Below are 72089 nucleotides of genomic sequence, written 5' to 3' on the forward strand. Positions count from 1 at the left end.
TGGAATTGTGATGAATTAATCACTAATGTGTCAACATACTGTTCACAAAAAATTGCTTTGATCCATTTAGTAAGTCGTTTTCTAAAATGATTTGATTATAATCTTGTTATTGCCAAAATAGTATTTTTTTTTTTTTTAATGAAGTTTTAGGACTGGTGTCTACTGTTATAATTGTTCATTTATGTAAGGTCTGGGGACTTGCGTAAAATTCTGGCCCCCTCCACTCATATCTACATCTTTGTTTCAAATAAGTATATACTATAATATGATGATACCAGTCTCTAGAGATTGTGAGAAAAGCCTACAAAGATTGATATAAATATTCACATGTTTATATTATTGTCAGTTGTGTTTGTGTAACATAATGCTTTATAAGGACATAGAACGAGGTCAAAATTCAAATAATTCATCTGTTGAATAGATTGTATTATTTCTTAATCAATTATTTACTTATAGATAAGAGATTTATATTTGTATTTCCCTAATTATTATACATTATTTAGTTTTTCTACATTATACGCCTATATTAAACAATAATTAGATATTTTTATATGCCCATATTTTTATGCTACCAAACAAAATTCTAAATTTTCTATTTTCCTAAACTTGGAACATGACCGTTATGGGAATTTGAATGGGGTCAAAATTATTTTGAAAATTTCGACATACATACATCTTGTGATTGAGGGAGGGGGTGGGGGTAGATCTATTATGCCTGTGGGTCCGTCATATGCTACAAGTCCAAATTTGTAAATTTTCCCTTTTCCTTAAACTTGGAACATACCTGTTTATGGTAATTTTAATGGGGTCAAAATTATTTCGAAATTTTCGACATACAAACATATGGGGATGGTAGTGGGGTCGAGATTTTTACGCGCAAACACATTTATTATCTTGTTTATCTATACCCACGTAATTTAAAATATTGTTTAATGTAGGCCAAGTGATAAGTCATCAGTCGAATAGATTATATCATTTCTTAATCAATTATATACTTCTAGATTAGAGGTTTTAATATATATTCGTATTTCCCATTGAAAGTTTTTGTTATTGTAATCAAAATATCTGATGTTAAATTAGACAAATTATAATCTTGTTATTGCCAAAATAATATTTTTCTTTTAAAAAAGTTGTAGGACAGATTTATAATTGACTATTTATATTATATGCATGATTATGTATTTTACAATGTAAGGTCAATAGTGAGTAAACAATTCCAGTTGAGCTGGGAACTTGGGGAAAATTCTGCCCCCCCCCCCCACACCCCCAGCTGGCTCTCAATACTGACCCCTTATATCTGCATCATTGTTTCAAATAAATATGTACTATAATATGATGATACCAGTCTCTAGAGATTGTCAGAAAAGCCTACAAAGATTGATATAAATATTCTCATGTTTATCTTATTGTCAGTTATTTTTGGTTAACATAATATTTTATAAGTATGTAGAACGAGATCAAAATTCAAATAATTCATCTGTTGAATAGATTATATTATTTCTTAATCAATTATGTACTTATAGATAAGAGATTATCATTTGTATTTCCCTAATTATTATACATTATTTAGTTTTTCTTATACGCCTATATTAAACAATAATTAGATATTTGTATATGCCCATATTTTTATGCTACAGAACTAAATTCTAAATTTTCTATTTTCCTAAACTTGGAACATGACCGTTATGGGAATTTTAATGGAGTCAAAATTATTTCGAAAATTTCGACATACATACATCTTGTGATTGAAGGAGGGGGTGGGGGTAGATCTATTATGCCTGTTGGTTCGTAATACTACAAGTCCAAATTTGTAAATTTTCCCTTTTCCTTAAACTTGGAACATACCTGTTTATGGTAATTTTAATGGGGCAAAAATTATTTCGAAATTTTTGACATATAAACATATGGGGGTGGTAGTGGGGTCGAGATTTTTACGCGCAACCACATTTATTATCTTGTTTATCTATACCCACGTAATTTAAAATATTGTTTAATGTAGGCCAACTGATTATTCATCAGTCCAAATGAATTATATTATCTGTAAATTATATACTTAATTATAGATAACGGGTTTTAATATATTTGTATTTCCCACTGAAAGTCTTTGTTATTGTAATCAAAATATGTGATGTTAAATTAGACAAATTATAATCTTATTATTGCCAAAATAGTACATTTTTTTTTTAATGAGGTTGTAGGACTGGTGTCTACTGTTATACCCCACCTCCCCACCTCCTTCCTAGCTGTCTCTCAATACTGACCGCTCCTATTTACATCATTGTTTCAAATAAGTAGGCCTATATACCTGGGCTGGGGCCATTACATTACCATTACCATTACTTTTTAAGTGTAATCATTACAATTTCTCATTTTTAACAATGTAATTAATTACCATTACCAATTACATTGAAAGTAATTAATTACCATAACCCATAACTGTATGACTATATAAATAAAAAACATTTTTCATAGAAATTAAAGACAACCTTATTTTTCTGCCATGAAGCGCCTACAAAATCAAACTCAAAATAATCCTTGATTCACTTAATAGATATTTGTTTATCAATTGTCATTTCTAGCAACTACAACATCAAGGCAAATTTTATAGTGATAGGCAGTGGTGACAAAACTGACATTTTCACTGTATGACTTGAAAATTTAATCAAAAGAATAGTTAATTAACTGTATTTTCTTTTAAGTAATTTTTTTAATTTTTTAATCAATCCAAATAGTTTGTCTATAATATATTGTATAATAACTGGTAAATTATTCAGCATGACTCTAAAACAAAATATATTAGTTTTAAGTAACCATAAAATGATGAGATACTTGAAGGTCATTGATTGAGTGATTGGCTGTAAATTAGTATTAATCTTTGATTACAATATACATCTTTTCAGAAATCCTCTTTAATTACATTTCCATTACTCATTACTTTTGAAATCTTCCATTACTCATTACATGGCCATTACTTAAAAAATGTAATGATTACATTCCATTACCATTACCCCAGCCCTGTTATATACTATAATATGATGATACCAGTCTCTAGGGATTGTCAGAAAAGCTTACAAAGATTGATATAAATATTCACATGTTTATATTATTGTCAGTTGTGTTTGGGTAACATAATACTTTATATAAGGACATAGAACGAGGTCAAAATTCAAATAATTCATCTGTTGAATAGATTATATTATTTCTTTATCAATTATTTACTTATAGATAAGAGATTTTGATTTATATTTTTATTTCCCTAATTATTATACATTTAGTTTTTCTTATACGCCTATATTAAACAATAATTAGATATTTTTATATGCCCATATTTTTATGCTATAAAACAAAATTCAAAATTTTCTATTTTCCTAAACTTGGAACTTAACCTGTTTATGGTCATTTTAAACGGGGTCAAAATTATTTTGAAATTTTCGACATACAAACATATGGGGGTGGTAGTGGGGTCAAGATTTTTACGCGCAACCACATTTATTATCTTTTTTTTTATCTATACCCAGGCATTTTAAAATATTGTTTAATGTAGGCCAACCGATAGTTCATCAGTCGAAATAGATTATGTCATTTCTTAATCAATTATATACTTATGTTTTTAAGATTTTTGCCTGCAACCACATTTAATATTTCTTTATCTATACCAACTTATTTTAAGATATTGTTTAATATTGGCCAACTTATATCTTGTTTCGTAATCATTAATATACCCTATATGTATTAAATACTTAAGCGTTTCTTGATTGAATTTAGAGTTTAGACTACTTTTTTTGTACATTTCACCGATGTGGTTACTTGTTTAGTTGAATTTTACTACATATGCTTACATTCGTATTTCGTGTAGCATATAGCAGATCATGACTCATGCTGGCATTACACGATTGGTTCTTTGGGTTGTATTCCTAATTGTTTTCAAATTTGAGTGAAGTCTGTGTCACTACAGACCCGGGACTGTACAGCGCAGTGGACACTTACGGCTAGCCCCCGGATCCATTCACTTTTTTGAGTTGTCTGTATGTTTGTGTTTTCCTGAGTATGATGTCCTGTCCGTGTATTTGTTTTTGTGTAAATTTTGTGTGGTGCAGTCCCCCTGCACTTACTATTATAGATGTAGTTAAAAATTATTTACAAATGAAATATTTCACCATCGTTGTTTTTTCTGAATCTGTAATTTTGCTGATGTTATAGTGTATCTTTGTATATATTTTATTACTATTTAATTTTAGTCAAAATAGCAATTGACCAATGTCAGAATTGATATCTCGTTAATCTTTCCTGTCTTTTAACTGTTTGGTTTTAAACTTAATGTAACGATATATATTACGTAATTATAGTTAACACGCATTCTTGCTATGTCCATATCTTCTTCTGTATTTAAACATCTGTTTTCTATGTACAATTTAACATTTCTGGTCAAATATTATTATATAATTATTTTAATCTTAAGCTTGTATATATGTTCCATATTCTACTGTAACTTTAGTCTGGTGACTTGTTTTAGTGATACCTATCTTATTATTGTGACCATTAGCCAGTTTTGGACACTCGTTTATTAAAAGTACAATTTTAAATATTTATCTGAGTTTTTGTCATTAGTGTTGGAATAAGGTACAACCCCCAGAAAACAGTACTTCGGCACTGTGAACAGGTAGCGGTAGACGTAAAATGAGATGCTGTTTAAGTTAAGCTTCTGAAATCAATGCACATGCCATTATTGACGATTATGTGAACGAGGCATGAGGCTTTATATTAATTTGAGATAACAATTTTTGCTTAGCATTGGAGTATAGTGCATTCAAAGCATTAGGCCAACACGTTTTTAAACTTTCGGCAAATTATTTGTTTCTGTTCCCCCCCCCCCCCCCTGGAAAAAATTGGCGCCCATATCAGTATGGGCGCCCCATAAATCCGATTGACATTGTTGCACTCCCACAACAAGATTGGTTTTATAAACATATCGTTATATGAGGCCCCCCCCCCCCCATAATGAATCACACGATTAACACCACAACTTGATTGAGGGGGTGTCCAAAGCTGCGTGATCTGTGGGGTACTTTATCCAGGAGGGAGGGGGGGGGCATAATGACATGTTTGGTGGGGTGCCTTATAATGACAATATAATGATTGTCGGGCTGCAGATATGCCGAGTGAGATTGGCTGAGCGCGCCCACGTCTTGATCAATGGGTTGCCTCATCCAGGAAGGGGTGGGCCACGACGAGATCATGGGCGCCCATAATATAATTTGCGGGGTGCCCATATTGCCGAGTGAGATTGGGCGACCAAAACGGCGTGATAATCTTCAAAAATCAAACAATTTGCACTGATCAAACCTGATTCCAAAGTTTTCGTTTTGCTCATAAATTATAATATCAAAATATCATATTGCAAATTCAGTCTCAAAATTGAAATTTTCATAGTTCCCCTCACGCTGATTTCGGTAAGTATTTAACCGGATCCGTCTAGCTGCGGTCGATTCCGGTATATTTATGTTGGTGTCGGTAATGGTTTCAACGTCTGGATGATAAGGATTACTGAGTTGCCCACCTGACCTGAAAGATGGCGGACCTCGAAGAAGCCACTGAATTATTGAAAAAATGCGATGTAAATGAGGTGGCAAAGGTTTGTATTGTACATTAGTAACGTGAGATAGATAAGCAACTTCGAATTTACTAGTTTACGCCATGATCGTTTCTATCTTTAAAATGGAATTCAGCGATATCAAATTTATGCGTTTACTTTCAATTTATTTTTCTTGACGTCTGACCACGCCCACCTATAAATTCGAAATGAAATGGGGTTTAAGGTCCTACTGTTCTGCTCTTGAAGACGGGCATATGCCATACAGTGTGCCATGAGGAGGGAAATTTTGCCTGGACAGTGGCACTATATGGCCTACTCTTTTTATATCGAATTCCAAATGCCAAGGGATATATGTTATGTGCACGCCAATGTGTTCACAGGACCTCGGTTTTCCATCCCATCCGAATAACTAGACAGCTGTCCTTGTCAGGCCCTCCATCCTGCACCACTGACAAAGCGAAACCATGTCAGAAAATCCTGATAAACTTTCTTGGCCAATGCAGGGATCGAACATGCGACCTCCAGACTAGCGAGCCAGCATCCTACCCACTTAGCCAACGTGGCTCCCACGTATAAATTCAGTGAATCTAATATTAATAACGTTATTGTGCAGGGTGACTGCACCACATGTAAACCATTACACAAGTGCTGCTGAATTGTAAAATATTACACATTTATAAACGTAAATCGGTTTGCTGTTATATGCAAAACATATTGTGCACAAATACCATGTTTTTATTAAGTATAGAATGAATAAAAACAAGGGAATGTATACGGACTATTTCTATTTTTTTCGTTTTCTCTTATGTAGTGACATTCATTTACTTTTTTGTATTGTCCGATATCCTCTCACATAACAACTTTTGGTCTTGGAAGGAATTATTAGTGAGCAGAAATTCGCCTGTGGATCTGTTATCACTTGTCACATCAAAAAGAAAGATAACTCATGTTTTCCTTTTGCTTCATTTCCTTTAACTGCCATTAGAAATATCAAATACTATACATAAACCATGCATTATTTTGAATTACAGCTTACTCATCTTGTGGCATCCAGATTGTGTACAAATAAAAATATTAGTTATGAAACATACAGTAAAAAATGGACTTTAGAAGAATGGTGGATTGTGACAAATTATTTAGAAGATACTCTTACAAAATCAGCTAAAAACAGACTCTCTAAAGATGAGGTAATACAGCAAAACAAATATACACAAGAGATGGGTAATTTCCATTTTTACACATGTCCATGTAAATCTGGTTGATATTTCCATAACCCACGTGCAATTCACATTTCCTCGTGGACACTCTACAATCTGAGTAAAACACAGATCCTATTTCGTTTTATTTTTTATAGTTCAAAATTTCGTTTTACTTGTCATTACTACACAAGGATCTGGAAGAGTTGTTATCATTGACGTGTTCTGGATGATGTGAGGGATTAGCCAATGAAACAGTCTGTTACAGCAAGATTTTGGCGTAAGGTGCACTGGACTGTGCGTAATCCACTATAAACATCAACGCTGATTGGTTAATCAAATGTCTCACGTCATAGGGTCAAAAGCCACTCAATTAATCCCTGGAACTTTCATGTACCGGTATTTCCAGATCTATTACTTTAATTCTTGTTAATATTTAGCAGTTATATGCCTTGGTTATATTACTGTTGAATTTTAATCACATTGATTTAAGATGGGTTATCTACCCTTGACAGTATTGGATTTAGGGTATGGGGATGGGGGGGGGAAGTGGGTTGAGTAGAAGATCAAAAGTTCCATTAGATGTCCAAGAGATTCTAATTTGGATTTGAAAATATGAAGGTCAACCTCAAATTGCAACGAAAGCTTTTGAATTGATACATTTGACTGGCTAAAGGTTTCTCATCAAGCCTGTTATTAGTGACTGACTTTAAAGAGGATTAAACCATATGTTAGTCTCAAAATGACCCAGTTTGTGTGAGTGGAAGTAAAACACCATCTCTCTCTCTTTCTCTCTTTCTTAAAAGGCCTGGCTGCGACTTATACCTTGATTGAAGTTTGTTCAATATTTCTGTTAAGTCACCCAGAATATACCTCAGAATGCACCAAATCGAATCTGTTTTTTAAAATTTCTGGACCATTCGCTTTTTTTTTTTCAATCAGTCCCTCCCCATTGACTTGTTTCTCCCCACCCCCCACCATAAGGTTCATCCATCCCTGGCCATTGAATACTTGATCACTTTTTAGTTTCTTGGATGGCGGAATGGTTAGCGTGTGCGCGTTGTATCATACGATCTGTCATTGAGTCAACTGGTGTGGTTTCGAATCCCTGGTTGTATGTGACGAGGAGTAGGGTCGGCTGTTGAACCTCGTGGGTTTTCTCCCACTGCTAAAGACCCCTACGCGCAAGCAAAGTATTGAAATAAAATTAAACCATATGTTAGTCCTGAAGTGACCTAGTTTGTGTTGAATGGACATTACCCCCCCGCCCCCCCTCTCTCTTTCACTGTGTGCATACTCTATATTGATAGTTACCCATAAAAAATAACAAGATTGACAACAAGGAAGTCAGTAAGTGTATATTTAAGTAACTTTTTAACTTGTTTTAGAATATGAAATACTAATCCTGTTTATGATATGTTACAGATTTTAAATATATTGTCACCATTAGCAGATGAATATAAACAGAGTATTATAGAAGTTCTTTCTGTACGTAATGATGATCTACATCAACATCTAGTCTCAAAAACAACCCATGTTTCACAAAATGTCCTCACTGACTTCGACTGGCAAATGAAGGTAGGTAGAGGTTGTATTCATGGGCGGATCCATGAATTTTTGCAGGAGGGGGTTTGCCAGGTTCCGGTTAAGGAAATTTTATGCCATCATCGTCTCCAAATTACGTAGGCATACATACACACTGATCTTTTTAAAGAGAGAAATCACATTGTGATTCAATTTCGTTGATGCAAAGCATTAATTGTGATATCACATATGTCTATATTATTATCTAGCACTTTGAATGTCAATGCTATCCCACCATCTGATGTTAAAGCATTTATTGTGATATCACATATGTCTATATTATTATTTTGCGCTGTGGATGTCAATCCCATCCCATGATGACGTAACTTTTTGTAAACATATTTGGAGCTCTGTTTAAACCCGAATGATATTGTTACGCAGTTAGATATTGGTTCTTAAGCAGACTATGCTTTCAGCAGTGTTGAGTGGGATTAGGTCTAATCAAATGAAACACTGCGAGGAGTATACATTATATGGATATTTTTTTTCTTTCAGTTGATTATGTCCAGTGATAAACTGTCTTCCATTCACGAACCTCTACTCAATTTAGATTTACAAACTAAAGATGCTAATAATCAAAGTCAAGTTGTTTCTCTTGAATTAAATAAAGATGACTTGAAAAAACTGATCACAAGTTTAGATGGTGCTAGTAAGGTGAAGAATTATATATTTTATTTATTGATTGAGGGGAGGTGTGGTTGATGGAGGGGAAGTGTGTCCGTGTGTGTGTGTGGGGGGGGGGATTGAGGAGAGGTGTGGTTGCTAGAGGGGTGTGGTTGATTGAGGGGAAGTGTGTGGGGGGGGGGGGGCGGGGTGATTGATAGAGGGGTTGATTGAGGGGAGGGGTGTGGTTTAATTCCTAGACAAGAACATAAAGATATAATCTATATCATCAACAGAATCGTATGTCATTTCGTTAGATTAAGTAGAAATTGTTCTGTTAACTAATTTTATTTTTTATTTTTACTTAAACATTTATTTTAGGCGAACATGTATGTTCACATCAAATTTTTACTAAAATCAAAAAGGAATGGCTATTTTAAGATTGATGAAATTTTTGGGTTTGTAAGAGAATGTTATATAGATTAAAAAATTAGCATCACATTTTACAGAAAAAGTACCGCCAACTTTGTATGGAGTGCTTGAAGTGCAAAAAATTGATACTTATTTAAAAAAAAAATCAATATTTCGATACAGTGTAGAAATTTTACTACGCTATTAGAAGTTGTTACTTATCACATGCATTATGTATCAGTGGGTATTGTTTGAACAAACATTATTAAAAGGCTTATCTTTGTCGGTTTCTTGAAAAATTAGCGTTGAAAATCAACTCAAACAGGAAAATAGCTAAAATCACTAACCATGTATAGGGGCCTTCCACGAAAAATGTGAAAATTTAGGAAATGTTGCATGTACACGTGTCTATCAATGATGAAAAGCCCATCTTTGATATTTTACTCCTTCATTTTTTATTTTCATTAAATTTGAACTGTGAATTATGATTTTTTTCCATTTTATGCCTATTTGAACGGATTGATTATAATACTTTTAATTGCCTGATCATCATGAAACAAAACCTTCTAAGAGCATTTGATTAAGTATGTGGGGGGTTTGATGGCTGAATGGTTAGCACGCGCGTGCTGTATCATACGGTCTGCCATTGAGTCAACTGGCGGGGATTTGATTCCCCGGTTGTACGTGACAAGGGGTAGGGTAGCCTGTCCAACCTCGTGGGTTTTCTCCAGGTCCTCCGGTTCCTCCCACTGCTAAAGAACCATACGAGCAAGCGAATTATTGAAATAAAAAAATTAAATCATATGTTAGTCCCGAAATTACCTAGTTTGTGTTGAGTGGATGTTAAACCCCATTTCTCTCTCTCTCTATTAAGTATGTCTAATCATATTTATAAACAGTTTTCTAATGTGGTTTTTATTTATTTTTTTTCTAGGCAGTACAGCAATTATCAACATGAATGACGTGCAACATTTTACATTTGGTGTATTACCAACATTTCATTAATGATTTGTGTTGTCAATTTCATATACAAGAATTAACGAAGCAAGATTAAACATTCTCAAAGAATTTGATAAAAGTATTCATCATTTCCAATCTGATTAAAATACAGATCTATATTTCGTTTTGTTTTTTTTATACTTTCGATGGCCTCTACTACATGAAGATCTGACAAGTTGTAGCAATAGGTCACTTCAGAGGTCATACAAGCGGCTTTTGACCCTATGACATCAGACAGTTGATTAACCAATCAGCATTGATGTTTCTAATGGATTACCCACAGTTCCGTGCAAAACACGCCTAAAGCTCGCCGTAACAGACCGTTTCATTGGCTAATCCCGAACACCATCCAGAACATGTCAATGATAACAACTCTTACAAGTACTAGTGTAGTAAAGACAAGTAAAATGAAATTTTGAACTATAAAAAACAAAACGAAATAGGATCTGTGTTTTAATCAGATTGCATCATTTGAACTTTAAAATAGAAATATAATAAATTGCGTATAGGCATAACAAATCCATATTGCCATTTTTAAACAAGAACAAATCATTCCTAAGTTTTCTGTACATAGAACTTTGTTTTTATGATAAAAGTTGTTATTTATTTAATTTATTTGTGTTGTGTTATATTTTGAAATGAATTTATTCAGGAAAAGTGAAATGTTAATATCTAGGTCCTAAACGTACTTTAACAGAAATTGCTCAAATGTACGAAGCTATGAAAACTCCTTAGGTTCTTTACAAGAGTTTTGACGAAAATTATGTTTTGACTCGATGGGGTTTATCCTTACTTGGAGGCACGGTGGCCAAGTAGGTAAAAGGCTGGCGCACTACCCTGTAGGTCGGGTGTTTGATTCCTGCATTGGCCAACATGGGTTCCCCTTGTCAGTGGTGCAAAATGGAGCGTCTGACAAGGACAGCTGCCTAGTCATTTGGATATGATGAACAACTGAGGTCTGTGTATACATTGGCATGTATGTAAAAGATCCTTTGGCAGTTTGAATTTGATATAAGAGTGGGCCATAGTACCACTGCCCAGGCAAAATTCCCATCATAGCACACTGTATGGTGTATGCCTGTCTTCATTAGTCCCAGAACAGTAGGATGTTAAACCCCATTTCATTTTATTTTGCATGTGCATCAATGTTACTGGTAATTTCATGATATACCTCAATCTATAACATTCTGTGGAGTCCAACATTGTCACAATTAACTGATCAATAGCTTGAACGGGAAGGAAGACTTTGTCTATAGTAACTCAATAATTAGTAGCCCTACAACATCATGTCATATTCTTAAAGCAGACTGATTATTTCCCCTTATTTCATGATGGACGACTAATTTTTTTCTCCCATCTTCCTGCATTTTGTGGTTGACTTTTTGGTTTAGAATTGGAGAAAAGGGATCAAATTTGCAATTTCATAGCAGTTTTGGGTAATACTAATGATATTACAGCAGAGGGATAGGGGGGGTGTAAAGTGTCTTGTTGCAGTTGCAGAGCAGAGTCAACATCAAATCCCCGTAGCAAAAAATCTAAATGGCCAACCCCCTACAAAATTGATGAGAAGATTGCCAAATGCAGTCCCCTATGTGCATATAAAGATTGGAACCATCCGAATGTTGAGCAAAAAGCTACAGCCTGTGATGTTACAACCATTTAACATTGAAATCAATGGGCAAATAATTGCTAGTCTGAGTCCATAAAGATGTCTTATTATCTCCCTTTAATGCTCAAACCATTGTAAATATTTTTGTATTTTAGTCTACAAATGAGATCTTTCAGGTAAACTTTTGGCAGGGAGGGTATGCATATCTGAAGAGTTTAAAATGTCTAACTATCTCCCTTTAATGCGCAAACCATTGTAAATATTTTTGTATGTTAATCTACAAATGAGATCTTTCAGGTAAACTTTTGGGAGGCAGGGTATGTATATCTGAAGAGTTTACATAACAAAATTTTGATGTACTTTTTTGTAATTTATTTGAATACACTCTGCTGGGCGTCCAGTCCTAAAGTCCTTGAAAAGTTCCTTGTATTTAATATACGAAGTTGAATATCATTTTACAATATTTATTACAATAGTACACTATATGATATAAGATTCAGATGTTATCACTTTACACTTTTCACACAGATATTCAAATAGTTTCCATAATCTTAGTCAGTATTTCACTGTTTACTTGCAGTTCATTTCACTCCTTTCAGTAAATAATTAAATTATAGTTTCATCTATTTTACCATTACTCGGCACTCTGTTGAGCCTCTTTTCTGGCCAACTCTTTATTTTTAGTCTCACCATAATCAACTACTAAATAGAGAGCAACAAAAGCTGAAAAGGGGAAAAAAATGGTGTTAAAATAGATCAGATTCACTGTACATTAAAAAAAATTCATACTATATTTCGAGAAAATGGACCTCCTTTAAAATACCGTCCTTGTTTTCTATAAAAGGTTTTGAATCGGCCCAATTAACATTTTGAGCGTTGATTCTTTATTATCAACTGGAAATGTATGGGCAGATAACAGCCTCAATTCATTCTATAAAACAAAACTAAGACTGAAAAGAAATAACTAATAACAGAGAGAGAAATGGGGTTTAACATCCACCCAACACAAACTAGGTCATTATGGGACTAACTCATGGTTCAATTTTATTTCTTTAATTCACTTGCACATAGGGATCTTTAGCAGTGGGAGGAAACCAGAGAACCAGGAGAAAACCCACGAGGTTGGACAGGCGACCCTACTCCTCGTCATGTACAACCGGGGAATCGAAACCACGTCTTTGACTCAATGACGGACCTTATGATACAACGTATACATGCTAACCATTCGACCATCCAACCCTCCTCTGTGTTGTTGAATGGCAAATCTGAAAACTCCACATAGATTTTATTGTAATTATGGAAATATAGATCTTAAGTTATGAAACATACGTGGAACTACTTTAAATACTGATTCTGTAAATCGCCTCCATACATTTGGTAAGCCTCTTGATATTACCCCAGCAAATGCTCTTTGTTCAAACGGAGATAAGCTGTATCTTACTATTCCACTCACTTTGGCTAAATTACCAAACTGCTTCCCCATTTTCTGCAAGAGAAAACGATAGACGATGGTCACAGGGACAAATTTTAAAACAAGGGCGACTGTAATACAAAAAGATGAAAGCTATGATTAGAATTATTATAGCGCGAAGCTTTAAAGCATCGCGCTTGAGCAAAGCTCTTTTCTGGTAACACAGGAGCGTAACCAAAATTGTCACCCAAAGACTGTTGATTAAAAAAAAATTCAGACCGTAACCGGATACACTGGGCAAAACTGGCAATGGCATGCCAACTCACCAAATCTCGCCCAAGCGAGATTACGCGTCTCATATAAAGATTTCTATGACGTGTCTACATCACTTATTTTTGACGTCAATGAAAATAATTTTCACACTCTTTTTGATCTTTTTTTTGTTAAACCATATTAATCATACAACAATCACATCAGCTTCGCTCAATTCATATTATTCAGTTAAAATGACCAGAGACCCTGTTTGATTTGAGTAAACAAAAGAATTCTTGATATTATTGATGTTTTTAGTGGGATGGCAATCTGTATTTGTTGCAAATTTTAAGTGTAAGTGTAAGACGCAAGAAAGATTAAGAAGAGATAAAAGTCAAGCCAGTTTTCAGATATAAAATGAAAATTGGGTTGAATTTTCTATTGACATTCTATCTCAAATTGTCTCAAATACTAAGGTTTATTTCACTGCGACGTTTCAACAAGATTTCACAAGTCCTTATCAAGCATATTTGTGTATATATTACCAATTCAGAAATTCTCACTCTCCGACTTCTCTCATGCGAAATTTAGTAGAAGTAGAAGTGACCTTCACCAAACGTGCAAAGCTGTTTACTTTACTTGCGTATTTCCACAAAAACGAATATAAATGTAGACAATATGAAAAGTTTTACCCTTTTTTTTGTTTTAAATTCGAATTCCTTCGCCAGCTTCGACAATTTAATACGAAACAATTGTAAAGAAAATGTATACATGTACATGTCAAGGTCAATTTGTGAAGTTCAAGGCTATTCATATTGATGTTCGTCCTTCTTGTGCGTGGAGGAAAAGAACAAATTAATGTTATTGGTTTGAGTGACAGATATTTATTGGTTTATTACTGTGGTTTCTTGTTTTTTCATCAACCTAAAACTTTAACGTAATGTGCCCTCAACTTTACATTGCAACAATCGTTTAATTTATTGACAGCAACTGCCGCTAGCCCCGAGAACATCGCTAAAATTTCGGGATAAATTGACAAGAGCTCTGGGCCTGGCTCTCGACTTTTAGCCTATCCAATGGTCATCACTCTTCACTGTCATTTACAGCCACAGTATCAGTAGTCTAACCTACCATACCATTTACATCAGTACAAAATAAACATGGTCAGCACCATGTGTCTTTACTGGCAGTCAACAGACTTATAAATGATACGAAAACTGGTGCCAGTGAGTTTTGAAGTTTGGATTTATTCACCATAAACTCCCAGCCACAACCCTGCAGTAACAATGAGAAACCGAAGTAATTCCGGAATCCGTTTGGATTACTACCAGAGACTAGTTTATAAAAGTATACTGAAATATCAGGTGAATATTAAAGGATTACCGGTAGGCCTAGGCCTACATTAGATGATGAACACACTCACTGAGTTGACTGAGTCAGCTGTATCTATTCTAAATAATCTTACTTATATTGTGTGAATATTTAGTTTTAAAAATTTTGGGTATTTGTTTTTTCATTAATAACGATTAAAGGGAATATTTTTATTCTTTTGGGCCTTTAAACGGCATTATAAAGCTTAGCTGAACTGTGAATACGATAGAAACACAATTATTGATTAAGGTTACATTAAGTTACAGTACACAATAAATCAACAACATTGTGTGTTTTAGTGGAATAATGATTACAACAGAAGTATTGCATTTAATACCGAAACCATTAATTTGACCAGCTACTATAAGCTTACTAGTTGTTTCATAATTAATATTTAATGCATTACCACAGTGATTCTCAACCAGTGTGCAGCGAAATTTTAAACGGTACACTAAGAAAATGTGAAAAACCATCCCAATTGAGTCATTCTATGGGTCTATGACTAGTCTCTGTCTACAGTTGTATGCCGTCTGACTTACCATGTTTTTGTTTTGCAAAATTTAAATATTTTTCATATATATTTAGCCAGGTGTGCCGCTATTTCTTCATGTGTTCTAAGGTGTGCCATAATCAAAAAAATGATTAAGAACCACTGCATTACTACATGTAGTAGGCTACAACAAATGAATATTTCTCATACTATACTATTTTTTACGTAGTATGGTATTGAATTCCATGTACATGTATTTACCTACTCATCTGTGTGCATAATTTCAGAACCCAGCTACAGGTTTGATATCAAGTAGTGAGACTAATTCTCATGCTTGGGTGAGAGATAATGTATACTCTATTATATCAGTGTGGGGATTGGCAATGGCCTACAGAAAAACAGCTGATTTGGATGAAGATAGAGCTAAAGCTTATGAACTAGAACAGGTTAGATGATCTTCTTTAATTGGCATTTAGAAATTGAACATATACTATTCAAAAAAAGTAGGGGATATTTGATTTTGGGGGCATAATACTAAAATATGCAAATGACTACGAAAAAAGTCACTATAGAACCTAACAGAAGAAACATTTCCAGTTACATGTGATGCCCAAACGCACCAATAGCTACCGCATGGAATGCAGGTGATGCTTGGGATCATCATGGGTGTCCAACCCAAGATTTGCACGACTCTGACTTTGAATGTTACAGTCATTGTGGCATTGAATTCCAGGGTGGAAACATCAGTTTAATTGTTTTAGTGACCAGAAAACAAATTTTGATATGCGTGGGCTTACCCAAAATGAAAGGTTACGTGCCCTTGGCATGCTACAGATCGGCACAACACAGGCGGTTGTGGCGCGGACGATGAATGTTTCTCAGTCTGTCATAAGCAGGCTATGGTCCAGATACAGTGATACACAATCTGTACAGGACAGACCACGCTCAGGTCGACCAAGGGCGACAACTCAAGCCCAGGATCGATTTATCCGTACCTTGGCCTTGAGAAATCGTGTCATCACAGCAAATCAGATCAGCGCTCGTCTTCAAACAGACACTGGTGTGAGAGTGAGTGGCCAGACGATTCGGAATCGACTGCATAGGGGTCACCTTCGCGCCCGACGTCCTCGCGTGATCCCTTGTTTGAGAGATCATCACATTCAGGCAAGACGTCGTTGGTGTAGGGATCGTCAACACTGGGATAATCGACGCTGGAGCAATGTGATGTTTTCAGATGAGTCAAGGTTCACTGTTGATTTTTTGGACAGACGTAGGAGGGTGTGGCGTCGTCGAAACGAGCGCTTCCAAGACGTTAACGTCATCAGACATGATCAATTTGGGGGTGGTTCTGTTATGGTGTGGGGAGGAATCACTGTTGCTGGAAGAATGGCTTTACATGTTGTTGCAGGGCGTGTTACAGGCCAGTACTACCGGGACAACATCTTGGCAGTCCATGTTGTGCCGTTCGCACCACGTCATGGCCGCCGTTTCATCTTCCAGGATGACAACGCAAGATGTCACAGGGCCAGGATCGTTACAGGTTACCTCCAACAACAGAACATCACCACATTACCTTGGCCAGCACTGAGTCCCGACCTCTCCCCCATCGAGCATGTCTGGGACGTCAACAACGTCCTGCCAATGTCCAAGAACTTGCTGCTGCGTTGCAACAGGAATGGGACAATCTGGACCAAAATGACCTTAGACGTCTCATTAGGAGTATGCCACATCGGATCAATGCTTGTTTGGCAAACAGAGGAGGATTTACCCGTTACTGACTTGGTTGTGATGCTGTGGTAACTTTGCTGTTTGACCCCGGGTATCATTTTACCCTTATAATGGTCAGTCTGTGCCTTACTTAGTCTAACGATCATTTGGAATAAATCGATGAATGTGAACTTCATTTCATTTTGTCATTTGTTTCTTCGTCAGTTTCATTAGGTGACTTTAATAACACTTAAAAATCAAATATCCCCTACTTTTTTTGAATAGTATATTACCACAAGGTACAATTTTATGGATACACAATTACTGGGTTTAATACAAAGAAAGACCTGCAATATACAGATTTACCTCTGGCATAATGCATGTTTTATGTGTCATCTGTTTATTTTGAGATTGTGGTGTGGACATCAGCCTCTCTGTTAGCTTGTTTTCCAAGCAAAAAAACCCAAAGCTCATTGCTCTAAAGCACCCGTCATATTCATCTGCATAATTCAAAATAATTGTATGGTATATATTTTGTATTAAAACAAAAAATGTTTTATTTTTACAGGCCATAGTGAAAGCTATGAGAGGATTATTAAAATGTATGATGGTACAAGTTGATAAGTTAGAGAAATTTAAGAAAACACAGAGTCCGAGAGATGCTCTACATGCTAAATATTGTAGTAAAACGGGCAAGGCTGTAGTAGGAGATTATGAATGGGGTCATCTACAGATTGATGCAACTTCACTGTATTTATTAACATTAGCTCAAATGACAGCTTCTGGTATGTTTTATTTCTATTGATGTCATGCATTATTGGTTTTGTCAGCCATATTATTGTCAGGGGTGCAGGACAGGGGCCTTACAAATATTAGTCTGGATACGTTGTCAACATTTGAGAATAATAGGTAATTGGCTAGATTATCCGGTCTTTTACATTATCATAAACAAGGTCTAAGGGAGCTAACTAGTCCTAAAACAAGAGGTTGACGCCCATGAAATTAATTCAAGAATGTCATTTCAAAAAATCCTTTTGATTGCAATTTTAGTTCAATATCCAACACTCTTTTTTTTTTATTCTAAAATTTCTCTCTTCATGGGCCATATCTATGTTTTTTTAATTAATCCTAATTCGTCATCACGATTCATGTTTGTTTATATTAATGCAAGAATTATGGGATTTATAGCGGTAAGGGGTGCAACTCTTACCTGACCTAGCTAGAAGATACTTGATAATCAACCACATTAAAAACCAAACTCCTGGTTACACATGGGCAATGGAATTTTCGTCAAATATGGACAACTGTCCCAGACCCTCCGTACGTTGAGTACTAGGAGGTTCTTGGTGACCGAGACTACCCTGCAATAGGCATTGTTAGCTCTAGTATAATGCCTCGTTATGTAATTCTTCATCATTCATTTTCATGTGATTTTTGTGTAACCATATTTTTATTTTACAGGATTGGAGATAATTTATACGTTAGACGAAGTAGCATTTATACAGAATCTTGTCTTCTATATAGAAACAGCCTATAGAACACCTGTAAGTAATAATAGGTCAACATTCTTTTATTCCTGATTTACATAAATATTGCTTTAATAAGAAGGTCACTAAGACAAATGAAATGAAACGAAATGGGGTTTAACGTCCTACTGATCTGCTCTGACTGTGTAAATGAAAAGGGGCATACACTGTACTGTGTGCTATGAAGGAAATTTTGCCTGGGTAGCGGCACTACGGCCTACTCTTATATCGAATTCCAACTGCCAAGGGATCTTTCACGTGCATGCCAATGTATAAACGGAACCTCAGTTTTCAATCCGAACGACTAGACTGCTGTCTTTGTCAGACCCTCTGTCCTGCATCACTGACAAGGGGAAACCACGGCGGAAAAAAATCTGAATGAACTTTCTCAACCAATGCAAGTATCGAACAGACGAATTCCAGGCTAGCGAGCCAGCATCTTACCCATTTAACCATCGTGGCTCCCCCACCAGTAAGACAATAATGAATCAATTAAAAAAAATAGTTTACACAGAATTATATCGACTACATATGTGTAATTTTTAAAGAGTATATTGTTGTATTGTGTTTAATAAATATATTTATTATGGTAGGATTATGGTATCTGGGAAAGAGGTGATAAAACTAATCATGGATTACCTGAACTCAACTCTAGCTCTATTGGAATGGCTAAAGTAAGATACAAATTTTTTTTCTTTATTGCCCAATAAGTGAAATGTGGTTGTAAGTTCTTAGGTTGATCCCCAATCCTCAATTATTTAGACGTATATGTCCACTTCAACCAAGGGTGATATCGTAGACAAGTGTTTCCTAAGAAACTGGCCAGAGGAAGTCACAGAAATAGGCTTGATCCAGCTTTTTGAGTGAGACACAATGTCTTTGCAGGGAAGCGCCCAAGGTGAATTTCATCCGAAGGAGAAGCTCCAGATGGTGTAATGACTTGATGTGTTTATTAATTATACATTTGCATTTCTTGTGGGAGGTAGCTTTGTCATCACTCCTGTCCACCCATCCATCAAACTTTCTGTGCTTGAATTATTGCCCTTTCCCCAAAACCTTGTAAACACTCTGCAGATCAGAATTTTGGAGATTTATTTTTTTCGAACTTGTCCAAATTGTTTGACTAAATGTAGTATCGAAATTCATAGTTGCCCTATTGATTTCATGCACAGTTATTGCCTCTGGTCCTGAAGACTTAAAGCCAAATTTCAAAATACTAGTCATTGTCATGAGATGAAGAATCCTATTGATTTTCAACGATTTCCAAGTTATGGCCCTTGATCAATTTAAAATATCTTTAATATTTGATTGACAGTGTTTAAGGTCACGAGACGAAGACACCTATTGATTATCAGCAATTTCCGATAATTAATGCCAGGGTTATGGCCCTTGATCGCTTCAAAATATCTTGTGGATGCTCTGGAGGCTAAAGTTAATATCCAATTGACTTGAAATTTATACACAGTATTTAAGGTCATGAGACTAAGAATCCGATTGATTTTCAACGATTTGAAAAATTTTGTGGATGCTCCAGGGGCTAAAGTTAATATAAATTAATTCACAGTGTTTAAGGTCATGAGACAAACCATCTAAACAAATTTTAATGATTTCTGATAATTACTTAAACATGCATTATGCAAGAGCAAAATCTGCTTATTACAAGTCTTTCTTTAGGCCTGAAATGTTATCTAAATTATCAATTAGGCATTAATTAACTTATCCAGACCTTAATAAACTCTCGATGTCAAGGCTAGCCTTCGATGTAAGCTGGATTAGATTCCTATATGCCGCTAACGGCCAAAGATAATTAAATCAGAAAAAGTGGATAATCGAGACTATGCTGTTTATATTAATGATTTTAGTAATGATAACCGAGACTATGCAAAAATTTCACCGACTTCTTTCTCGGCTCATAGTGGATCAATTTGACTGAAATTTTCAGCAAATTACCTTTACATTATCTAGTTTTTAACTATTATAGCGAGAACTGCCATCTCGTTATCTTATCTCCCATAATGTATCTTTAATGGGTTGTTACTTGTAATAAGATTTTCACCTGTTGTAAATGTTTCCATTACTAACAAAAGAAATTAGGTAGAGTGATGTATAGTATTTTAGTTATTGTAATGTTTGTAAAGGTAATTTGTGTCATATTGTTTAATAAAGACACTCTGTTTTATCTTTAGGCTGCATTAGATGCTATTAATGAATTAGATTTATTTGGAGCTCGTGGTGGACCTGCATCTGTTATTCATGTTTTACCAGATGAAGCACAGCAATGTCAGGTGATTTATCTTCGTTTTATTGGAAAAATTATAGAAAAATAAACATGGAGAGAAATTCAAATGATGGAATTAATTTTTGTGCTATATTCATAATTCACAGGATAATTCTTATAGTTGTTTGAGATTGGGTATTCTAATTAAATAACCGTTAATTAAGTATATATCCAGTTTACTAAAAAACTATACAGGATACTCGTAACAATAAACTTTATGCATATTTGGTGTGGATGTCTATTCTATTGTAAATCTTAAAGTGTCATCATTGCGGCTAATTTTACAACATTGACAGATTACCAGAATTTATAATTAAGTTCACTCTTGTATTACAGAGAGAGAGAGAGAGAGAGATGGGGTTTAACGTTTTAATAATTCGCTTGCGCGTAGAGGTCTTTAGCAGTGGGAGGACCTAGAGAAAACTGTTGAGGTTGGACAGGTGACCCGGCTCCTTGTCACGTACAACCGGGGAATCAAAACCATGCTAGTTTACTCAATGACCTTATGATACAACGCGTACACGCTAACCATTCGTCCACCCTACCCCCCCCCCCCCCTTGTATTACAGACTGATAATAATTAACTGTTTTTATTTTTTCTGCAGGCTATTTTAGATTCTATGTTACCAAGAGAATCATCATCTAAAGAGATTGATTCAGCTCTATTAACTGTTATAAGTTATCCAGCTTTTGCTGTAGATGATGTTCAACTTATTGAACATACCAGAAAAACTATCAAGGAAAAACTCGAGGTAAAATTAGTTATTTCATGGTAGATTTTTACTTTTATTTATGTAATCCTAGGTTCCCACCATCACGATTCATGCTATGATTGAAATCATGGTTTTAATCGTGAAGTTAACATGGTAATCCTATCAGGTCTTATATATTGTGGTCAGTCGTAGTGAAAAGTATCTGCACGCACCAGATCATGGATTCAATAGAGACAATCCTATCATAACGCATCGCAAAAATGTGGGAACCTAACATTATATGCTATCATAGTCAATGAGCAAACAGCTGTGCTACAATGAAGATAATTCAGAAAAAATATCAAGAATGTTTTTAGCCCCAAAAAATTATTTCCAAAGTAAATCATAGTGTTTTTTTTTATTTTTTAAGGGCAAATACGGTTGTGCTAGATTTCTGAGAGATGGTTTCAAGACAGCAAAAGAGGTATTTATAACATTGTGTATAGTTTCTATTCATAAATAATTATTTTAATTTTATTTGATTGATGATGGTCATTGTGAATAAACTTGTAAGAAATACCTATATCCTGAACATCAGCAGTCAGGTTATTGATGTTGATGCTGTATAATTGTAGGGCTGGACGATATGTGAAATATTCATTATTGCGATATCAATGTAAAAATCCACAATATATTGCCATTATTGCAATATTATACTGCTTCAAGACAAAAGGCTCAAAAACAGGTGGCAAACTGTTCAAACAGATTTCTATAAGATGCATGTAAATTTAAATCATTGTAAGGTTAAGCTTACATATGTTTAGATAAAATATAATATTCCTTCAGAGAATATTATTAGGGAAAGAGAGTTAGAGTCAAATGATATATTGGAATATATTCCAATATATTGATTTATAAAAGTTATTGTCCAGCTCTAGTTAAACACAAAATTTATGCCTTAATACAGCTCTGTCGAGTATGGATTTATAAAGTACGACCAATCTAATTTATTCTTTGTTTCAATAAAATACAATAATCTTTGAGAGAATATTGTTGGAGGAATGGCGATAATCTACAGTCAAACGATATATTGAATTATTGCATTATTTTTAATGGTAAAAAAATATTGTCAATCAAATTTACATATTGGGATATCTTGATTTATTGAAATTATTGTCCAGCCCTATATAGATTTATATATGGATGTTTCTTTTAAACACATATATTTTATCTGTAATTTATTTGCTTACTGATTATTTTTTTGGGACTTGTGCTCTTTCTTTCAAGTTATAAACATTGTTATCTAGATGACAAATTTCTAAATTGTTGTTTCAGGATCCAAGAAGATTACATTATGAACCTTGGGAATTATTAGTATTTGAGAAGATTGAATGTCAGTGGCCATTGTTTTTCACATATTTTATATTAGATGGTCTGTTTAACAATAACAAAAATATGGTAAGATCGTAGTTGAATGATATCATCTCCTTCATTAATCACACAATCTGATTAAAACACAGATCATATTTCGTTTTGTGTTTTATAGTTCAAAATTTACTTTTACTTGTCTTTACTACACTAAGTTCTGGAAGAGTTGTTATATAACCCGCGTTCTGATTGATGTGAGGGATTAGCCAATGAAACGATCTATTACGGCGAGTTTTTGGTGTGAGGTGCATAGAACTGTGGGTAAACCTCTAGAAACGTTGATGCTGATCTCTATATATATTTGTGACTGTCGTTTGTCTGTCTGTCTGTCTGTCTGTCTGTCTGTCTGTCTGTCGGTCTGTTCGGGGTTGGCGGCTACACTAGGTCTGCCCCGAGTCTGAAATTTGGGGTAAAGGGGTAGCTCGGACCGGGGAGTAACATAGGCCAGGTGGCGTTAGTCTACCACTTCCGGTTTCGGAGTTATGACCCCCGAGCGAAGCCGGTCTGTTCGGGGTTGGCGGCTACACTAGGTCTGCCTCGAGTCTGAAATTTGGGGTATAGGGGTAGCTCGGACCGGGGAGTAACATAGGCCAGGTGGCGTTAGTCTACCACTTCCGGTTTCGGAGTTATGATCCCCGAGTGAAGCCGGGTATCCTGCTAGTTGGTTAATAAAACGTCTGACATCATAGAGTTAAAAGCCGCTTGTATGACCTCAGACGCCACCTCCCACTACAAATGGTCAGATCTTCATGTAGTGTAGGCCATTGATAGTAAAAAAAAAAAAATGAAATGAAATATAGATGTGTATTTTAATCAGATTGATTTCTTATTATGAAATTTAAATTTATTAATATGAAATTTCAACTTAAAATTAATAAATTAACAAAATAGTTAAGTTGAAATTTCATAAATTCTATCTCGTAGTTCATGAAAATTAAAGTTCAAGGTTTTGCATGTTTTGCAAGTTTTTACAACTTGATTATGGTTTAGCTTATTTTATGCTGTCATGTGTCAGCCTACATGGTAAATATTAATTATAGGTAGAAGAGTACAGACAAAAATTAGATGAAGTCATATTTAAATCAGAGGATGGTATACCAATGATACCAGAATTATTTTATGTACCAGCAGATAAGGTAAGAATGTATAACAAAGATAACAAGCTTACATTCTGTAGCAGCTGATTGGAAAAATGGTATGCCAATCATGCTAGCGTATAGTAGCTATAAAGATGGTATATAATATGACCAAATTCAACATGTGTTTTACTGTGTGCTTGATTGACAGAAGAGGGCAGAAGATTGAATCCAAGATAGTTTTTGTACCAACCTAACAATATGGTTCTTTTTTCTTTTTAAGTCAACTGGTGTGGTTTTGATTGCCCAGATGTAAGTGACAAGTAGTAGGGTCTGTCATTTAGTCAACTGGTGTGGTTTGATTCCCCAGATGTAAGTGACAAGTAGTAGGGTCTGTCATTTAGTCAACTGGTGTGGTTTGATTCCCCAGATGTAAGTGACAAGTAGTAGGGTCTGTCATTTAGTCAACTGGTGTGGTTTGATTGCCCAGATGTAAGTGACAAGTAGTAGGGTCTGTCATTTAGTCAACTGGTGTGGTTTGATTCCCCAGATGTAAGTGACAAGTAGTAGGGTCTGTCATTTAGTCAACTGGTGTGGTTTGATTCCCCAGATGTAAGTGACAAGTAGTAGGGTCTGTCATTTAGTCAACTAGTGTGGTTTGATTGCCCAGTTGTACATGTCATATGACAAGGAGTAGGATCTGTCCAACCTTGTGGGTTTTCTCCAGGTCCTCTGGTTTCCTCCCACTGCTAAAGACCGCTACATGCACTTGAATTATTGAAATAAAATTGAACCATGTGTTAGTACTGAAATGACCTGGTTTGTGTCGAGTGGACGTTAAACCCCATTTCTCTCTGTCTCTCTCTTTATCTTTTAAAATAGTATGACAGATGGTTATCATATAAAAATATCTTTTTTCTTTCATTTTAGGTTGAAGCAGAATACAAGAAACCCAACAGTCAGAAAAGATTAGCCACAGGGAAATTACCTCACATGTGGGGACAGTCTATGTATATATTAGGTCGTCTCATGTATGAGGTTTGTATATGTCTTTATATAAAACCTTGGGCACAGTCTATGTATATATTAGGTCGTCTTATGTAAAACGTGAACGTAAACTCGTTTTATTTTAAATCTAATAATATATTCAAACTATTGATTTGTAGGGATTTTTATCACCCGGTGAATTAGATCCGTTAAATAGACGTCTGGTAGCAGAAACTAAACCAGATATTGTTGTACAAGGTAAAATATTTCTTAATTATAATCTGAATTCAATTAACTACATACTTTTAAGGAACTTACCCAACATTAGTTTTTGAGGTACCATTGATATCCAACTTTCTTAAAATATTTGGGGGTTGGATGGTCGAATAGTTAGCGCATGCACGTTGTATCGTAAGGTCTGTCATTGAGTCAACTGGCATGGTTTCGATTCCCCGGTTGTACGTGACAAGGAGTAGGGTCGTCTGTCCAACCTCGGGTTTCCTCCCACTGTTAAAGACTTCTACGCGCAAGCGAATGATTGAAATAAAATTAAACCATATGTTTGTGTCGAGTGGTTAAACCCCATTTCTCTCTCTTGAAATGTTTGTTTTGATATAAAAATGATAATTAAATTTTGATCATTTCAGTTGTTATATTAGCTGAAGATACGTTGATAAGAGATAAACTAGCAGAACAAGGTATAGAAGTACAATCTGTTAGTGATGTACAACCTATACAAGTTTATCCAGCTAGAATACTTAGTCAGATCTATTCACTTCTAGGTAAGAAGCTTAAACATAATAACACAGGAACATGAAGAACAAGCCTGGAAATAAGGCACCGGTCACAGACAATGTCAGGCACATACTCAGGCTTTGTCAGACACAAAATCTTTGGTGCCTGTCATTTTGTCCGGCACTGATTTGTCTTTTTTATTGATATTATTAATACATGCCCGGCACTAACTTGAAAATGTCAGGTACTATTTCATTAGTGCCTGACATTTTCTCAGGTACATCTAAAACCGTTATTTCCAGGTCTGTTGAAAAATAAAAAACAATTTTAGATAAAAGTGTAGTAAATCATTGCATACCTGTAATCAATACATGTTAGAATAAACCAGTTTTATGGAAATTATTTTTGGGGTTGAAGTCCAAGTGACGAATTTGATGTAGAAGATAAGGCCTATTGCCTTTTTGAATTTTGATGTTACTGTGAGTTGGGTTGCATGGCTAGGTTTTTTTACAGTTAATCTGGATTCCTACAATCTGATTAAAATACAGATTTATATTTCGTTATGTTTTTTTATACTTTCGATGGCCTACACTACATGAAGATCTGATCGGTTGTAGTGGAAGATTGCGTCAGGGGTCATACGACCGGTTTTTGACCCTATGATGTCAGACTTTTGATTAACTAATCAGCGTTGACGTTTCTAATGGTTTACCCAAAGTTCCGTGCAACTCACGCAAAAAACTTGCCCTAACAGATGGTTTCATTGGCTAATCCATCCAGAAGTAAATTATTGAAGTAATTAGTGCTGAAATGACTCTATGTCTTTCTATTACAAGAGAACAGGTAAGAGCTTGCTAATCTGTTTCCGATTTTATCATAGTTTACTATTTATTTTATCAGGTAAAAATAAGAGACTTGGATTGAGTGGTCGAGCCTCAAGTGAGATTGGTCTCCTAGCAACCAGTAAACTTTATGTTCTTCACGATCAAATTTTTGCGTTTATTCCACAGGTAAGAATTCTCTATAAACTAAATTTTAACATTTTAAATTTCTCATGAAAATGATATTTCAAGATAAAGTTAACTTGAGACTATATTATAGCCAATTCGTTTTTAATTTGAGATTATTATTTTTAAGGGAATATGGTTTTAATTTTAGATAATATTTTTATAGCTTTATCTTATTATATATTTATTATTATTGCCTCTATATGATGATTTTAAACTGGTAAAACATGTCTATATCATTATTATCCAGCATGTGCTCCCTGGCTTAAATTCATAACATAATTCACTTGAGGCTGGTGTCCAATTATTTATCATTTTGTAGTTTTAGTGTAAATCACAATTAATTTTCATAGATGTCGAAATGATTTTTAAAATCTTTTTTTTTGTCTATTTTCAACATTGGACTCATGACATTAGTTTAATTATGCAATTAAACACTTTGATTAATTTATATGGCGGACAGAAACAGTTGTCTAATATATTATTAATCATGTTAAAGCTGAACTACAGAAATCATTAAATGAAAATAGTTAACGTCCTAAACAGTCGCCATACTTGTTTTCAATTTGTGAAACAAACATGGCAAATGTTTAAGGCATATAAAAGCAAAGGCAGGCCATGCCCACGTCCAGTATAGTGAAAAAACCCTCAACCAGTCGAGCGTGTGGTAGTTGAAATTTAGCAAGCCGGATGTGCTCACTGTGTTTGACAGGGCATATACTGGATGTGGGCGTGGCCTTCTATCTTATACCTGTCCTTAGTCGCCATGTTTGTTCTACAAATTGAAAACAAGTATGGCGACTGTTTAGGGCGTTATCTTTTTTTATTTAAATATTTCCATAGTTTTGTAATTGGAGTTCAGCTTTAATGCTATGTATCATTATTGATAAGCGGAAAAAAATGGATGGACCCTATGCATATTCATTACTGCATTAATAAATTTTGAGCAAGCTGATAGATTAAAATGGACAAGTTACACAAATAACCATGCAATTAATCAGAATGGCATATCATAGAAATATTAATGCTTTAAACTTAAATCATTTGAAACAATGCAAAAATATGGCATGATTAATGTTATTAGCTAGATATTATTAAAATACAGATATGATGTCATCCTTTGATGTTGGCGTACCATTATTTCAAATAATGGTACAGGCAACTTGCCAATCGTACATTCCAATCTCATGGGTGTTCACTGGGTCCTCCGGTTTCCCCCACTGCTAAAGACCCCAATGTGCAAGCGAATTATTGAAATAAAATTGTGTTAGTCCCGAAATGACCTAGTTTGTGTCGAGTGGACGTTAAACCCCATTTCTCTCTCTCTAATCGTACATTATTTATACTAGTGAAATATATCGATTTTTTGTTGGGTCCAAATTCATAATAATTCAATCAATTTTTAAAACTCAAAGGGATTGTTCGTTGGGGTTTTGGTCAGAACCCTACTGAATTTCAAAATTTCCAGATTGTAAAGTTGCAGCGTTTTCTCTGAATTTGTCAGGTGTTGTTTTATTCCCCTGCAGGATTTGTAGAGGTAGTAGGGTCGATCTTGCTGCTGGTGGGATCTGACAGCTCACATTACTTAATTGCGTACATGTATTACATTTATATCGGGGCAAGGGGATGGCAGAAAGGTTAGCATGTGCGCGCTGTATCTTAAGGTCAGTCAATAGATATCATTTAAATTTGTGGGTTTGGAAGGATTAATAAAAAAGATTTTTTTAGGATTTGTGACATGTGTTTCAGTGGTCAAAATTTGTTTGACATTTTTTATACGCCCACATTGAAATGTGGTCGTATATATTGTCGTCGCCCCTCGTCCGGCGTCCTCAATTGCTTGTGGACGCTCTAGAGGCTAAAGTAAATATCCGATTGACTTTAAATTTATACACAGTGTTTAAGGTCATGAGACGAAGAAGCCTATTGCTTTTCAGCGATTTCCGATAAATACTGCCCGAGTTATGGCCCTTGATCACTTCAAAATATCTTGTGCACGCTCTAGAGGCCAAAATTAATATCCGATTGACTTTAAATTTATACACAGTGTTTAAGGTCGTGAGATGAATTTCAGCAATTTCCGATAATTACTGCCAGAGTTATGACCCTTGATCACTTCAAAATAACTTGTGGATGCTCTAGAAGCTAAAGATAATATCCGATTAACTTCAAATTTATACACAGTGTTTAAGATCATGAGACAAAGAATCCTATCAACTATTTCTGATAATTGCTGCCAAAGTTATGGCCCTTGATCACTTTGAAAAATCTTGTGACTGTCTAGAGGCTAAAGTTATCATCCGATTGACTTCAGATTGATACACAGAGTTTAAGGTCTTGAGATGAACAAGTATATTGATTTTCAATGAATTTTGATAACTTAAACAGTTAAATCCATGATATTAAATGTTTCGTATACTAAACGTTAGCATGGGGCAGAACTTTATAAAAACCAAACAAATTCTAATGGTTTTCTGATAATTACTTAATGAGTTGTTACTCTTAATCGGATTTTAGTGTATTATGAATGTTTCATTACTGAAAAAAGTAAAAATATGCGACAACTTTTGTTGACTGCCTGGACGATTTAGCTGCTGTGGCGTATGTTTCGTTGCCTGGCAACCTATTTTTTTTATTGAACAGCTGAATCGTTTTATTAAGATTTAAAGCATGTATTATATTTGAAAGATCCAGTAGGAATGTTATTGTCGCTTGAAGGATTTAGAAACCCTTGGAAACCACAATATTGTGAAAGTTGACTCCCTGCCTAGTGGACGTTAAACCCCATTTCTCTCTCTGTGTTAGATAATGGAGTACAGTGTCACAGTGTGTAGGGGTGGGGCAGGGACAATTTAAGGGGGAAATCGTACAGATTTTCCACCTTTTCTCTTGACCCGTTTGAAGGATTTTATCAAATATGAACTACTAATTATCAGAAACACTAATCGGTAATTAAGCAGACAAATTCTCGTCTGTTTTTAATTTGGCACATTTCTTTAAAGAGACCATCCTGATTTTAACAGTCTCAGAAATAAAAGTCTGTGTACGTATGAAATTTAAACGCCAAAATGGTGTAATTACCTTGTCTCAAAATTCGAACGTGAATGTCAAAATCGCTTATCTGGACACGTAACCCTTCTAAGACTTCGGGTCAATAGTTTCGTTTGGTGACCTGATAATCTATTGCCGTTCCTTTAGAGATCTTTATAGTACATTTCAACTAGACGTCATTTTTATGAAATAAGTCTGGTTTTATCCAGACACCGTATAATACGACTTTGAACACCGGTCTCCATTTCCACTGACGGGATAAAGTTGTTTGAAAACGTATCACATATATTGAGTTAGTTGCTCAGCCCTAAGGTAGTGGATTTTAAGGGCTTTTAACACAAAATTAAGCAGTTTCATTCCCCAAAATATGATCGAGATTGGCCCTTTAAACTTGAATGATCATACATCCATTATTTTTGCTCAGTTTCAGTCTATTTACATATTTTGCTTTTTTTCTACCATTTTTTTCTGGTTTTGATTATGTATGAAATCAGCAATGATTGAATCTATTATAACTAATTTATTTTTTACCATAAAATTTAATATTATTAAAATGATCTCTATGTAATTAGAGATTTAATTTAAGGTGTTCTATATTCTGTCTTCAGTTTATCGATCAGAATCAGTTCTATCTGCCATTGGATCTAGATTTCCTCATCGATCATTCGAACAATGATGTGGAATATTTGTCTCGTAACTGGCGGATGTTGGGACGACCGACTATAATCTTTCCTTTAGCAGATACCATGTTAGGTGTGATTTTGCTTTTTAAGATACTCTTCTCCATTCGCTTCCTTCCTGCTTTTACTAGCAAAACACTTAATATTTATTTTCTGCTATGTTAATATATTTTGCCATTGTTGCCCAGTCTGTTTGCATGGAGATACCTTTCTTTAATATTTATGGATAAACCTTTTACCACTCGATCGATTATTAATTATCAATCTGATTTAAATACAGATCTATATTTCGTTTCATTTTTTTATACTTTCGATGGCCTCTATTACATAAAGATCTGACTAGTTGTAGTGGGAGGTTGCGTCAGGGGACGTACGAGCGGCTTTTGAACCTATGACGCTCTACATTGATTAATCAATCAGCTTTGACATTTCTAGTGGTTTACCCAAAGTTTCGTGCACCTCACTGTAACAGGCTGTTTCATTGGCTAATCCCTCAAATTATCCAGAATGCCGGTATAACAACTCTTCCCGATCCTAGTGTAATAAAGACAAGTAAAACAAAATTTTGAACTATAAAAAACGAAAATGAAATAGGATCTGTGTTTTAAGCAGATTGATTAACTATGAAGTAAGTTCTCTCAAAAAGGTTTTGGTTAAATATAAAGGGAATGAATAATAACATACACTATTTTATAGGATTAATTATATAATTATTAACTTTATAATTATGAATATTGCATGAATGTATCCCCTGTTATACGTAATGGCTTATGATTGTATTATAAATATCTGTCCACTAAATATTATGTGATATACCGGTATATGGTAATGAAAGAAATAAACACATGAATCCAACAGCTATTTGCATATTGCTATGTAGATACTTCAGGCAAAACATATGTATAAAACGTTTTCTTTGCTAGAAATCTTTAAGCAATAAAGACTGGCACATTTCATCTTCCTGCATTTGTCTATTTACTTCAGCTGTGAAATCAAAAAAAAAAAAAAAAATAACAGTTGTATACCCTCTCTGAATTTTTTTTTCAGTTCACAAACATGATTTCTCTTATATTTTGTTTTAGCAAGTTTAGTTTTCATTTAGTTTGTACCAATGGCTGAGAATATCGAACTAACAATAACATAATACTTACAAGTCATTTATTAATCTTTTTAATTCACCATCGATTCATGTATAAACCTTACGCGCATGTTTATTTGCTCACAGTTTATGGATCAACAGAGATTCTACATGGCCCTCGATACCAACTTTATGCTTGATTTTCTGCGAACTGAAATAGCCTACTTAAAAAGCAGCTGGAAAGGGTTAGGGCGTCCAACACTGACTGTCACGGTAACACATGCATTAATGGGTAGGTGACAACATTGTCTTCAGAAATCAGAATAAATTAAAATGTTGTTTGTGATTTTTAGGTACCGGTACATGTACATAATTTATTGTCTCCCGCCACTCAAAGAAAACATGAGACTATTAAAATGGCTTTGTTCTTCCGTCTGTCCTGTTTGTCATGTTTGTCATTTTTTGGAACACAGTAACTCTTGTTTCTAATTGAGGTAGACTGTTTATACTTGGTGGAGATGTTTATTAAGTGGGGAGGAGTGGATGGCCAAATGGTTAGCTTGTGCACGTTCAATCATAAGGTCTGTCATTGAGTCGACTGGCATGGTTTTGATTCCGCAGTTGTAGATGACAAGGAGTAGAGTCGTCTGTCCAACCTCGTGGGTTTTCTCTGTGTCTTCCAGTTTCCTCCCACTGCTAAAGACCCCTACGTGCAAGCGAATTATTGAAATAAAATGGAACCACATGTTAGTTCCGAAATGACCTAGTTTGTGTCGAATGGACATTAAACTCCATTTCTATCTCTCTATTAAGTGAATGCCTTGACTGAGCTTTGATTCTAATTGCGTGAGAGTGAAGGAACTTTGTGTACATCAGTTTGATAACGAACATTTTCTGCTCAGGTTAAACAATGATTAGTAACTTGATTGGTTACGACTTTGGAATATGATTAAGCTCGATGCTGAGGATTTTCTGTTTAAAATAGCTAGGGAAAAGCAATTTAATTGCACGATGCTGTACATATATGTCATCTATTTATTTTAGGATTGAGATGGGCGACATCAGCCTCACTGTTGGCTTGTGTAAATTAATAATTAATAACCTTGTATTGATGTAAACATAAACTGCACTGTCTGCACATATATCACCATTTGTTATACGTCGTCGTCATTAATGTTTCCGTCATTCAAGAAAATACCTGTGCGAATCTGTAAATTTGTACAATTTTAATCGAAAACTTTCCTCAGACATTATGTGTATCTTCCTTACCTCCTAACAGTTTATTTATACAACATCTTAACTACATGCATGTCTCATTTGCTTCTCTTGTTAGAGGCTTTCTTTTTATTTCTATAATGAAGTCAATAGTACCCATTTCAATAGGATAGTCTATCAAATAACTTTAAATAGATTCTCATAAATTCATGAATGATGCATATTGACTATCATGTCTTGTCTAAATTAACTCTTTTATCTTAATTTCAATACCAAGAAAATTGTTTACGGTACTTAATTAATGATTTAACTGATAAGATACAATAGAGGTAATCTATATATCTATTACCCGTCAGATTGTTTTGGTATACAAATTATTTCTATTGCTGTTTATTTTTAAATTCAGATTAGCTTTTGGTATATATATATGCCTATATTTAGTTTTATTTTTATTATAAATTTCACTATTGTTGCTTCAGTACGGTTCTGTTTTCACATATTCTCTATCTCGATGTTGTATTTAACATTTTTTAAAACATTCAAGCAAATTCAGTAAATATATATTTTAATTTATGTAAGTAAACTCTGGAATTCATTTTAATTTATTCTACCATTTAATAACGATTTAAATGAATCATAAAATTAGAATAATTAACTTATTAGACATTTTTGAATTTATTTTGTTATTGGTAGGAGGATATTGATATAACTGAGTGTAATTTAAAGGTGATGAAAATCCATGTCTTTTCTTTAACCTACGAAAAAACCAATTCTTTTTAAATGACTACTCTGGTATTTTTCCTTCATGGGATTTAGGCCAAATAACGTGCTATTTTGACTGGTATTAAAGCAGACATTGTTTTCTTTTCTACTTGCAGTTTTGTTTTGGCTCAAACTGTCTACTGAAAAACAGTATCACTAATATTTTACAATTAACTTGTTATGTGGACCTACTATTGTTAATGTACCTGATATGTGCAGAACAACTGTGCTCATCAAATTTGATGGAATCGAAACCTAATTTTAATACTAAATTTTATGATATCTTGATAAAATTTTTATCCATACATGTACTTGAAAATGTCACAATACTAGGCCTATCTGGGTTACGTAAATTTGACCATAAATAGGCTCCTTATAATCACTGTAAAGTTACAAATATTATGGTAGAGAGATTAAATGTTCTGGATATGTTCACTAATGTTAAGATGCCTGTATGGGAGACTAACAGAGTAGTCATTTAAATAGGTTAGAGATCATCCTTGCTATCCCAAGTGGTCTCACTCCACCCCACTCCACTAACCTGTGACTTTTAATATTTAAATAGGTTAGAGATCATCCTTGCTATCCCAAGTGGTCTCACTCCACCCCACTCCACTAACCTGTGGCTTTATCCATGGGTGGGACATGTATTCAAATTATCTGCCCTTGATGATAGTGCTATTTTTATCAACCAATCCCATAAAAACACAAAGGCTCCCCTTCAAGAGACATATTTAGGAAATGGCCAGAAGGTAGCCTAATTCTCCTCAAGCAAAAAATGAAAGAAGGTCAAATTGCACTAAATGTGTATTTATTAGCAACAAATTACAATAATTATTTAATATATCAGTAAAACTCGGACCAGACCAGGCCAGTGAGAGTACCTTCGCCGATTGAACTACTTACGTAGACAAAACGCAATCACACTCTAGCAAGTAGAAGTTCAATAATAATAACATAACAGAATGGTAACGGTTTATGAAACATTTCAGACTAAAAAAGGATGGTAATAATTATAACAAAAGTGAAACATATACATATTTGAAATCAGCGAAACATACTACAGATTTTGATAATATAATAAAATATGATTTACATAAATCATTCAGTAAATGGACATGAATAGGGTTATCTACCCTTACAAAAAACGAATACGAAACAAAGGCTGTTTCATTAGTTTGTGAATGTTTTCTGATTGGTTCGTAGACTTAAGCTACAATCAAGTCCACAGCAGATAATTTGAAATTGTGGAAACCCTATAAATTAACCCAGGGTATAGTGAAGTAGAACGGAATGAGACCATTGTTGATTTCGAGGAAGGTTAGACATGGGACAGAAAAGTGGCCATTTTTTGTTACCTCTATACTTCATTTCTTTATGCGGTATTATAATTGTTTTTAATTGAATATAGATAATCATAAGGCACCTCCTACCACACTGATAGCAACAATTAAAAAATTACAAAGTGGATACATAAATGGTACAAGGTAAGTAGACATGACTGGATTAACATTTCTTATTTGAGGCGTTCATATATCTAACAAACTGTTGTAATTTAACAATCTGATTAAAATACAGATCTATATCTTGTTTCATTTTTTTTTTGTATCTTTCGATGGCCTACACTACATGACGATCTGACCGGTTGTACTGGAAGGTCACGTCAGGGGTCGTACGAGTGGCTTATGACCCTATGACATCAGACATTGATTAATCAATCAGTTTTGACGTTTCTAGTGGTTTACCCACAGTTCTGTGCATTGCACATCAAGAACTCGCTGTAACAGACCGTTTCATTGGCTAATCCCTCACTTCAACCAGTACACTGGTAATATAACAACTCTTCCAGATCCTAGTGTAGTAAAGACAAGTAAAACAAAATTTTAAACTATAAAGAAACGAAATAAAATATGATCTGTGTCTTAATCCGATTGGTGTATGCTAATGTTTTTTTTAGAATACCACTTCAGGCCTTTACAGTTTTATATCCTCCATTCAATGAATCTTATTGACCAATTACCTTTTAATTTTGTTTCTTGCTAGATTTTAACAATAATGTCACTTTTTTTAGAGTTCACTTAGGAAAATTGGAAGAATTTTTAACAACATCTTGTGTGACTAAACTTAGTTTTGTCCGTGATTTAGATGATCCCTATCAAGGTAGATTTGATTTTATTACTACTGCTAGTCTCTTTTCGGCCTCTGTACAGTAGGACGTTAAACCCCATTTCATTTCTTATTTTAGAAACAACTGGACCCTTGAACCTCAGTATGTGAGCCCTCTACATGAGCCATGACCAAATATTTACAATGTTACAAACCAACCAAAGGCACTTCAATCTAAACGATCTGTTGTCAATCCCGGTACAACCACGCTAAGCGAGCTACCAACCCTGGTAACAAATTCGCAAACCCCGTCAAGAGGCCAACCCTGGTAACCCCTCCAATTAGTAACCACACAGGTTTCGGAAAAGTATAAATAAAAAGCCTGCCGCATGAGTGGAAGAGTGGAATACGAACAAAACTAGTCAGTGATACCTGGAATAACCAGGTCTTTAAGCCACTCTTATCTCTTACATTAACAATCCGATTAGGATCCGATCTGCTGCTCAACTTTCATTCATGATTAAAGCATGAAATGGATAATCAAGACTATGTTCTTTATCGTACCGACTTTAGTAATGATGATCGAGGCTAGGCCATAAATTCAATCGCTAAATTCTTGGTTCAGACTGGTTCAATTTTACTAAAATTTTCAGCAAATTCCCTTTACATTATCTAGTTTTTAACTATTATAGTGAGAACTGTCAGCTCTTTATCTAATCTTACATAATGTATCTTTAACTTTGCTGTCTTTAAGTTTGTATTCTAATTTCCTCTAGGTGAAGATCAAGTTATTCGATTTATGGATAAACTGATGAGTCCAACTTGTCCGAGACCACGTCTACTTTCGCATTCAAAAAAAGGTCGAAGTTTAGGGATCAGAAGCAAGAGATCAAACTCTGTACATGGTATTGTGAAAAGGTCAAGATCGATTCAGATTGATCCTGACCAAGCGGCAGGTAGGAACTATAAATTATTATAGTACCAGTACATTCTAATGTCATCAAATTAACTTACTCTCATAATGTGTGACTATTGTTGTAACTCGCAGTTAAATGTAAATTTTGAAATATTGGATCATAAACATCCCAGTTTTATCTCTTCCTCCTTGAGTATAATAATTGTTGTATAACGGAACACAGAGTGCTTGATTAGAATTAATTCATTTATATTAATGTAGTGATAGATTACCTCAATTTAGTAAATGTTGTAAAAATATTGTGTATATCGTCACGTTTCTGGCGAACCGACGAATCTGATATATTTAAAGTATTGAGAATTATTTGGTGGCTACAGAGATAACAACAAAACGCAAATTTCAAACCCGTAATTCTCAATACTTTAAATATATCAGATTCGTTGGTTCGCCAGAAACGTGACGATATAATGTACCTTATTCTGATTAAATATACTTCTATCTGAATATGTATGAAGAATTTTCATTTTTAATTTTACAAATTGATTGCTTCTGCGTCACATTATAAATAGATTATTAGTATTAGAATCACGAAGCTTCTAAATTTCCAAAGTATATAAATTAAATTATGCAGTAAAATTTTGCTTAGATATTCAGATATTTATTAACCTTTTAAATGATTTTAATTATGTTAGTTTTAGAATAGGAATATTTAATATTGCAAATTTAGTTTTACTAATCTGAAAACTTTTTGTTGTTTTGCATGGACGTTACCACTCGATGCATATTCTTGCTAATACAAGCTAGTATATCTATTTCTGATCAGCTGGTCAACATGGATTAAAATCATGTTGTACCAAATCTTTTCCTCCGGCCACATTTCTCAGAAATAATCATGATAGAAATCTCCAGATATTAATCACTTCCTTTTCTTTAAACTACGGTAGACAGGGAAATGTGTGTAAGTTTTCCGTATTCAATGAGTTGTAAGGTTTGTTGTGTATTTTATCTAAAGATATTCAAAGTCATCTGTTAGAACGAACAGCATCCCAAGGTAGGTGACTAGTGATAACTGTGACAACTTACAGCATTCAATCACTTCATAAATTCTTTAAAGGGACCATCCCGATTTTAACAGTCACAGAAATAAAGTCTGTTTACGTATGAAATTTAAACGCCAAAATATACAGGAATGGTGTATTTACCTTGTCTCAAAATGTCAGCTCAAAATATTGAGTCGCTTATCCGGACACGTAACCCTTTTATAGATTTTGGGTCAATTTTTTTCGTTGCGTAACCTGATAATCTATTGCCGTTCCTTTAGAAGTCTATACAGTGTATGACCCACGTGCTGTACTTGACAATGAAAAGTAAATTTCACCTATTTTTATAAAATAAAAGTTTTATCCAGATACAGCTTGGGTCACCGGTCTCCATAAAAAGACTGACGGGTTTAAGTTGGTTGAAAATGTATCGCATATATTGAGTTAGTTGCTTGATCCTAAGGTAGAGGATTTTATTAGCTTTTAACTCAAAATAATGCCGTTTTATTCTCCAACATATAATCGAGATTGGCCCTTTAATTAGGACTAAATATACAATGTATTGACAGCACAGTCTAAATTATTGTATAGTACATTAGTGGGCTTATTCATTCGTGTTTTAAAATTCAAATCTTTGCACGCTGATTTAGATATAGAATGTATTGACAGCACAGTCTAAATTATTGTATAGTACATTAGTGGGCTTATTCATTCGTGTTTTAAAATTCAAATCTTTGCACGCTGATTTAGATATAGAATAGATAGAAATCACATTTTTGGCTTTTTAATTTTGACACACATATTCATTGATTAAGTAAGAATTGATTAAAACACAGATCCTATTTCGTTTTTTTTTTTGTTATAGTTCAAAATTATGTTTTATTTGTCTTTACTACACTAGGATCAGAAAGAGTTGTTATATAACCCGCGTTCTGGTAGATGTGAGGGATTAGCCAATGAAACTTCTTGGCGTGCGATGCATGGAACTGTGGGTAAACCACTAGAAAGTCAACGCTGATTGATTAATCAATGTCTGACATCATAGGGTCAAAAGCCGCTCGTACGACCCCTGACGTGACCTGCCACTACAACTGGTCAGATCTTCTTATAGTGTAGGCCATTGAAAGTATAAAAAAATGAAACGAAATATAGATCTATATTTTAATCAGATTGAATAAGTAAGGGGTATTAATACATCAATGTGGTTGTCTACCCAGATTTTTTGCGAATGCATTCTGGACAAAAATACAGAATTAATTATTGATTTGAAGTGATAGAATCAATAGATTGCTTGAGAATACTTTTAGCTGGGGTGATTTAAGCTATACTTTCATACTCTTGGTTAATGCCCACTTTGAAATGTGCCCATATATTTTCGTTGGTCCGTCAGTCTGTGAGTTTGTCATTCACAAGGGCTAAAGTTATCATCTGATAGACTCAGTGTTCATGTTCATGAGACACAGAAGTTACCAAATTATTTGAAATTTATACACAATGTAGCCTAGTGATATTCAGTGGTTTCCAATAATTACTGCCAGAGTTAGGGCCCTTGATCTTGTGGATGCGCTGGAGGCTAAAATTTGTACACATTTGATATTTTCAAATGACGCCGGAGGAAATTGATTTTCAATGATTACCAATAATTGCCCTGGACAAATCTGAAAAACTTTATCCATTTTTAAAGTCTTTTTTTACCATATGGCTAAAGTTATTTTCCGATTGATTTGAAATTTGTTTGGTTATCAAGTATTTCCGAGATTATATCCAACAACCCCTGTCGACCTCTCGGATGACATAGCTGGTGTGGCCGTATGGCAACCAATCTTTATAATGTGTGAATATCTTAATTTATCTGTCTCTTGACTTTATTTGCTGTAGATCTACTGTTTTTTCTATTAATAATAAAATGGAGAAAAAAAGCTGTCCTATCTTAAAAACAACTCTTAAAACATCAATACAGCATGCTGTTTGGAGTCTAAACCCAGGTGTATTTATGGGGATAAATAAACCAGGCTCTTGGATATAAAAAGAGATTTGATTTTTTTTTTTCTGCGATATTACCTCGGTGGGGGACGTTAAATAAAGCTATTTCACACACACACACAATATTTTATTGTTAGAAAAGGATTGAGGAATTACGTCTCACCTAGATTTGATTGTAGTTAGAGAGTGTCACAATAACATGTATATATAATAGCATGTTACACAATATTATTTTATTCTTGATACACTAACACAATCACTACTGCTTTATGCATGAAAATATGCTACCAACAAAAATATTGTCTTCCTCTTCAACAAGACATGCACAGGTTTATAATGACAGTACAAGATAATATTATACAGGGCTTATTTTAACGTGCCTCTCGATAAAAAATCAGTGCTTTGAAAATCTGAAATCCGTGCTTTGAAAAAATGTAGTCTTGTGAATCTGGCAAGATTGTATGTGGAAACTTAGCTATAATTATGATCATCGACCACTTTCGATTTCTGTTTCAAAAGTTTTGTATTGTTGACATATTCCCACCACCACCTAAGGCACGAAAAAGTATCAGGTGCATGTGACTGTGAAGGTTCGTTTTCCTTTGGATGTTTCTTTGGACTGTTGATGATACTGCCACATGGTTATAAATGTATCACTAAGCTGGAATTATTAGTGAGCATAAATTCTGTTATCACTCGTCACTCCAGTCAGTTATAATGAGGGATAACTGGTGCTTTCCTTTTGCGTTTGTCACTTCCATTTCTTGAACCATTTCTATCACATATGTGATATTGACTGACACCAATATTGTCCTTTAAAGCGAGCGACCATATTTCAGTGGCAGATCCAATTTAGATTTCACATACAGACTAATCTTGTAAATCAAGTCAAGTCTTAACAAATTAAAAATTATTTTAGTATCAACCACAATCCTGGTAATGAAACCCAGAACTAGCTCAAACAAAAAGATTTGATTTTAACAAACCAGTTGTGCATTTGGTCCAGTGGTCTAGCACATGTAAGCCAATTATTGAAATAAAATTGTACCATATGTTAGTCCCGAAAGTACCTAGTTTGTGTTAAGTGGACATGAAACCGCATTTCGCTATATATCTCTCTAGAAGTAGAGTCGTATAATGATTAATGATATGTTGGCATGGTAACATTGGAACTTATAGATGATTTAAGTATGGAGAGCCACGGTGGCTATGTGAGTTACACACAGGCTCGCTACCCTGGAGGTCAAGGGTTCGCTCTGGGTGTTGGCTGAGAAAGTTCATTGGGATTCTCCGATGTGGTTTCCCCTCGTCAGTGGTGCAGGAGGGAGGGTCTGATAAGGACAGCTGTCTAGTTGTTTCGGATGGGACAAAAACCTGAGGTGCAATGTATACATTGGCTTGCACGTTCAACCTCGTGGGTCCTCCAGTATCCTTCCACTACTAAAGACCCCTACACACAAGCGAATTATTCAAATGAAATTGAACCATGTGTTAGGGTGTCTAGTTGTTGGGATGGGGCGAAAAACAAGGTCCTGTGTATACATTGCCGTGCATGTGAAAGATCCCTTGGCAGTTGGTATTCGATATAAGAGTAGGCCATAGTGCCACTGCCCGTCAAAATTTCCCTCATAGCACACTTTATAGCGTATGCCCGTCTTCATACCCAATTGGAGCAGAACAGTAGGACATTAAACCCCATTTCATTTCATTTCGATTTAAGTATGAGATTTATTAAGGCATGACATCCTTGTAAATAACATAACTGAAATAGAGTTGAGAATGTTTGGATTTGGTTTTAACTACTTTCATATATTATGCATGAAAACTACTACTGGAAAATGTTTAACTAACACTGAACACTTTTAACCTCACAGCAACAATATATAACTTCACTAATAAATCTATGACTAGGATTTTAGATTTGGAATTCTTCTAACCTGTTTTAATAATTAGTGTTAATTAATAATACAGCAGGTGTTGGATTCTAATTATGGAATATTAATAATTATTTTATAATACTGCATTTGACAGATGAAATAAACTGTTTTACATGAAATGGCATTTGTGTTAAAAACTCCCTCATGTTCAAATTTTAAATGTAAGCTTACAGTTTGGTGTTTTAAAACAATAATTTGTATTTTTTTTTTTAACATTACTTATATATAATTCTTGACAGATGGAAATGGTAATGAAGCGCCACTGTCCCCAGGATTAAATTCTCCCACAGACGGTAGGAACCAATATTCCCCTTTCATGATTATGATTCACATAAAGCTTCTCAATCAAACTTTTCATGTTAAATTCTTATGTTACAAAATTAACCAGTTGACTAGATTCTTTTTTAAAAGTATGTCATAGGATTTGTTACATCTGATCGAGGAAGCAAGCAAGACACCAATAATTGCCTTGTACTGTTGGTCTGCTTATATCTCTGGTGAAGTGAAATGAATACCTTATTTGTTCAATGAATAAAAAAGGACCTGGTTCAGTCATCATACAGGCATTTATTGTTGGTACATATACAGATAAAAACATTTTCCTATTTTATGCATTACTTTATATATAGAGTCTTGCTTTTATTTATTTTATCAAAACATATGTATATATTCTATTCTTTTACATTGTTGAATACTTCATGCCTTGTTCCGTGGGGGTAAGGTGGAGGTGCGGTGTGAATGGCCTAATGGTTAGCCATTTCCTCCCACTGTTAAAGACCACTACGTACAAGCAAATTATTGAAATAAAATTGAACCATAAGTTTGTCCCGAAATCTCTGTTGTTATAAACTAGGTACCATATGAAAACGAGGATCCAAATTGAAATAGATATAAAAGCCATGCGGTTTTGACCAAGACAACATAGGTACCGAGTTAAACTGCTCCATCAATATATTCCCCGTTATTGACATTACGCTAACTAAATTGGATTGAAGTATTCAACAATGGTTCTACGACCGTTTTTGCCTGGTTTATATTCAGCCATTTATTGTATTTGTAAATTACTTGTAAGATGATTGGGGGGTTGGATGGTCGAATGGTTAGCACGTCATTGAGTTAACTGGCGTGGTTTCGAATCCCTGGTTGTATGTGACAAGGAGTGGGGTCGCCTGTCCAACCCCATGGGTTTTCTTCGGGTCCTCTGGTTTCCAACCACTGCTAAAGACCCCTACGCGCAAGCGAATTATTGAAATAAAATTAAAACCATATGTTAGTCCCGAAATGACCTAGTTTGTGTTGAGTGGACATTAAACCCCTATTTCTCTCTCTCTGTAAGATGATATAAAAACTTGTCTAATAGGCCTGGCCTAACAATAGTCACAATCAATTTTGATCATGATTGAATCAGGAATTTATCACATATAAAAGATTGTTAAATGCATGAAATAAAGTAGGCAAAACGGTCGATTTATATCGTCGTCTGTAATAAATATATGGCATAGAATTCGTGAATTTACTATAAGGCTTGCTGAAATGTCATATTTTTTTTAGACTATAGTATAGTAGTATTTTGTTTATTAGAGTTATGCAATGTAAATATATATTAAATATTTTATTATATCTTATTGTAAATTGTTCCCTAGGTCTTTCCTATACTTATAGCTCTTACGTATTAGTTATGTTTAGTAAAATATCTCCAGATAAAACGCATGTACGGTAAGATATGCAAGATATTTTATTAATATGTTTTACCCATCTTTCATTCTAGAAATCCATCATATATTACATCTGAAGACATCTACTCCAAATGTACTGAGTCCAGAACCAACACCTCCAACTAGTCCTAATCCTTCCAGATCACACCGTAAACATCTGTCAAGTTTATCAGAAAATCATAATCATCATGAACATATTAATCCCCAGGAACTAGTCGATAGTTTATCACATACAGAGAATTTAAATGAACAAGCAGACATTATCCACTATTTGTTTATGACAATGTGAGTTTAACTTAAATATAAAAGTTTTGAATCGAGTATTACATAGTTGGCGAGATCCGTCGTTCCTGGAGTTTTACGTCCACTTCCACCAAGGGTGATGTCGTAAACAAATCTTCGTGGAGGTGGTTTGTGGAGGATTAAATAGCTGGGGAGGCGGGTGGTCAGGTATTAAATAGTCAGGGAGGTGGGTGTCGGGTATTAAATAATCTGGGAGGTTGGTGGTCAAGTATTAAATAGTCATGGAGGTTGGTGGTCGAGTATTAAATAGTCAGGGAGGTGGGTGGTCGACTATCAAATAGTCGGGGAGGTGGGTTGTAGAGTATAAAATAGTCAGGGAGGTAGGTGGTTGAGTATTAAATAGTCAGGGAGGTAGGTGGTTGAGTATTAAATAGTCAGGGAGGTGGGTGTTTGGGTATTAAATAGTCGGGGAGGTGGATGTCTATTGCTTTGTAGACAGTACTTTACAGATGTCTTCTCGGCGTTGGCAGAATTACATAGGATCTTGATGATCCAAAACTGACAGAATGAATAATCCTTGAATCAGTATAATCCCATGTGGTAATAATCCACAAAAATAATGCTAAACTTAGATTATAACAGAAAGAGAATTTCTCTCAAAACAGCACAATAAGTGCAAAAGCACAAAATGGCAATAAATTGAGAACACAGACCACGTGGGTCAAATATAAACTTACGATAAACGTGGAGTTCTGTATGAAGTGCTAAGAAAATCCTGTTCTCGAACTGGTCTGATCCGGCTTATTTAGAGGTAATATTGATGTCAAAATTGCTTTTAAATGTATATTTTGTTATATAAATGATTTGATTGCAGGGGTATTGATTGTTTTTTTTATAATTACAGGGGTATTGATTGTTTTTTTTATAATTACAGGGGTATTGATTGTTTTATAATTACAGGGGTATTGATTGGGATACTAAATTAGATGATAAACAATGTACAGTTAAAGAATTATTAACAGAACTCTATGAAAAGGTATGATTATAAATCATTTACCATAGTCAATACATTGTCATTGAGTCTTCCTAACAGGTGCTTGTAATTCCTGGCTGATTGAAACCATTACATATACATTGCAGGGGTCTTAATGTAATTTTAAACAAAGTGGCCAGAATTGGGTCAACAAGGTCTCCGGTAGGAAATAGGGTAATTAAAAGCTCCCGTTAACTTTAAAATAATCAGACTTCAACATATTCTAATGTATGTGATTACCACAAAAATAATGACAAATAGGTACACCCTTTGAAAATTTTCCACATTTAATTTATGTACGTTGCTGTAGCCGACAAGCAAGTTGATTGACTACTTAATTAACTGATGTAATTTAACTGAAAGTAGATTGATTATTTATGATACCATAGTGGCCGGTTCATTGTTTTATCAATCGGCTTGATTGAACTTCAAGTGGCTAAAGCCGACAAAAAACATCCGATTGAGAACTATGGTACATTGTACATAAATATTTTCAATTTGGTCAAATTATATTTCTAGGCTGGTCATTGGAAACAATGGTGGTTGGTGAGACATACAGCTGGTATGTTGAAAAAACGAGTTGAAGATTTAGCATTGGTATGTGGAGTAGCTCACACAACTTGATACACATAAAAATACAATAATATAAAAAATATAAGATACCTACATGTATATAGTAAATGCAGTGGGACTGCATCACACATAATTTACACAATAAACAAATATACAGACAAGACATATTACGCCCGAAATCACAAACAAACGTACAATTCAAATAAAGTGAATAGATCCGGGGACTAGCCATAAGCACCCACTGCACTGTACAGTCCCAGGCCTGTAGTGACACAGACTTTACTCAAATTTGAAAACAATCAGGAATAAAACCCAGAGAAACCATTGTGTAATGCCAGCATGAGTCATGATCTGCTATATGTTACAAGAAATATGAATGTAAGCATATTGTAGTAAAATTTAACTATACAAGTAACCACAGCAGTGAAATGTATAAAAAAAACAGGTAGTCTAAAACTAAATGCATTAAGTCAATTAAGAAACGTTTTAGTATTCAATAGAAACGAGGCATATTGAACACAGTAGGGTAATCTGCACAAATAAATAGAGGATATTTGTCGTTTTAGAGTGAATAACATATTTTATTTCATCGAGAAGCATTCGTGAAAATATAAATGTTTTCTTGCTTAGAGAATTGGTATTAGATTGGTATTAGAGTAAATATGTAAACTTTGTTTATCTTGTTTGAAAGTAGAACAAGTCCAGGATGACATGAGGATATATGTAAATTTGTTGTCTATTTAAATAATAAACAGTATAATTATTACAGGCAGCTACAGATCTACTGGTTCGTCAGAAACAATTATCTGTAGGTTTACCACCTGATAGAGAACGTATTATAACTCGGTAAGTTTTATATATAATAACACTTCTTATATTCATGCTGGGATTCTTCTACTACTCTTAGAAGGGTTGGATAGTTGAATGGTTAGCGTGTGCACGTTGTATCATGAGATCTGTCATTGAGTCTACTGGCGGGGTTTCGATTCCCTGGTTGTACGTGACAAGGAATAGGGTTGTCTGTCCAACTTCGTGGGTTTTCTCCAGGTCCTCCAGTTTCCTCCTACTGCTATGTTAGTCGCAAAATGCCCTAGTTTGTCCCCCCTCTCTCTCTCTCTCTCTCTCTCTCTCTCTCTCTCTCTCTACTAGGGCTGGCAAAAAATATTGATATAGCCAATAATAGTCCACGACTACGGGAAAAATCTGTATCTCCATCAGATAAGCATTAAGAAAACATAGTTTGAGGATCATAGGTTTTTGTTTTATTTGATCAATAACACATTTAAATGCATTATTAGCATACAAACATTTATTTCTTTCAACTTAAAATTTTCCGATATATTGATATTGCCGAAATGGTTGCCGATATGATTGCCGATATCGATATTTAAAATCGGTATCGGTTGCCAGCCCTACTCTGTACTACTATCAAAACATTTATCAAAACATTGAGTTGTGCAACAATTTTTACAGTTACTGCCCTTTTTTTTTTTAAAAAAAAAACCTTGTGAACACTCCACAGGTAACAATTTTGAGTTTTTTTCAAACTTGCTGATAATGAATGATTCCAAAATTTAGAGTCACCCGTCAATTTCCTGTGTAGTTATTACCCTAACCCGAAATCTGCACACCAATCCTTTAATATACTGCTAATTAGCATATAGTTGTTGCCAAGTAATGCTATATTTTCCAAAGAAATTGATGAAGAATCTCAATAAAATAAATAGGTAATTTACAACAAGAAATCATCTGACCAAGTCAGATAGAAGTAATTTATTATCTCAAGCCAAACAAACTTAATATAAGGAGAGATTTCGAAATGGTCTCTTTTCGTCCAACAACTTATTATGGTAGTTGTGCGATTTTGCTTATTAGACGTTTCTCGGATATAATAATTTGTGTTTCAAGGGAAAAAAATTTGACTTAGATTTTGGCATAGACCATAATGTCTCTTGTCATGTTTCAGGCCACTACCACCAGATGAGTTAGCAAATGTCTCTTGTCTTGTTTCAGGCCACTACCACCAGATGAATTAGCTAATGTCTCTTGTCTTGTTTCAGGCCACTACCACCAGATGAGTTAGCTAATGTCTCTTGTCTTGTTTCAGACCACTACCACCAGATGAGTTAGCTAATGTCTCTTGTCTTGTTTCAGGCCACTACCACCAGATGAGTTAGCTAATGTCTCTTGTCTTGTTTCAGGCCACTACCACCAGATGAGTTAGCTAATGTCTCTTGTCTTGTTTCAGACCACTACCACCAGATGAGTTAGCTAATGTCTCTTGTCTTGTTTCAGGCCACTACCACCAGATGAGTTAGCTAATGTCTCTTGTCTTGTTTCAGGCCACTACCACCAGATGAATTAGCTAGTATAATATATGATGCTTGTGGTGAAGATACAAGTACAGCTTCTCTTACACAGGTAAATGGTAGAGGCATTTTTAGTAAATGTCGACAGTGTGTGTGAACTAGCTTTATTTAACGTCAACTATAACCGAGGTGATATCGCAGACAAGTTGTTCACAGTTATTTTCGTATCTATAAGTAGTGGAATACAGTGATGGGACACATTTCTATAAAAATGGATTATTTTTCTGAGCAACCGTGTAGAACTTAGACCACCAGGAATCACATGAGATTAGTACTCCTTACACCAATCCTAACCACTCAAATCGCTTGCAAAACTGTGGCGCCCCCAGTATACAGGCCTGAAATACAGTTTGAGGCGGTCTAGGTAACAGTAGTCAATATTTACTGGGTTAAATATTAATGGATTAAAGTAGCTAAGTATTTAACTCAATATTATTTAAAGTCTTCAACATTGAAAACACAAATTATTTGTCAATTTAAATCAACATTGATGTTGTGATCTTACCGGGAAAAGATGAGCTTCTGATATCCAATATTTAAGACAAAATAAACATTTTACCATTGGTCATGTCATATGGTGACGACATATTCTTATCTGGAGAGCATGCGCAATAAATACTATCAGTGTAGACGGAATAACCAGACACTAGAGATTGCCATTTGATCTAAACTTCTCGCGCATTTCGCCAAACATAACTGATTAGAAATTACAGTAAAAACAGAAACGATTGAATGTAAATCAATATATATACATTCATATTACATTATTATATGCGTTGAGACCCATTTGTGTCAATTTCTAGGTCCCAAACATTAGCGATTCATAAACAAACAAAATATCAATGATATCATATCCCTGTTAAAATGGAAATTGTACCAATTTCTATCTAATCTTTATAAAATATTGACTGTTTGAATTTCAGGAACTGTTGATCTATTTGGCTATGTACATCAGAACAGAACCTAAATTATTTAATGAAATGTTACGTCTACGTGTTGGGTTAATTATACAAGTTATGGCTTCCGAAATGTCGAGAACACTGAGATGTTCAGGTACAGTACAATATATAATACATCCTTTCCTCTATCATTCAAATATTAGTTGAATTTTAAGATGAATAAATTTCTCTGGGTTTGATGTCCTTCTTGTGAAAAAATGATGTAGATTTTTGAGCCATGATATGGTGTGTGTCAATGTGAGATAGTCTTCCCTGTCATTGCACACAAACACCTGACAGGCCCCCTAATACATTAATGGGTTTGTTCTGATATGATGTGAAACATTGAGGTCATATTCAGCATTCAACAACCTTAAGTTCCAGAGTTACCTCCCCCTTTGACAAAAACCTTGTAAATGCCATAGGCCATAATCAGATTTTTGTTCAAATTTAATCTGAAGCATTGGGGTCAAAAGAGGATATTTACTGGGGTCAGTATTCAACATTCCACAGTAACACTCCTTTTTCCGAAACCTTGTGGATACTCGATTAAAGGTTCCGGAATTAAATTCTCTCAATTCCAAAAATAGTGTCAATAGAGTAAACAGGAGAATTTTGGAGTACAACGCATGTGCTGACTGCATAAAAAATATCTCAACCAATCATGAAAGCTGAAACATATTTGTTACTTAAAATATGTCACGATTCTACTCACACCACTTCAACTGTCAGGACTGGCAGAATTGTGACAATTCTGAATTCTGTATCACTTGATTGGAATTCTGTCAATTCGGAACGTCCCGAACTGACAATCGAGCTCCCCCATAGTGAATATGACAAAAGCTAGAATGATGAGCGGCCCTTAGAAGAAATAAACCCAGGAGGTTTTTAATATGTATATATGTCAGTTTCAAGTAGAAATATTTGTCATGTAATATTTAAAGTACAAGATGAATTATTTTTGTTTTTAGGTGAAGATGCCTCAGATCATTTATTAAATCTAAGTCCTTTTGAAATGAAGACATTACTTCATCATATTCTTAGTGGAAAAGAATTTATTATAAGCAGTGGTAAGATATACAACATCATAGTTATTCTCCTAGGAAATGGACCATTTTTTTAGGTTATAACACACGACACAAATATATGGAATACAAATTACTTAGAAGTTTATTTCTGAAGATATTTCAATAAGGGTTTTCTCATCTTTATCATTCTTTGTGTGTGTGTGTGTGTGGGAACGACTGAATGGTTATCGCGTGCGTGTTGTATCATAAAGTCTGTTATTGAGTCAACTGGCGTCGTTTTGGTTCCCCGGTTGTACGTGACAATGTGTAGGGTCGCCTATCCAACCTGGTGGGTTTTCTCCGGTTTCGTCCCACAGCGAAAGACCCCTACGTGCAAGTGAATGACTGAATGAAATAAAATTGAACCATATGTTAGTCCCAAAATGACCTCGTTTGTGTCGAGTAGACATTAAACCTCATTTCTCTCTTCCTTTTTATCATTCTTTGGTTGATAGAGACCGGAAAACCCTCGTCGAAACATCTCCAGAAATAAATCTTTTAAGTAACTTGTATTCTATATAATTGTGTCATGTGTTATTCTCATCCAGTTACTAAATGCCACTAAAACAATTTATTGTGCCTACATAGTTTAAGAAAGTACAGCCATTTTGTTATTAAACTTTTATTTTTAAATTGAATCTTTACTGTGGGAAACAACTATTTATTCATGATATTTTTAATAATGCTTCTTTAGCATGGAATGTATTTAATTAATGTTGTTGTTGTTGGTGATGAATCATGCTGTAGTATTTAAGGAAGAGACCCAGATTTGTTATCGTAAATTGTGAACTTTTGAAAGGATTTCCAGCCCTGTGTTCACAAAGCATTCTCAGACTCAAGTTAAGAATTGACTCAACTTTCAATCACAGATTATGAGAAATATCTTTGATCCAGAAACACAAAACTTTGCACATATTTTCTTATTGATGTATTTGATACATTAAAACAACAAAAGGTGCAATAAGGCAAACAATTTTGAGTAAATTGCTAACTTAAGTCGGAGAATGCTTTGTGAACTCCGGGCTTGATCTTCATAATTATGATTTACTTTATAAACTTTATTTTCATCCAACATACTGTCGTCTCTTCCTGTATATGGTTCAGAGCAATGCTTTCTGGTTGTGGTTCTGTGCAGATATTATTTTTTTTCTTTAAATAACCCTATTAGTTTTGATACTCTACGTATCACATATTTAGCAATCTGATTAAAACACAGATCTATATTTCATGGTTTTTTTTATACTTTCGATGGCCTACACTACATGAAGATCTGACCAGTTGTAGTGGAAGGTCGCATCAGATATCACACGAGTGGCTTTTGAACCTATGACGTCAGAGTCAGACATTGATTAAACAATCAGTGTTGATGTTTCTAGTGGGTAACCCAAAGTTCAGTGCACCTCACGCCAAAAACTCGCCATAACAGACCGTTTCATTGGCTAATCCCTCACATCACCCAGAACACAGGTTATATAACAACTCTTCCAGATCCTAGTGTAGTAAAGACAAGTAAAACGAAATTTTGAACTATAAAAAAAACGAAACGAAATAGGATCTGTGTTGTAATCAGATTGCATATTTAGATAATGAATGCACTCCACAAAATAAGATTTTATTTCTAAGATTAAAAACATTTTAATAAATTTGATGTCATTCTTGAGGATAATCCCTTCTAGTTTGGATGTATGGCGTTTTTCTTCCAAACAAAGATTCATTGGATTGCCAGACGGAACATTTTTAGGAGGGGAAACATTCATTTGTAAATCAAATTTCATGATTTGCTGTACAGCATTTTCTGTTCACAAAACAGCGGGGGTGGATGGCCAAATGGTTAGCACGTGCGCGCTGTATCATAAGATCTGTGATTGAGTCAAGTGGCGTGGTTTCGATTCCCCGGTAGTATGTGACAGGGAGTAGGGTCGCCTGTCCAACGTCGTGGGTTTTCTCCGGGGCCTCCGGTTTCCTCCCACTGCTAAAGACTCCTACGCGCAAGCGAATTATTGAAATAGAATTGAACCATATGTTAGTCCCAAAATGTCCTAGTTAAACCCCATTTCTCCCTCTCTCTGTTAACAAAACAATGTACCGGTATGAATGTCTTAGTTCTGTAAACTAAGCTAAATATGTTGATGATATCTTCAAGAATGGTATTGAATTCAAAAGTTTTGATTTTATCTAATTTTTTTATTATTTTTGCATATCTTTCAATTATTGTCCACCACCTTTTGCAGAAGGAAGGGGACTATTAAAATGAGTCTGTCTGTCTGTCGTCCGGCCGCCTGTCTGTACTTCCGTCACCATTTAGGACACAATAACGCTCCTTCTAATTGAGCCATAATGTTCACACTTGGTGTAGGTGTTTATTGGGTCAATGCCTTGATGGAGTTCAAAGATGAGCATTTTCTGCTAAGGGTAAACAGAGATAAGCAATTTGATTGGTTAATGCTTTGGGACACAACAACTTTATTTCTAATTAAGTGAGAGTGATGAAACTTGGTGTATAGTTTCTTTACATCAATACCTTGACTAAGTTCGATAATGAGCCTTTTCTGCTCAGGATAAGCAGAGCGATAAGCAATTTGATTGATCAAGATTTTGGAACACAATAACTCTGTGTTCTAATTGAGGTGGCATGCTTTAGCTTTGTGTAGGCGTTCATTAGGTGAATGCCTTGATGGAGTTGGAAGATGAGAATTTTTTGCTTACGGTAAGCAGAGATAAGCAATTTGATAGGTTGAGATTTTGAACACGATAACTTTAATTCTAATAGGGTGAGAGTGATGAAACTTTGAGTATGTATATTAAGTGAATTTCTTGACTGAGTTCATTGATGAACATTTCCCGCTAAAGCTAAGCAATTTCATAAATTCATTGATCAATGCTTTGGGACAAGATAACTTTAATTCTAACTGATGGAGAGTGATGTAACTTAGTGTATAGTTTCACTACTTGGTACTTGACTGAGTTTGATCGTGAGCATTTTATGCTTAGACCATGGACCTTATAATAATGTATTATACTGTCCATGCTTAGACTAAGCATAGATAATCAGTTTGATTTCTTGATACTTTTGAAAAAGATAAATGTGCAATTAATTAATATTTGTCATCTATTTATTTCGGGATGACAGCCTCACTGTTGACTTGTTTGTTTAATACTGTGAACAGATCGAGTTTATGAAGACATCAAATTAACAATACTCACAAAGATATCACAAGAAGAAACAGCTCCTTTGGCTAATATCAGTCGCAGAAAGGTGCAATATATTTAATTGATCAATTTTATATTTCATGAAAAATCCAGGGTGACATCAAAGGGGTTTTGGGGAATGACCTCCAAATCGAGAAGGATAATATATTAAGGAATTTTATAGACTATCTGACTGAACTCCAACATTAAAAGGCTTTTCAGGGGGGTCTGGTGACAAATGGTTAGCGTGTGCGCAGTATATCATTAGGTCTGTCATTGAGTCAACTGGTGTGGTTTCAATTCCCCGATTGTACGTGACAAGGAGTAGGGTCGCCTGTCCAACTTCATGGGTTTGTCCGGGTCCTCCGGTTTCCTCCCACTGCTATAGACCCCTGTGCGCAAGTGATTTATTGAAATAAAATTGAACCACATGTTAGTCCCAAAATGACCTAGTTTGTGTTGAGTGGACTATAAACCCCATTTCTCTCTCTCTGTTTAAAAGGTTTTTCTGTTGTGCTAGTGGTTCAAATTTTATTTTTGCACATGGTGTGATGGTTTGGCCTTTTTGTTGGGTTTTTTGTGGATCTGCATGATTGCTTTCTCCTGCACTTAGCATGATATATGTTGTACCTTGTTTGTTTATTTGCACATCTGCTTCCAGTTCCACCTAGAAATTTGTTTACATATACCAAAATTAACTTTAGGTTCAAATAATATTCTATTTTTAAATGCTGTACTTGTAAAGAATTGTAGAATTTAAATTTTAGATATTTTCTTCTATAGGAATTTTTCAAAAAGCTTTGACATTTCTGATTGAAATGCAAAACTTTTATTGTTAAATTTCATTGTTTTAAAAGCAATACGCCATAGAAAAATAATTTTAGAATTAATATTGACCAGCTTTTTCTTTTTCTATAGTAGAAATTTTTCATAAGCTTTCAAATTTCTTATTACTTTTTAATTAATATTAAACTAATATGCAAGAAAGTAAATATAATTTGCTTTTACTATTAAGATTGAGAAAATTTATGTGATAATTTTAGTGGATTTGCCTGTAATGGCCTATCCATCCGTCATCCAAAATTCTTATTAACACTCAAAATTAGTATCTAATCTCCGTGCAAAGTTGATTTTGTTGATTGGAACAATTCATTTGATTTTCACCATTTTCTTGTTTTAGATTATAATCCCAAACTTTAAACTTAAAGGAGCATTATGGGAGATTAGATAAAGAGTTGACAGTTCTCACTATAATAGTTAAAAATTAAAAAATAGATAATGTAAAGAGAATATGCTGAAAATTTCAGTCAAATTGCTCCACTGAGCCGAGATATTAGCGATTGAATTTTAGGCCTACCCTCGATCTTCATTACTAAAGTTGAATAGATAAAAAAAAACAAGGTCTCGATTATCCATTTTGATGTTAAATCATCCATCACAAATCCAAAAAATATCCCAGACTAGCGCTGGCATCGAGAGTTGACTATGGTCTGGATAAGTTAATTAATGTCTAATTGATAATTTAGATAACATTTCAGTCCTAAAGAAAGACCTGCAATAGGCAGATTTAGCATAATGTCAATCTCCCAAACAGAGTTGTCTCCCCTTGCAGTTCATGCTGGATAGTGAGACTTGTGTGGCGAATGGTATAATGTATGTTTAAAAAATTATTAACTCATGTATTTGAACTAAAATTATCAGATACACCAAAATGGCTAAGTGTTGGGGAGAAAATTGTGCAGATGAACAGAAAAAGGAAATCGGTAAGATATTGATTGATTTCGGTGACAAAATCATTGGCTTAACTCACTGGCTAGAATAGCAGAAAAACTCATTTGCAGCTGTTAAATTTTCTTAGGGAGGGCAGGGTACTGACAGACTGCGACTGTGGATAAATCGATTGGTTGGTTGTTTGAAATTCAGGTCAGCCATCTAAATTGGACAATGTTGAAGTTACTATATTCACGAGTTGGAATAGAAAGAGCATTTGCGGCAGTTAAATTTACCAAATTTTTTACCGCTGGTCGCATTTCCGTGGACTGTAAAGGTGGAAACACTGTTGTCTGGACATACTTTTCCTTTTTTATGGGGGTGGGGGGTGGATGGCCGAATGGTTAGCATGTGTGCGTTGTATCATAAGGTTTGTCATTGAGTGAACTGGTGTGGTTTTGATTCCCCAGTTATAGGTGACAAGGAGTAAAGACGCCTGTCCAACCTTGTGGGTGTTCTCAGGTTCCTTTGGTTTCCTCCCACTGCTAAACACCCTGACGCACAAGCGAATTATTGAAAAAAAATTGAACCATATGTGAGTCCCGAAATGATCTGGTTTGAGTCAATCTCTCTCTCTCTCTCTCTCTCTCTCTCTCTCTCTCTCTCTCTCCTTTTTGCATGGACATGTTACCATAGAGAAATAAATATTGTCATGTAATTCTCAAAATGACCAAAGTAATGCACAATGAAACGATCAACCTCATTCTATACCATTCCATAAGGGGGGATATGGTGGCTCAGTGAGTAAGATGTTAGCTCACTAACCTGGAGGGAGCCACGGTGGCTAGGTGGTTAAGACGCTGGCTCGCTAGCCTGGAGGTCGGCTGTTCGATCCCAGCATTGGCAGATAAAGTTCATCCAGATTTTCCGACGTGGTTTCCCCTTGTCAGTGGTGCAGAACGGAGGGCCTGACAAGGACAGCTGTCTAGTCCTTCGGAATTTTCCGGCGTGGTTCCTCCTTGTTGATGGTGCTAGACGGAGGGTCATTTGGATGGCACGAAAAATTGAGGTCCCATTTACACATTGGCGTGCATGTAAAAGATATCTTTACAGTTTGATTCGATGTAATAGTAGGCTGTAGTGCCACTGTCCGGGCAAAATTTCCCTCACAGCACACTGTATGGCGTATATGCCTGTCTTCATTAGCCCAGTCGGAGCAGAACAGTAGGATGTTAAACCCTATTTCATTTCATTCCATAAGTAGAGAATTTTAGTTTATTATTACTTACACTGAACTATATTTAGAAACAATTGTCTTATTTTGTACTAGATTGCCACTGTCGGGGCAAAATTACCCTCATAGCAAACTGTGTGGCGTATATGTCCATCTTCATTAGCCCAGTCGGAGCAGAACAGTAGGATGTTAAACCCCATTTCATTTCATTCCATAAGTTGAGAATTTTAGATTATTATTACTTATACTAAACTAGAAACCTTATTGTCTTATTTTGTACTAGATTGTTAGTCATAATGATCTACCAATGGGACCAGAGCTTACAGATGAAGTTGAGGATAAGTTATCTGATCGTCAAGGACAGTGGTTACGTCGCCGTAGATTAGATGGTTCGTTAAATCGAGTACCGTTAGGCTGTTATCCTAGAATATGGAGTGTATTACATAGAGTAAGTAAGATGTAGATAAGATGGTTCGTTAAATCGTGTTCCACTAGGCCGTTATGGAGTGTATTACATAGAGTAAGTATGACGTAGATTAGATGGTTCGTTAAATCGTGTTCCACTAGGCTGTTATGGAGTGTATTACATAGAGTAAGTAAGATGTAGATAAGATGGTTCGTTAAATCGTGTTCCACTAGGCTGTTATGGAGTGTATTACATAGAGTAAGTATGACGTAGATTAGATGGTTCGTTAAATCGTGTTCCACTAGGCTGTTATGGAGTGTATTACATAGAGTAAGTATGACGTAGATTAGATGGTTCGTTAAATCGTGTTCCACTAGGCTGTTATGGAGTGTATTACATAGAGTAAGTATGACGTAGATTAGATGGTTCGTTAAATCGTGTTCCACTAGGCTGTTATGGAGTGTATTACATAGAGTAAGTAAGACGTAGATAAGATGGTTCGTTAAATCGTGTTCCACTAGGCTGTTATGTAGTGTATTACATAGAGTAAGTATGACGTAGATTAGATGGTTCGTTAAATCGTGTTCCACTAGGCTGTTATGGAGTGTATTACATAGAGTAAGTATGACGTAGATTAGATGGTTCGTTAAATCGTGTTCCACTAGGCTGTTATGGAGTGTATTACATAGAGTAAGTATGACGTAGATAAGATGGTTCGTTAAATCGTGTTCCACTAGGCTGTTATGGAGTGTATTACATAGAGTAAGTATGACGTAGATTAGATGGTTCGTTAAATCGTGTTCCACTAGGCTGTTATGGAGTGTATAACATAGAGTAAGTAAGACGTAGATAAGATGGTTCGTTAAATCGTGTTCCACTAGGCTGTTATGGAGTGTATTACATAGAGTAAGTATGACGTAGATTAGATGGTTCGTTAAATCGTGTTCCACTAGGCTGTTATGGAGTGTATTACATAGAGTAAGTAAGACGTAGATAAGATGGTTCGTTAAATCGTGTTCCACTAGGCTGTTATGGAGTGTATTACATAGAGTAAGTATGACGTAGATTAGATGGTTCGTTAAATCGTGTTCCACTAGGCTGTTATGGAGTGTATTACATAGAGTAAGTATGACGTAGATTAGATGGTTCGTTAAATCGTGTTCCACTAGGCTGTTATGGAGTGTATTACATAGAGTAAGTATGACGTAGATTAGATGGTTCGTTAAATCGTGTTCCACTAGGCTGTTATGGAGTGTATTACATAGAGTAAGTATGACGTAGATTAGATGGTTCGTTAAATCGTGTTCCACTAGGCTGTTATGGAGTGTATTACATAGAGTAAGTATGACGTAGATTAGATGGTTCGTTAAATCGTGTTCCACTAGGCTGTTATGGAGTGTATTACATAGAGTAAGTATGACGTAGATTAGATGGTTCGTTAAATCGAGTACCACTAGGCTGTTATCCTAGAATATGGAGTGTATTACATAGAGTAAGTATGACATAGATTAGATGGTTCGTTAAATCGTGTTCCACTAGGCTGGTACATAGAGTAAGTATGAGAGTACATCAGCTTACCACAAACATTCCTTTAGTCCTTTTTATATGCCCACATTGAAATGTGGTCGTATGTTGTCAGGCTGTCCGTCCGGTGGTCCGTTTCCTACAATTTAATATCCGATTGACTTTAAATTTATACACAGTATTTAAGGTCTTGAGAAGAAGACGCCTATTGATTTTCAGCGATTTCCGATAATTGCTGCCAGAGTTATGGCCCTTGATCACTTTGAAAAATCTTGTGGACGCTCTAGAGGCCAAAGTTAATATCCGATTGACTTTAAATTTATACACATTGTTTAAGGTCATGAGACGAAGAATCCTTTTGATTTTCAGTGATTTCCGATAATTACTGCCAGAGTTATGGCCCTTGATCACTTTGAAAAATCTTGTGGACGCTCTAGAGGCCAAAGTTAATACCCGACTGACTTTAAATTTATACACAGTGTTTAAGGTCATGGGACAAAGAAGCCTATTGATTTTCAGCGATTTCCGATAATTACTGCCAGAGTTATAACCCTTGATCACTTCAAAAAATCTTGTGGACGCTCTAGAGGCCAAAATTAATATCCGATTGACTTTAAATTTATACACAGTTTAAGGTCATGAGACGAAGAGGCCTATTGATTTTCAGCAATTTCCGATAATTACTGCCAGAGTTATGGCCCTAGAAATCTTGTGGATGCTCTAGAGGCCCTTGATCACTTTGTGATCTGATCGACTTCAGATTGATACACAGAGTTTAAGATCTTGAGTGGAACAAGTATATTGATTTTCAATGAATTTTTATGACTTGAACAGCTAAATCCATGATATTAAAAGTTTTGTATTAAGAACTTTTGGGGCAAAACTTTATAAAAACCAAACAAATTCTAATGGTTTTCTGATAATTACTTCATGGGTTTTTGCTCTTAATCAGATTTTAGTGTATTATGAATGTTTCATTACAGAAAAAAGTAAAAATATGCGACAACTCTTGTTGACTGCCCGGACGATTTAGCTGCTGTGGGCGTATGTTTCGTTGCCTGGCAACCTATCTTTAATATCAAATGTAGCATTTTGACTAAAGGCCCATCAACACTCTGTGAACTTCTCAGAGGACTTACCTGTTGTACCACATTTCACTGCCCGACAACCAATATTTTATAAAGCGTTTAGGGGTTTCTGAAATAATCTTTTTCATCTAAATGTGCATGATGTAGATCATAAAGCCAGGTATTTATGTAAATTTTGGGTTTGGTCACCAACACTTTCATAAGCACATGAAATTTCTCAGTGGGGTACTCCAGTTTCCTCCCACAAATGAAATAGTCCGAAGGAAAATTTGGAATGCATCGGTACCAAGATATTAACTTTGTTGTTAAAAACTATAATTGATGGAGGAAATGGTTTGGATAACCTGTAAGATGACAGATTTATTTTTATTCTTTCAGAGTCAAGGAATATCTATTAAAGGTTCACTTTTACAGAAAAGTTTGACGCAAGAGGTAATTAATTAAACTAATTAAATATATTCGTAGGGCCCCGTATGAAAAGTTTGACACAAGAGGTAATTAATTAAACATATTCATGGGGCCCTGTATGAAAAGTTTGACACAAGAGGTAATTAATTAAACATATTTGACGCAAGAGGTAATTAATTAAACTAATTAAATATATTCGTAGGGCCCCGTATGAAAAGTTTGACACAAGAGGTAATTAATTAAACATATTCATGGGGCCCTGTATGAAAAGTTTGACACAAGAGGTAATTAATTAAACATATTCATGGGGCCCTGTATGAAAAGTTTGACACAAGAGGTAATTAATTAAACATATTCATGGGGCCCTGTATGAAAAGTTTGACACAAGAGGTAATTAATTAAACATATTCATGGGGCCCTGTATGAAAAGTTTGACACAAGAGGTAATTAATTAAACATATTCATGGGGCCCTGTATGAAAAGTTTGACACAAGAGGTAATTAATTAAACATATTCATGGGGCCCCGTATGAAAAGTTTGACACAAGAGGTAATTAATTAAACATATTCATGGGGCCCTGTATGAAAAGTTTGACACAAAAGGTAATTAATTAAACATATTCATGGGGCCCTGTATGAAAAGTTTGACGCAAGAGGTAATTGATTAAATATATTCATCGGGCCCCATACGAAAAGGAATATTTTTATTTTGCCTGAAAATGGGCTTACTTTGGCCCCCAAATTATCAGTTAAAAATATCTAGCAACATTATATAAATGTTGATTATGTACTATACAGACAAATAATTAACCCAGATTTTCTCTGAAGTTATGTGTGGACTTATAATATTATAATCGATGTTTTCTTCACAAGCAAAGGGGGAGGTGGATGACGTGGGTTTTCTCCGGGTCCTCGAGTTTCCCCCCACTGTTAAAGACCCCTACGCACTAACGAATTATTGAAATAAAATTGAACCAAATGTTAGTCCCGAAATGACCTGGTTTGTGTCAAGTGGACGTTAAACTCTCTCTCTCTCTCTCTCTCTCTCTCTCTCTCTTTCTCTTCATAAGCAATGCTGACAGATTTGATTTTATAAAGTAGAATCTTATCATTGTAACACAAAATCTGTTTGTTATTTTATAAGATAATTTATATTGTATATTCAGATGACGCCGGGGGAGTTTAAATTTGCTCTACAAGTAGAAATGGTTCTAAATAAAATACCGCAGCCAGAATACAGACAGTTAATGGTGGAAGCATTAATGGTGTTAACATTATTAGTCGAGAATGATAATCAAAGAATTATACTTGATCATGTTATTGAATTAGATAAAATAGTACATGAAGCAGATGCACTATTTATATCAGATCAGGTATGATAACACCATATTGACTGTTTATTTTAAATATATATTACCTGGATGAACATATACAGGTCACAATTCATTTCTATTGACAGAGCCTCCTCTAAGGATTTGGTCGTGCGCGGCAATGTCGGGTGCAGCCCCACCCACGAGCACCGTAGGTGAGAGCCCGCGCAGGGGGGGGGGTGGTCTTGTGGGCCATCCCTCAGAAAATTTTGAAAACTGACTCCCTTAGACTCGATTTCTGAGCACTTAAAAAATAGTTTCGGAGATTTGATACACTATTAGTTTTGGCATCTTGTTAAACCATGGATTGATTAATACCCAGTAAAATCTAGATCAAAACACTGCTGCAGCTGACCCGCAGACAGAAATATACTCATAAAACAATCCGAAAGACGATTTTGTAAACCTACGCACCATGATATAGTATTGGCACATGGGAAAAACCTTGTCAGCGATTTTCAAAACATATGTATGTTGCCGCCCAGTCTTCAACTTTTGGGCTCTGTAGGCAGCACAGTTTGGCCAGTGCGCTGCAGCGCCGCCGCCGAGTCACCATGTTAAACGAGGCTTTGTCTATTGAATACAGTTACTGCTTATTACTGAGCGATGTTTCGACTAGGCTTCTCTAGTCATTATCAACATCACTCAGTAATAAGCAGTAGTTGTATTCCATTGTGACATGTATATTACAGTTCAATTACTAAATACCATTGAAATAATTAGTCTGGATAATCATACTCCAGCAAGGCTGATAAAGTGTGTCTAGATAATCATACTCCAGCAAGGCTGATAAAGTGTGTCTAGCTATTCGGATTGGATAGAAAACTGAGATCAATTAGTTTACATTACACATTGGTGTAAAATAAACCTTCACATTTGGAAATCGAAAGTAAAGTAGGAAGACACATTGCATGGGGGATTGGATGGCTGAATGGTCAGCGCGTGCGCGTTGCATCATAAGGTCTGTCATTGAGTCAACTGGCGTGGTTTCGATTCCCCGGTTGTATGTGACAAGGAGTAGGATCGTCTGTCCAACCTAGTGGGTTTTCTCCAGGACTTCTGGAGAAATAAAATTGAACCATATGTTAGTCCCAAACATCATACATTGTCCCATCATGTAAAAAGTTTACTGTATTCTTCAAAACTTATAGTTTGTTCATATAGATAATTATATTATTATTATTTTAACAGAAAATGCCAACAGATGTAGCTGCTCAATCAATGGGTGCAGCGAATATAAATCAACATTTCTATGATAGCGCTCCGAGTGGCAGGTTTGGTACAATGTCTTATTTATGTCGAGCCTTGGCTAAAATGTTACGTTTACCTATAAGTCAGAATGATACAATGGAATGTAATATTTGTTGATAAAAATTACGCGACAAGAATAAAGATTTAATGGATCTATCAGTATTTTATAACATTCATCCTAAAACAGATGAAGGCATGTGTTCTTCTTGACGAAGTTATCACATTGTTCCTGCTAAAGTATAAGATGTGTGCTTTGAAAATCGTAGCTACATCTGATCCATTACTATAAATTCAAAAGATGGGACTCTTTGCAGCAGAATGAATTTTTTTAAAAGATCCTTATTTATGTGTGATGTTAAAGTGTCTCCATGTGGATTGTTAACAAATGTGCAATTATTTTTTGTATACTTACATATGTGTTTTTGACTCTTATCAATATAATTTGTGGGTTGAAACATGTTTTGATTTTTTGGTTGTTTTTTTTTTTTAGACAGTGATAATGTATAGAAATTTTGAATTTAATTAATGCCCAGTTGCATGTGTCCCTCGAGGTATGATTAATAACTCGAGATCTTTATGTGAATAATTTCCATGTTGTATCATATTACTAATTGGCTCAAAATTAATTAAAGCATAAAGGAATTTCTTGTACATATTATTGAACATCAGATATAGATTTATATTCCTTTATACATTCAGTAGAAGGCGAGTTTTACAACATCTGGACGTTGCTAGATTACTTTACAATTCCCGAACTTATAGCTGCGTTATCTACAGACACGTGAACAGTAGCATCCAATCAGAGGTCGTGACATAGCGACCTCCGTGGATACCTTGATATTGAACGAACCTTGAACTTTGCAACTCGATTATCACAGGTAGACATTTTAGCTCGAATTGGGTGAATACCCAATCGAAATTAGTGTCGAAATATGCAGGGTATTACGTGAAGGGCTTGATAAGATGTACATAGTTAAAGCGAGATCAAACCTTCTATTTAAGATGGTAGAAAGCTTGCTTCCAATTGTTTATTTTCTCAAGACATAAATAATATTGAGGTAAATCATTACTTGCAATAAAGAAGCTTAACCTGCTTTACATAGCATACTCATAGTCATAATATTGTTTGCTTCTACTGTGTATAGGCCTGTCCAACCTCGTGGATTTTCTCCGGGTCCTCTGGTTTCCTCCCACTGCTAAAGACCTCTACGCTCTAGTGAATTATTGAAATAAAATTGAACCATATGTTAATCCCGAAATGACCTAGTTTGAGTCGAGTTGACATTAAACCCCATTTCTCCCCCTTTTTCTACTGTGTAGAAATCTCATCTCAACATTCATTAAAAGATTCTCAAATCATTCACTCTATATTCTATCTACATGTATAAAATACAGATGTGATGTCATTCTTTGATGTTGGTGTACCATTATTTCAAATAATGGTACGGGCAATGTGCCAAGCGTACATTATTTATGCTAGATGAAATATTGGACCCGCTTATGTGACGGTTTCATTGACATGCACTTCCCGGATAGTGTCGGTATTTTATGATGATTAATGGTTGTGTGCAAGACATTGCGTAATATATAGATATCAATGTATTACTTAATGTCTCGCACTCGACCATTAAACTACACATAATGAATATTTCTTTTTCTAATAGTGTTGATTGTGGATTGTTATTAACTATTATCATTAACCAAATACTGTATATAATAAGTCCTACATTTTCGATTGGGGTGAAATAATCTAGAAAAAACAAAGCAATGTTTTTAAGAAACCAATTAAAATCTCATTACTTTGGGTTCTGGTATTGTCAGCATATGCATAGCAGAAGTGTATTGCCACTGATGGATACGGTACCTAAAACAAAATGACAAACAAAACACTCAACATAGATGGCGGTTTGAATTTTGGTTTCCTATTATTTTATGAAATGAGAGAATCGGACTGAATGAAAAAAAAAATAACATTGAATTTTTCCACAAATGAAGGAGATCTGCTGTTTTATATGTTTCTCTCTGTGATAATGTTAAATATTGTAAATATGTTTTCTAGAGAAATATTGTAAATGTATAAACTAATGTTATGTATGTAATTTGTATTTATTCCCTTATAAAAACATTAATTCAGTTCAATAACTTGTTTTTTGTTACTTCAAGGAAACATTCAGTATATTGATCTCTCTCAATCTATTTAGCTTGTTAGAATATTGAGCCTTTACGATTGTCAAAACAATTTAAAGAGTGCTTTCCTTCCAATTTAGGGGAGTTGGATGGCAGAATGGTTCGCATGTGCAGGTATCTTAAAGTTTGTCTTTGAGTCAACTGGTTTCGATTCCCTGGTTGTATGTGACATGGAGTAGGGTCACCTGTCCAACCTCGTGGGTTTTTTCCCGGTCCTCTTCTTTCCTCCCACTACTAAAGACCCCTGCGCGCAAACGAATTATTGAAATAAAATTGAACCGTTAAGTTTGTCCCGAAATGTCGAGTGGACGTTAAACCCCATTTCTCTCTCTCTATTAACATGACAAGCCTATATGTTAGTCCTGAAGTGACCTAGTTTGTGTTGAGTCGACGTTAAACCCCATTTCTCTCTCTTCTTCCAATTTTCATGGAGTGAGCCGATATTCAATCTTGGCGATAACTACATCAGGGCTTTACTACAAGGCTGATATCCCCACATTATTCATCTCCAAATTAATCGCTAAAACTAATACAAACATCATTAACTTCCGATATATTAAATCTGGCTTGCAAAGAAAACAGCTGTCTTTATCCCGCAAGACAAAACATAGACAATAATGAGCCAATAAATGTTATTTTGTATCAGGTGGCATAATTTACATAAGATCATTATGATTTCTGTCTTTACCTTGTAAAATGGGCATAAAAAAAAAATCATTTATAATTTTATGCAAGATATTTATTTCTGTATATTATTTACATTATCGACATATAAATAAAAGCCAACATATAAAGATGATAATATGTAATGTATATAATAAAAACAATAGTGAACAGATTTCAGACCATACAAAATTTTAATGTATGAATAATAGTGAACAGAATTCAGACCATACATAATTATAATGTATGAATACTATAGAGAACATAATTCAGACCATACAAAATTATAATGTAGGAAATAATATTGTTCTATAATATTTTAATAATTGGTAACATAACAATGTGGAAGCAGACATCACACGAATATAAATCAATCCAAGAATAAAAATTGGTAACCAAGATCTTCTCAATTAAAATTCATACAGTAAAATATTAAATGTAAAAGAATTCTGGAATTCTTCTAGTCTCAGTCACCTAGAACCACCTAGTCCTCAACGTAGCGAAGGTCTGGGACCGTTGTCAGTATTTAACGAAAAGTTCCCTTGACCATGCGTAACTGGGACTTTAGGTTTTTATGCAGTTGATTATCTAGTAAATTTCGCCAAATCACGTAAGAGTTGCTTCCCTTCCCGCAATAAATCCCATAATTCATGCATTATTATAAAAAAAACATGAATCGTGACAACCAATTTAGATTAATTAAAAGACATAGATGTGGTCATTGAAAAGATAAATTTTACAATAAAAGAATTAAGAGTTGGATATTGAACTGGCAATGCAAATGGATTTTCTGAAATGGAATTCTTAAATTAATTTCATGGGCGTCAACATCTTGTTTTGGGAGTAGTTACCTCCCTTAGACTTTGTTCATGATAATGTAAAAGACTGGATAATCTAGCCAATGACCAATTATTCTCAAATGTTGACAACACATTCAGACTAATATTCATAGAATATTTTTCTGGATGATAGAGACTAGACTAAATCCCTCATCCCTCCATACCAAAGAATTATATATACTTACTTATCAAAAAATATCGACACTCATCGATAAAGTTAAAAAAAAAAAAAAAAAATTATTTTTTACTTTATTAACGAGTGTTGATATTTTTTGATATCAAAAAAGACTCGTAGGAGATTCTTTATGTATAAAATGGTGTATAGCCGAAGGACTAGAGTATTCAATAAAATTGTCCTGCTAAAGAGTTTGGAAATTAAACGGACCACAGTATTATCTTCACAAAATGGAAACTATTTAGTGATCTATTAAAAATAGAACCAGCTTGATTGGAATGTTTTTATTCTGTGACAAGCTAAAGGCAGAATTATGACCAAAATGTTTAATGAATTACATTAGTCTTACCCATTTAAACTCGATTTTGAAATAAGCCATATCTCATCAAATTTCTACAGAATTCAACATAAAAGCCAGCAAATATTAAGCAATTTGTGGTCTTAGGCACTAAAACTTTGTAATAATAAGACCGACCATATGTAGTGAGTTGAAGACCAGGTTAAAACAATCTGATTAAAACACAGATCCTATTTCTTTTCGTTTTTTATAGTTCAAAATATCATTTTACTTGTCTAGGATCTGGAATGGTTGTTATATTACTGGCGTTCTGGTTGATGTGAGCGATTAGCCAATTAAACGGTGTGTTACGGTGAGTTCTTGGTGTGCAATGCACGGAATTGTGGGTAAACCACTAGAAACGTCAACGCTGATTGATTAATCATTGTGTGACTTCATAGGGTCAAAAGCATCTCGTAAGACCTCTGACGTGACTTCTGACACGACCTCTCACTACAACTGGTCAGTAACCATCGAGAGTATAAAAAAACAAAATGAAATATAGATCTGTATTTTAATCCGATTGATGTTAAAATATCACGTCTGTCAACTACAGCGTGTCCACATTAGTCATTATGATTAAAATATGTGTGCAATAAAACTGGGTTGGAGTTTGAGGACATAAAACCATTTATTTTCTTAACTTGAGAATTACACAAATCTATGACTATCCCATGCCTTAAATACAACTACAGATGGAACTTATTTTTCCGAGTGTGTTGATTGAAGTACCATGTTAAAAGGAAAATATTAATATTACTTTCAATTACATCTTTTACCTGTAGTTCTAGAAACAAACTTGAAAAAAAAAAACTCTTGAGTTAAGAAAAATAAAAAGTTTCATGACCCCCGATCTTAAATATTAAAAATATAATCTATATTATATACATAACATTTTAAAATACATGCTTTTAAACCGAGAAGATGAATTATGTTTGATGTATGTATTTATTCTACAGTAATAATTGTATTTTTGATCAGATATCACAAGAAGTATTATTTAACCATGAACTATGTATGAAACAAAGTTATGCCATAAGTAAAAGAGGTAACCATGTCTTTCAATCTTCCAGTCATACTTTTTAATTTCCTCATAAAACCATATATTAAAATGTTCATATGGCAGTTTTGTTCACAAATAAATATAAACTTTGTTCTTCCATTGTTTTTTACACAATATCCACACTCAAATATTCTACTTCTTGATCTCGTAACGGCTTCTTAATATGGAAAAATTCTAATATATTGTTTTTAACACCTCGGTTGAAAGGATTGTAATAATTTCCCTTCCCATCCTTCAAGTATTTATATCTCTTCCTGTTTATTCTTTCATTAGTTGTTAAATTAATAGCTGCGTGTACAACCTACGAAAATATAAAAATATAATACAATTGATTGTTTAATAATTTAGTCTACTGGTTGACAGCTAGAGCAACACTGATGTGATGGTAGATACAGTCTATGGGCGTCCTCGCTAGAGATAAAGGGACATAATTTATAGGCGAGGCGGTCCCACGTGACCTCATTGTTTACCGTATAGCACAGTTTTCCTGTACATTCATTACGTGTTTAATACTGATACGGTTTTCTTATCGATAAGGTTACATGGAACCAAGTTTTTACTAGCGACACCTGGTGGGAATTCCTTCAGCGGGGACGCCCATTGGAAAAGGCACACCAGCCTTCAATACTTTAATTTAATTTGAGCAATAAAAAAACTGCCGCAAGCTGCCAATTATACTACTGAATTTAAACAATTCGTCAGCGGAATAAATTCTTGGAGTTTACAAAAACAATACTTATTTGTTTGTACAATGAATGTGATATCGAGACACACGAGTATAGACCAAAATCGCAATATGAAAATGAAAATGAAATGGGGTTTAGCAACCTACTGTTCTGTTCCGAATGGGATAATGAAGACAGGCATATGTCATACAGTGTGCTATGAGGGAAATTTTGCCCTATGACCTACTCTTATATCGAATTCAAACTGCCAAGGGATCTTTTACGTGCATGCCAATGTATACACAGGACCTCGATTTTTCATACATCCAAATGACTAGACAGCTGTCCTTGTCAGACCCTCAATCCTGCACCAATGACAAGGGGAAACCACGTCGGAAAAACCTAATGAACTATCTCGGACAATTCAGCAATCGAACACGCGACCTCGAGGCTAGCGAGCCAGCGTTTTACCCACTTAGCTACAGTGACTCCTCAAAATAGCCATCAAAATTTTCAGTGACTCAAAAAAACCTGGTCACACTCTCAGAATCTTTCACTTGTGATAACTTACCGTAAAACCTGATAAATATATAGCAATTAAATCATAGACTATCATTAACAATATGCCTGCTAGATAATCAAGTCTATAGTTGCCATTTTCTTGTTGTATGATAATATAACCGAAAAAAATGGATATTATTCCATTAACTGCGACACACGATACAAATAACGTAAAAGATCCTCTGAAACGATAAGAAGAAAAGGACATAGGTATAGTGCTTACCGACATCCAGAAGACAACGGTGATACCAATAGAAAAGAAGGCAGCTTCCAGTAAACCAATGGCTACAAGCCAATCCCACCCTCGGACAGTCAGAATATAATAACATAAATAGTCTGTGAGGATAACTGCTATGAAGATTGATAGAGTAAAACCAAAGAACCATGTCCTATAATAACAACGTTAAAAACACAGTCAATTATTGCTTCAATTATAATATTGTATATTGATGAAATAATATCATTCAATTTCAATGTTCTCTTTCTTAAAAGAGGCATTATGGGAGATTAGATAAAGAGTTGACTGTTCTCGGTACAATAGTTAAAAACTAGATAATGTAAAGGGAATATGTTGACAATTTCAGTTAAATTGCTCCACTCTGAACCCAGATGTTAGCGATTGAATTTTAGGCTAGATATTAGCTTTTGAGTTTTAAGCATAGCCTTGATCATCATTACTAAAATCGGTACGATAAAAAACATGATAAAAAACAGTCTCGATTATCCATTTTTGGATTTAATCATCAAGGATTATGGTTTGGATAAATTAATGTCTAATTAATAGTTTATATAACATTTCATGCCTGAAGAAAGATCTACAATATGCAGATTTAGCTCTTACATAATGTATGTTTAAAAGAGCTAAATCGCTAATGTTTGGGACCTAAAAACTAACACAAATGGGTCACAACACATATAATAATGTAATATGAATGTATATAAACTGATTTACATTCAATGGTTTCTGTTTTTACTCTAATTTCTTATCAGTTATGTTCGGCAAAATACGCCAGAAGTATCAATCGAATGGCAATCTCTAGCATCTAGTTATTCCAGTCTATGTTATCAGTTATGTTCGGCAAAATACGCCAGAAGTATCAATCGAATGGCAATCTCTAGCATCTAGTTATTCCAGTCTATACCGATAGTATTTATTGCGCGTGATCTCAAGATAAGAATATGTTGTCACCGTTTGACATGACTTGTGGAATATGTCTAGCCTCGTTCTTCGAGGCCCTTGTTACAATTGGTGCTGAAACACATTATGATACACGATTTGTGCACCAGTAGTAAAATGTTTGTCTTAAATATTGTATATCAGAAGCCCATCGTTTCCAGGTAAGATCACAACTTTGACATTGAAAACACCACTTGTTAGTGAATTTAAATCAACAGTGATGTTGTGATTTTACTGAGAAAAGATGGGCTTCTGATATCCAATATCTAAAACAAAATGAAAATTTTAAAATTGGCACACGAATTGTGTGCCAGCATGCTTTTGAGTGCCATTTGTAATGAAGCGACATGATGAACGATGCTAACCCTATCCCAGAGGAGGACATGAGCAATAAATACTATCGATGTAGACTGGAATAACCATAACCACAGACTGACATCTGAACTCTTTGCATACTTTGCCAAACATAAATGATTAGAAATTACAGTAAAAACAGAAACGATTGAATGTAAATCAGTTTATATACATTCATATTTCATTGTTATATGTATTGCCACCCATTTGTGTAAATTTTTAGGTCCCAAATGTTTTTCCGAACATTTAGTATGTAGATATTTTCGAGCTTCCAATTTATTTGTCTACATTTTCTATGTTCTAATACCCTGTCCATTAAGCCATACCAGAATATATTATAAATTATCATATGAACCATAAAGCAAAGAGAAGTTACAAGAAAGAAGCCATCACCACACAGACTATAATGTTATCCAATATACCAATGTTAAACAGAAACTACTAGTAGACCATTCTTTAATATCATATATAAATATCACTCGGCAAACCTCAGCAGATTCCAGTACCCTTCATCTAGCCTCGGCTGTATGACAAAGTCCGCCATTGGAATTACTTTCAAGTTCCTGGATTATCAATGGCGTTGCCCATGACGACGCCTTTGAAGAATGTTTTATTATACAAATATTTCAAGTCTGGAGCTGTTTTTTTTTCAAGTTTATTCGATTTTCTTCAAACAAGGACAACTTTGCAATGGAAATTCTAAACACGCATCGCAATTGTATAGGCGTAGGTACATATCACTTACCGTCATACAGCCGAGGCTAAATGTAGAGTGACGGAATCTGACGAGATTTGCTGAGTGATATCAATATGTATCACATGCATTAAAATATCATATAGTTAATACCAATTAACAAGAAGTTCAATAGCAAAACATTAACAAGACAGTAGATAAAAGAAAGAGAGGTTGCCAGGCAACAAAACATACAACCACAGCAGCTAAGTCGTCCAGGCAGTCAACAAGTGTTGTCGTATATTTTTTCTTTTGTCAGTAATGAGAACATCAGGCACTGTGTGTAAATTTGAAGTCAATCGGATAATAACTTTAGCCTCTAGAGCATCCACAAGATTTTTCAAAGTGATCAAGGGCCACAACTCTGGTAGTAACTATCAGAAATCACTGCAAATCAATAGGCGTCTTCATCCGATGTCCTAAAACGCTGTGTGTAAATTTAAAGTCAATCGGATATTAATTTTAGCCTCTAGAGCGTCAACAAGATATTTCAAAGCGATCAAGGGCCATAACTCTGGCAGTAATTATCAGAAATCGCTGTGGATGACAGACTGACGAATGGATGGACAGGGGCGACAATATATGACCACATTTCAATGTAGGCATATAAAAGTTTGAATAAATTAAATTCTATATTGTAATGTATTTGTTATAATACTATAAGACATGCTAGATTTAGAAAATAAAAGATACATGTATATTGATATACTTACCTATTTTTATATCCAACACAATTATATATATAAGGACAATGATGATCAAATTCTTTAATACAACGATTACAGATTCTACAATGTTTAGCTCTAACAGGTTTAACTGTTCTACAAGTATGACATAGTTGACTTAATGGATTCCGACCTTGTTTCCATTCATCAAAATGTGCTACCTAAAATAACAATAGAAATACACACATTACTCAAGGAGAAGGGGACAGGGAGGGAGAGAGAGAGAGAGGTGTTTTAACGTCCACTCAACACAAACTAGGTTATTTCGGGACTAACATATGGTTCAATTTTATTTCAATAATTCGCTTGCGCGTAGAAGGACCTGAAGGAAACCCACAAGGTTGGACAGGCTACCCTACACCTTGACATGTACAACTGGGGACTAAAAACCATGCCAGTTGCCTCAATGACACCCTTATCGTCCATCCAACCCCCCGACAGGAAAGGAGGGAAGGGGCAGGGAGGTTGACCCCCAGTAATATCAGTATTTCAGCGGATGTTTTTACCTGTTTTATAGCTTGATCATATTCTGGTATATTACGTGGTAAAAAGCCTGGATCTGTGGTACTAGCGTGATATAAACAGATCCACATACATATATTAACCATCATAAATAACATATGTGTCACCTGTAGTTCATAGAATGTAGACGATAAACACTGAAATTATATACACAAATAATATTAGTTACAATTCTTTGAAAACCATTAAAACATCTTGAGGCTGTTATCACAAACTGAAATACGCCAGAAGTCTCAATTGAATGGCAG

At 34.8% G+C, this 72089-nt stretch overlaps 3 protein-coding genes and 1 long non-coding RNA gene across 4 annotated transcripts in view; 3 read left to right on the forward strand and 1 right to left on the reverse strand.

Moving 5' to 3' along the window:
- The first annotated feature begins 5519 nt into the window (after window positions 1-5519).
- On the forward strand, window positions 5520-10997 carry LOC126829902 (COMM domain-containing protein 8). The gene is made up of 5 exons (XM_050560071.2): window positions 5520-5632; window positions 6625-6780; window positions 8215-8367; window positions 8869-9027; window positions 10322-10997. The coding sequence occupies exons 1-5, from the start codon at window positions 5570-5572 to the stop codon at window positions 10343-10345; spliced, it is 555 nt and encodes a 184-aa protein (XP_050416028.1). The 5' UTR covers window positions 5520-5569; the 3' UTR covers window positions 10346-10997.
- Window positions 10998-14469: 3472 nt separating this feature from the next.
- LOC126830652 (probable phosphorylase b kinase regulatory subunit alpha) lies at window positions 14470-47370 on the forward strand. The gene is made up of 25 exons (XM_056102903.1): window positions 14470-15022; window positions 15807-15965; window positions 17795-18011; window positions 18688-18770; window positions 19346-19426; window positions 20939-21037; window positions 21636-21782; window positions 22153-22206; window positions 23058-23180; window positions 24191-24286; window positions 25157-25264; window positions 25393-25471; window positions 25861-25995; window positions 26849-26958; window positions 31912-32056; window positions 35153-35228; window positions 35813-35901; window positions 36624-36803; window positions 37776-37814; window positions 41963-42016; window positions 43492-43723; window positions 44642-44717; window positions 45234-45311; window positions 46057-46133; window positions 47301-47370. Exons 1-25 carry the CDS (start codon window positions 14945-14947, stop codon window positions 47368-47370), a joined length of 2685 nt encoding a protein of 894 aa, XP_055958878.1. The 5' UTR covers window positions 14470-14944.
- Window positions 47371-57620: 10250 nt separating this feature from the next.
- Window positions 57621-60472, forward strand: LOC130014124 (uncharacterized). Its single transcript, XR_008789115.1, has 3 exons — window positions 57621-57692; window positions 59191-59244; window positions 60386-60472. It is a non-coding gene; the product is annotated as an uncharacterized LOC130014124 (long non-coding RNA).
- Window positions 60473-64756: 4284 nt separating this feature from the next.
- The window catches only part of LOC126830658 (uncharacterized), a 12683-nt gene continuing 5350 nt past the window's right edge, over window positions 64757-72089 (reverse strand). The window contains exons 6-9 of the mRNA XM_050561065.2: window positions 71826-71978; window positions 71308-71480; window positions 68554-68719; window positions 64757-67405 (exon numbers count right to left, since the gene is read on the reverse strand). Coding sequence (XP_050417022.1) covers window positions 67211-67405; window positions 68554-68719; window positions 71308-71480; window positions 71826-71978 — 687 coding nt within the window. The 3' untranslated portion in view covers window positions 64757-67210. The remainder of the gene's footprint in view (window positions 67406-68553; window positions 68720-71307; window positions 71481-71825; window positions 71979-72089) is intronic.

Source organism: Patella vulgata, chromosome 8 (assembly GCF_932274485.2).
Source record: "Patella vulgata chromosome 8, xgPatVulg1.2, whole genome shotgun sequence".
Lineage (NCBI taxonomy): Eukaryota > Metazoa > Mollusca > Gastropoda > Patellidae > Patella > Patella vulgata.

What these genes read in the sequence shown, in the direction of transcription:
- LOC126830652 (XM_056102903.1), top strand. Translation starts at nt 14,945, where the DNA reads ATGAGAAACCGAAGTAATTCCGGAATCCGTTTGGATTACTACCAGAGA. An exon ending in AAGCTTATGAACTAGAACAG is followed by an intron (nt 15,966 to 17,794) that starts GTTAGATGATCT and finishes TTATTTTTACAG; the next exon opens with GCCATAGTGAAAGCTATGAG. An exon ending in GTTTCAAGACAGCAAAAGAG is followed by an intron (nt 22,207 to 23,057) that starts GTATTTATAACA and finishes TTGTTGTTTCAG; the next exon opens with GATCCAAGAAGATTACATTA.
- LOC126829902 (XM_050560071.2), top strand. Translation starts at nt 5,570, where the DNA reads ATGGCGGACCTCGAAGAAGCCACTGAATTATTGAAAAAATGCGATGTA. An exon ending in ACTTCGACTGGCAAATGAAG is followed by an intron (nt 8,368 to 8,868) that starts GTAGGTAGAGGT and finishes TTTTTCTTTCAG; the next exon opens with TTGATTATGTCCAGTGATAA. An exon ending in GTTTAGATGGTGCTAGTAAG is followed by an intron (nt 9,028 to 10,321) that starts GTGAAGAATTAT and finishes TTTTTTTTCTAG; the next exon opens with GCAGTACAGCAATTATCAAC.